The following is a 72,089-nucleotide window of genomic DNA, read 5'->3' on the forward strand; positions in this document are numbered from 1 at the left end:
AGCCGTGCTAATTGCTTGCTACCAGTTATAAATATAGACGACAAAGCCACCTTGAGAGCTGATCTTCGAATGACCGTTATAATTCATGTGTTATCTTCCATGTTAAATTTCTTGTTGTGTAGCTGTTGTTGATACCTTTAGCGCTTATTTGTATGCATGCACATCACTCTGTACGTAAAGCCCTTCGTTTAGGGTCATAATTTCTCACTCGAGCGCAAAAATTCCGGGCTACATTTGGAGCTAAAATTCGGGCTCAAATCAGGTTATTCAGCGAAGAACTCCTTCAATTTAATTTTCTCGTCTTTACTTTTTGCAGCAAACAATTATATAGCATTTTGTATTCTTTTCTGCGCGAGAAGTACAGTGCTCTATTTTTGCTTCCTTAACAGTCTAGCAATTGAAGGCTACACTGAGATGCTGTTTGCAAATCATATATTTTCAGTCTTTCTCATTCACTATAAATATATATTCACGTATATTACAATCTTCATACGCAGCACTTCCGCATTTATGACGGACTTGCCTGACTATGCGCATCGCGAAAATGTTAATTCAACTTTCCAGCAGCCATTCGAAATGCACAAGAGCCTCGGAGCAGGAATTTGTTAGCATGAGCAAGGCTTGATATAATGACGCCGATGGAACGCCTGGTTGGTATTTGCATTCTGATTTCTCGCTTCTAAAGCCTCGGATTAAGCTACGGCATGGGTGGCGAGCTTTGAAAGAAGTTTAAAATCAAGAGTAACCCATCCCGAGCTAATTGGTTGGTCATCACAAAGCAAAACAGTGAGAACTCATAAAGTACACAGAAAGGAAAGACGAGACATTGGCGATGTCTCGACTTCCCTTTCAAGACACTGGCGAGACTGAGTGCCAGTGTCTCGTATTCATTCTCTGTGTCCTTTGTGAAGTTCGCACTGTTTTGTTTCGTGAAATCATCAACTGATAACAAAAGCCACCGCCTTAGAATGGGCACACTATATAGCTTTGTGCACTCGCAGACTACATTCCCTTGAAGTCGCATTTGCGGTTACAAACCGAGTTTAACCTAGTATTTTAGAAATCGATTAAGGATGCAAAAGTGGCTGAAACTACGTTTTACCCGAAAGTGAAAAGCCCTGCACGGTGTTCTGTAAACAATGACTTTTCAAAACTATATTTTGCATTTCACTTCAATGTCATCAAATCACCGTGGATGAAAGAATAAACCTGCAAATAAATTTGGAATTTCTGGAACGAAAGCTGTACAGAATAGATATCGCGCATTCACTCCGTGCATAGAAAGCCTATATTCCTGCTTGATTACCGGTTTTATATTGTTGTTCGTTTTATTTTTTAAGTTTGTTTTCGTTTTATTGGCAAGGTTTTTTCCGTAGACGCTTGTAGAATTAGGCCCTTGTATTTCGAAACGTATATCATTTTTTTCTTTCCTTAAGTAAAGCTTGTGCTTAGGTTTTCTTCTAGAGGCAGATATATGTGGATTGGCGTGCAAGCTTAGCGCATTCGTGCGTGCGTGCGTGCGTGCGTGCGTGCGTGCGTGCGTGCGTGCGTGCGTGCGTGCGTGCGTGATATCTTAGAATTCAGCATTGTAATAAGGGAGTAATTACTCATTGGCATCCACCCAAGCGCAGCCATACGGCTACAAAGGAAAGCTATACAGCTTTCTCAGAAACTTCGTAGTTAAAGAAAAATTTGTCCTGGTCCGGGGTTCGAACCCGGAACCACCGTCTCACCGGAGCAGTCGCTCTACCAATTGAGCTAACCGGGACGGCAAGCTAATGGTAGGGCGAGAGCGAATTGATCAGTAACTCGAAGTGGGAAGTGTGTTGGTCAAATGTTTAGGGGAATCTCCCAAGGTGGAGTAGATTTGTAATAAGGGAGTAATTACTCATTGACATCCACCCAAGCGCAGCCATACGGCTACAAAGGAAAGCTATACAGCTTTCTCAGAAACTTCGTAGTTAAAGAAAAATTTGTCCTGGTCCGGGGTTCGAACCCGGAACCACCGTTTCACCGGAGCAGTCGCTCTACCAATTGAGCTAACCGGGACGGCAAGCTAATGGTAGGGCGAGAGCGAATTGATCAGTAACTCGAAGTGGGAAGTGTGTTGGTCAAATGTTTAGGGGAATCTCCCAAGGTGGAGTAGATTTGTAATAAGGGAGTAATTACTCATTGACATCCACCCAAGCGCAGCCGTACGGCTACAAAGGAAAGCTGTACAGCTTTCTTCCCACTTCGAGTCACTGATCAATTCGCTCTCCCTACCGTAAGCTTGCCCATCTGACTCCACATTCTGTTCGCTATCTCACTGCGCTGCCATTTGTTGATGAACCCCTGGACATGTTCTTTCTGATTGGACTGCACAGCCTCTGGAAAACCCGCATGATGGACAGACACTGTGAACCTGTTGTGTCTACAAAGGATCACTTCAGTCGAATGGTTGTTCATCTAAGAGACGTGTATGCCCAGACTGAGTACGAACCGGAGTGGCACTCACTATTAGTGATGTGCTCTGCATTGCCCCTTTTCTAGTGCATGGTCTTTTCAATATGTATTGTTTAACACTGTTTTCATAATGGCTTGTATATAGTTCATGTACATAGAACATTACATCACTTTCAACAGATCCGTACACGTGCGCGGCGAGACGTGTGAAGGTCGTCGGAAGTTAAGAGAGGGAAGTGAGTAATGATGCGGCAGATACGTGAGGCTACGTGTGACCCGACACCGGTAATGCGCTGACCTGGTGGCGGCACCAATCTTTCGGAGTGTGGTTTGCGGGCAGGGTTAACATTAGCTAGCTTCACGGCCACGCAACGCCGAAGAAAAGGCACGGCACGAAAAGAAAGTCCGCTTACCTCGACCGACTAACTATTTTGACACCATTCTAACTTCCATGACTGAAAGGTACGCCCCACCAAGTCGGCATGGCTAAGAAAATTTTTTACTTGTTTTGTGGCGTCTACGCATCCGTTGTCATCCACAGTAAACCGCAGCCTCATGTATGACGCGGCCGGCACTTGATCGTGGCGGCGTTGCCGCTCGAGTACAGCCTTCACCCCCAGGGGCCAGAGGTGTACAGCAGGATCGGGTGCTTAGTTTTGCAGCGAAGATGCGCAAGGCAAATCCCAACGAGGTCACGGCTGAATCCAGGAACGAGCCGTCCGACGGGGCTACTAAGCCCTGCGCTGCATGGATGAGCGGCGTGGCGCACGCTGCCGTTAAGTATTCAGCCCGGGCAATTAACCCAGATACCTCCGGCCGCGAAGAGCAGCCGGATTCGTGCCTCAGAAGTGGCCGGCCGGATGCTTCTTCCTCCGCTGCTTAGGCGCTCAGTGAGACCGAGCTGGCTCTCGTGGAACTTCGGCCGGATCCGGAGTTTGACGCCCCGGGTCGGGAAGCTGTTTTGGAAGCGGTGACGCCGAAGTTTAGCTCGCCGCGCGCGCAGCAGAGATAGGAATAGGGAAAGCCGCAAGTGTTTCCACTGATTACAATTAGTGATCGACACCAAAATGAAAGAATGGCTCTATTTAGCAAGCAAACAGCAGGAGTGTGTATATCTCAAGGCGCGGTAAAATTCACATGTTGCCTGCTGCAGGGAACCGGGAGCTTCGTGTCTTCTGTTCATCTTCCAATGACGTAATCAGTGCGAATTCAGCCCCTTGAGCGAGACTGTGGCATATCGAACGACGAAAACAGCGAGGGGAATTGAGTGCACTGCCCAGCATGAGAAACAGAAGCTTTCGAACGCACCGGCAAATGTCGCCTCAAAAGTGGCGATGGAAGGCGAGGGCCCTATCCCGCAAAGGAAAATGGCTGATCGTTGAGGCCCCTGAGCCTGCGAAAGCAGCAAGGGATACCATGCGCACCGCTACCTCGAAGAACCAAAGTGGGCTAAGATGGGGCCTGTTCAGCAGCCGGAGGACCTAGCTGACGCCCGACTCGCACTACGAACCCTTCCGGGCCCAATGGGAATGTGGTACGGTTTTCCTGCAACGTATTTTTACAACTACGCTCGACAACGAGACTAACTGGGAGCTTTTTTTTTTTTTGCATCAACGATCAGCCATTTTCCTTTGCGGGATAGGGCCCTCGCCTTCCATCGCCACTTTTGAGGCGACATTTGCCGGTGCGTTCGAAAGCTTCTGTTTCTCATGCTGGGCAGGGCACTCAGTTCCCCTCGCTGTTTTCGTCGTTCGATATGCCACAGTCTCGCTCAAGGGGCTGAATTCGCACTGATTCCGTGATTGGAAGATGAACAGAAGACACGAAGCTCCCGGTTCACTGCAGCAGGAAACATGTGAATTTTACCGCGCCTTGAGATATACACACTCCTGCTGTTTGCTTGCTAAATAGAGCCATTCTTTCATTTTGGTGTCGATCACTAATTGTAATCAGTGGAAACACTTGCGGCTTTCCCTATCTTGGAGAGGAGGAGATACCAAAATCGCTGCAGCGGCGGTGGTCGATTCGTCTTTACGCGAAATGACCAGCGCGTCTCTCCGAGGCTGCACAGCTGCAGAGTCCGAGGAAGTAGCCGTTGCTCTAGCGGTGGCGGAGGGCTATAGAGCCGGGCGGTCGCTAACAATACTCGCAGACTCTCTAACAGCCTGCCGAAATTACATGAATGGCAGGATAGGTCGTCACGCGCCCCGTATACTCCTCGCAGCGAGCGACAGAATTAAAACACAGGAAGAACAAAACGACAAGATCCCACACAAAATTGTGTGGGTAGCAGGGCACACGGGGGTGGCAGGGAACCGAGAGGGTGGTGGTGGTGAAAACATTTATTACGAATGAACAGGAGGTATGTTTGGATCAGCCCGTAAGGGACCGATCCTTACAAACACTAGGTGGAGGTCCCTAGTATGGGACCCCAGTGGCGGTTGCCGCCGCCCGGGCGCGCCCGACTAAGGCTTGTTGGGCCTGTAAGTCGTGGCAGCCGAGCAGGGTCGCCTCCCAGTCCTCCCGGGTTGGGTTGGGGATGGGGGGAATAGCGGGGTTGGAGGGGCAGGCCCACACCATGTGATAGGTGTCAGAAGACACTGCACAACAGTGTGGGCAACTGCCGCTAAAGGAGGGGTCAAAATGTTTTAGCGCTGCCGGGCACAGCAAAGTATTGGTGAGAAGGCGGAGAAGGAGCCGCTCATCCGCCTTCTTCAGGCCTTTACATGGGCTAGGGTAAAGGCGATGACAATTTTGATAATATGTTGTAATATCTTTGAATGTATAGACCGAATTAAAATCGGGTTCCTGATCGGATGGGGAGGAGAAAACAGCCCGGTGAGAGAGCGGAACCGAGAGGCCGACAGGATAGCTCGAGGATACATTACTTTCCGAGCATCCGACGAGACCGCGGAACTCGCGCCAGCACCCAGGGAATACTCGGCCATACTACAAAACCCCACCGCACAAATCTCTCAGCAGAGAGGAAGCTGTCACTTGGAGACAATTACAAACAGGCTCTTTCCCAAACCTACATATACTAAACAAAATGCACCCTACGATATACACAGACAAATGTCCCTGGTGCGACAAAAAACCTACTCTATACCACATCACATGGGCCTGCCAAAACATAGACGTTGTCCCCAAAATACAAAACCCGAGTGCGGAGCAGTGGGAGACTCTGCTGTCCAGCGACCGCTGTGAAGACCAACAAGGTCTGGTGCAGCGAGCTCTACGGGCGGCAGTGGCCAGCGGAGCCCTGGACTGAGGGCAACCGACCACTGATTAGAGGCGGACGACTTCGACAGAGAAGGCTCCTGGGGGTAGAACCAAGACGTCTCTGAAGATGCCCCCAAACCGCAGGAAAAACCATTAGTGTAAATAAATTTTTCCCTTCCTTCCTTGCAGCAAGAGCAGTTACCGGTGCAACGTGGCCACAGTGTGTATGCGATCACGTGACCCCTCTCCGCGTGCACGCAGCTCGTGCAATCTTTATCGCTGTCGTATGGGACGCAGGACGCTGCCAAACGCCCCGGAACGCCTCTCAGACGCTGCACGTTGGCGAGATGCCAGAATCCGCCAACACGCAGCAAGTAAAAAATTGTAGGACGCTTAAGCTTCGTCTTTAAGAGTGGGACGCGAGAGCGTGTTGCCGCCTTGTCAATGGGTCCGTGGATGGCCCGTTCGGCGCGACGCCTTGGCCGAAGGAAAGGTAACGACGCCGTGTCTCTCATATCTCGGTGGACACCCGAACCGCGCCGTAAGGGAAGGAAAATGAAATGAAAATTGGTTTCAAGGAAAGAAAACGTTGCGTGTCTCTCTCATATCTCGGTACAGCCGAAAAGAATGGACACCACAGTACATGTCTCTAAACTCCCTTAGCAGAGAAGACTGTCGCGTGGAGGCAGCTACAAACGGGCTCGTACCCGAACCTACACGTACTCAACAAAATGTATCCCACACAATACACTGACAAATGCCCTTGGTGCCAAAAACCACCCACGCTGTACCACATAACGTGGGCATGCCAGAGGATAAGCGTGGTACCCGTTATAACAAACCCGAGTGCGGAGCAATGGGAGGGAGTGCTCTCCAGCGATCGCCGAGTCGACCAAGAAGGTCTTATTCGGCGAGCACAACTGGCAGCAGCTTCCAGCGGAGCCCTGGAGCAGCCGACCTCTGTACAAGCATATGGACGAAGCCATCTGACAGCCGCAGAAGAAAAGGAAATCTAGAGCTTAATAAAGTTTTTCACTCACTCACTCACTCACTCACTCACTCACTCACTCACTCACTCACTCACTCACTCACTCACTCACTCACTCACTCACTCACTCACTCACTCACTCACTCACTCACTCACTCACTCACTCACTCACTCACTCACTCACTCACTCACTCACTCACTCACTCACTCACTCACTCACTCACTCACTCACCACATTAATATAACTTTAGCATCCGCCAACCACTCAATCAGCCTACTAAAGCACAACCTCAGACAGGCTCCCCCCCACCTGAAGAAACTTGCGTTCCTCACACTCATTCGTCCGAAGATTGAATATGCATCCCATCTAGGATCCTGAACAAGCCTATCGCATAGCAAACATTGAGTCCTTGCAGAACCGTGCTGCGCGTTTTATTTTTTCCGACTACTCACATACTACCAGTGCCACTGCCCTAAAAAATCGTGCCGAATTAGAAGACTTGTCTTTCCGCCGCAAATTATCACGAATAGCTCTTTTCCATAAACTGCATCACCATCCATCGCTCCACCACGATTTTTTCCTATCACCATCAGCCTTCTTTCCACGGCTCGACCATCCGCACAAAGTTAAGCGCATCGCGTGTCGTTCATCTGCATTTGCGAAGTCATTCATACCACGCACTATCATAGAGTGGAACGATCTACCAGCACACATAGCCACTGAATCTAACGCCTCCACATTTCTCGATCTCATCCGCAGCGACGTTGGCATTTGAAATATAGTGTTGATTGAAATGTATGTGATTGCGTCTGTCTCTCTTTATGGGCAATACGTACACGCTGTGTACGTTCATTTCTGTTATGCCTTATTGTTTTCTTAACCTATTATTATATTGCTTTCTATTAGCCTGTTTCTTTATCCTCTGGTGCCTAATTATTTTCCTATGTTATATTTAGCCTATTTATTGTTCATTTGCTTGTTAAAAATGTTCCTGTTGCATGTGACCCCCCCCCCCCCCCCCCCCTATGTAATACCCTAGAATGAGGGCCTTTGGGGGTATGTTGAATAAATAAATAAAGCACCCAAGACGACACCGTATTCACTTGACGCGCCTTTGTTCATTTCAAACCATTGAGCTGGCCTGGCGGAGTGGTTAGCGTGCTCACCTCGTACTCCGGAGGCCCTGGTTCGATTCCCTAGCCTAACCAGTTTCCTACTCTGCTCTATTAATTAATGCTTCTGGGATTTTTCGCTCACGGCCAACGCCTCCGACGACGGCACCGGCTTTTCTGCGACACGGGGCCCTTAACGCTGTCCCGTTAAAGCAGAGTGTACGCTCTGTGGACGCCACCCACCTACACTCTTCTTAATCGCATCCACAAGTCTCTGCCAACTTTTGATTAAGAACCGAGTGAAAGGAACGAAAATTTAGAAAAGGGTCATGGTTCTTAGGTGGGTTTAACGTCCCAAAGCGACTCAGGCTATGAGGGGCGCGGTAGTGAAGGGCTCATGAAATTTCGACCACCTATGGTTTTTTTAACGTGCACTATACGTTAGCTCTCACTGGGTTTGACGGCTTATACGGCATAACGCATTTCCAGTCAATTATTTATACCCTGCCTCGGAGCACGCAAGTGAAAGGTACAAATGCAATCCTCCCTGGCTTCTGGAAAGAAGTGGCACGCGCTTATTGTCCAGCAGGGGAACGCCGAAGTGATTTAGCTCATTGGTCAAACGGGGACTACGCCACCCTGAAGAGGGGTCAAAACTGGTTGTTTCGATGCAGGCGAACCGCAAAGGCGCCCGTTGCTGTGCGATGTCAGCCAAAATCCCCGGGTGGTCTTCACTACAGCACCCCTTTCTCTCTTTCTAGGCCCGTGTACTGTGCGATGTCAGTGCACGTTAAAGAACCCCAGGTGGTCGAAATTTCCGGAGCCCTCCACTACGGCGTCTCTCATAGCCTTAGTCGCTTTGGGACGTTAAACCCCATAAACCAACCAACCATCTTTCACTCCCACCTACCTCCCTTCCCTTACGGCGCGATTCGGGCGTCCAACGAGGTATGTGAGATTACTACTGCTCCATTTCCTTTCCTAAAAAAAAATTGTAGGACGCTTAAGCATCGCCTTTCAGCGTCCTGCCGGAAGTCCACGGAACGCCATCGTCCGTTCGGCGCGACCCTTGCCCGTTGGACAAATCGAAAATTGTTTTTTTCTTTAGGAAAGGCAATGAGGCAGTAACAGGATCATTTCTCTTGGTGGACACCCGAACCGCATGGTACCATTTTTTATTGCGAAAGCTATACTACACTCATCAACGGCCTTTCGCGTAGCGGCGGCCGGTAGCCACGTTTGACCTTTAGAATGACCTCTGACGTCATACCAGGGTGAGAGATGGGCTACCAAGTCGAGTCGTCGCGCAGCGGCATCCGGTAGCCACGCGTGACATTTAGAATGACCTCTGACGCCATGTCATGCCTAGTGACGTCATCGCGTGACGTCATACCAGGGTGAGAGATGGGCTACCAAGTCGAGTCGTCGCGCAGCGGCGGCCGGTAGCCACGCCTGACATTTAGAATAAGCTCTGACGTCATGCCATGCCTAGTGAGGTCATAGCATGACGTCATACCAGGGTGCAAAACGATCGCCGTTGTAACAGACGAAGGAGGGAGAGAAATAACCAGCGCAACTATAAACAACCCAAGCATAGCAGCAGCTGAAGAAGCCGCCATTGCTCTGGCAATATCGCACGGCAACGCAACAGGACGCAACCTCACTATAGTGACGGACTCCGAACAAGCATGCAGAAACTACACAAGAGGCAGGATCGACAGCATCGCCAATCATATTCTACACACGACGAGAAGACACAAAAACACTAACCATAGTATAGTGTGGGTTCCCGGACGTAAGGGGATGAGGGGCAACGTGGCAGCAGACGAGTTAGCTCGAGGGTACGTCAACTGAGCAGACTCAACACTTTGCACCACGGGCACCTTTGACCCAGTTACCCCCACGTACTCAGATATAATCGATCATTACAGGGGTCAGCGGAAACGCTACCCAGCCCCACACAAAAGGCTTACCAAAGAGTAGGCGATAGACTGGCGCAGACTACAAACCGGTACCTACCCGCACCTGCACAAACTACACAAGATTTTCCCTACACAATATGCAGACGAATGTCCATGGTGTCAGAGTAAACCTACACTAGAACATGTCACATGGACCTGCCCTAAGGCAGACTTAGAGCTATTCTAGTTCACTATACTTAGAGCCAAGAATAAACAACCCGAGTGTCATGCAGTGGGAGCACTTGCTGGCCAGCGAGGACGAGGAAACGCAACGATTTCTCGTACGCCGAGCCACGATGGCAGCAGTCAAGTGCGGCATCCTGGACCATTGATTGATTGATTACAAACATCTTTATTTCTTCAATGTTCTCAGAACATGTGGGTGGGCCGCCTAGTCCGGTAGTCCACTGGCTGCTGCTGCTGCGCTGGCCCTCCCCACCAGCCAGTGCGGACGGTCAGGATCATCGCTGAGCAGAATAGCCTCCCACTGCTCCTCCGAGGGGTTGGGAATGGGGTCAACTAAGGGATTATATTGGCAAGCCCACACCATATGGTAGAGGTTAGCTACCGCGCCACAATGTGGACACTGCGGAGAGTATAGTGTAGGGTACCTCTGGTGTAATTTAGCTGGTGTTGGGTATGTGTTGGTTTGTAGTCTCCTAAGGGTGTTCTCTTCTAACTTGTTGAGGGATTTGTATACCGGGCGTCTCCCCCTGATGACCATGAAGGGTGCCGCGACCTAATAGGTTTAGCAGTGTATGCTGACAATCTTGCGCCATACAGAACAGCCAGAAAGGAGTACCCAACACCACACAAATCCTGGACCAAGGATCGACCACGGCGCCCAGTGAATCGCAAAAGTCAAGAACACTTTAAATTTATCAACAAAAGTCGAGTCGTCGCGTAGCGGCGGCCAGTAGCCACTCGTGTCCTGTAGACGCGGCGCACAGCGTTCCTTCTGTTGGAGGCGCTGCGCTTTTGCTTTCGCAACCTACCAGGCTTAACCAAAGCTAAGCTCCCGCCAATTTTTTTTTTTTACGCATCCCACGATTATAGGTCGCCGGTTTAAATCCCTGCAATGAGCTAGGCTCTTATACTTAATAAATTTATCCAGCATGAAACGCTGAATCGTATGACACTATCCGGAGCAATCTGCGGCAATTTTCACGCAGCCCCCAATGATTTCCGACACGCGGTGCCGACTGCTACAACTACTACGCGGACGACTTTTAGATCGAATGAGCTGTACACGCTGCTGTGTAAAGCGACCATTTCAGTGATGTCTGTTTTGCGCTGTGAACCGTAAAAGTCAAGAACACTTTAAATTTTTGTTCGCCTATTGCTCTGCATAGGCGCTTTTGTTTTGTGGCGCCAGCGTGGCGTCGCGTCCTTACAGGGCCGGCCTCAACGCGCCATGTTCCCCCTGCTGCAGCGTGTGCGAGAGCGCCTCTTCGAACAGGCGTGCTTGGACAGGGTAACGCTCCCCGAAGACGAGTTCCTGCGGCGGTGGAGCACCCGCTTCATCGCTGTCGACGGGGGCCGTGTGGCGTTGCGGCTCCTGCCTTATTGAGTGTGCTGTGTGTGCGCGGTAGTAGTGCAAGCTAGTTGTAGTGCGTGCTTTCCCCGCGCGTTTTGGACACTACTGAACACTGCGCACACTTGTGGTGTGAACACTTTTGTGCGTAATATGGCGACTGTATAGTCGCTTTATTGTATCTTTTTCGTGACTTGTGTTACCGGGCGACGCCAGTCGCTGTGTTGCAACTTTGTTTACTCTGAGGGACTGTGATCCCTTTTGCGCATTCTTTGGGTCCGATAAAATTCTCTTCTTTACGCTGTGTCGTTGCGCTGTGGTGGTCGAAACGCGCACGATAAAGCCTGGTTGAAAAATATGAAGCTTAATCTTGTGTTGCGCTGCAAAGGTCCTGTGCAGCCTTATCATTGCCTAAAATGACAGGTGTGCTCCTGTGCGCATATATGCTGATACGCACATATTCGCGTTCGTGAACCTGTTGCGAAGATATTCTCTCGAATGCTGGAACGGATGCGTGTTCCTTGACCGACTTACCACAACCTCCTCACTGCGTCAAGATGAGGTTGACCGTTTACGGCTACTCGGAAGTAACCGACGTGGAGGAGCGGCGGAGATGAGCCCACCAGGCCCATCGCTGACCTGCTCCACATGGGCAGTTTCTTGAACAGCGGCGTGAGGTTGGGTGGCGGTTCCGGTCGGCTGTTATTAATGTCCTCAAGCCAGCCAAACCACACCACCCCACACCGCAGCTGCTCCCCGCACGCCAACGCCGCCTCGCACTCCTCTCGGGTGCCGATACTGAGCCTCTGCCCAGCGCTCGGAACAAAAGTGCCTTGGCATTCTACGACGCGCGAGGTGAGAAGAAAAGGAGCGGAACGAGGGCAGCTGGCTTGGCGCGCCAGGCAGAAGCGGGGCCGATCGGGACAAGCGGCCGGCCGTGCGGCTTGCCGCGGCCGTGACCTAACGGCACTGTTCGGAAACAATGCGGCTCTTCTGATTGCCGTTATCGAAAGGTCCGTGGGGCCGGAGGCGCTGAAAGAGTTGCGGGCCGGCTCTATTATTTCCCAACGCCAAGCGGGACAATCAGCGCTTTCAATTACAGAGGGAACGCACTTCGAGCACTTGGACTCCGTAGTTGTCCGCGAAACGCGCTGGCCCAGTGAAGCGGTACTGCTGAAAGCGGACGGCGCCCAAATGTGCCTAATTAGTGGTTCCTGTACGCAGTAGGTCAGCGTATTCGAGGAGCCCCCGCAACGAATGTTTAGACAAAACAGGAAAGAAGGGTAGCATCTCCATTTTAACGCGAGAGCGTTAAAGGCCCTACTCTCCAGAAAATCCTGTGCCGGCGTTGCCATCGTCGGCGTTGTGTGTGAAAAATCGCAGGTATGGCTCTGGCAGGCGGTCCCCAGAGAGGCAGGAGGGCCACCTAGGTCACGTGACCTTGCGGCGTCGTCACAACCTGCCCACCGGATAGCGAGCAAACTGCGCACCGTGGCAGGTGGCAGTTAATGATTGGTCGCTCGAGAAGAGCAACCTGGGCCGCACAAGGCCCACCGCTGCAAGCACCTGCCATCGCAGGGCATTGGAGCAACCCTTAGTCGCTGTACCCTGCGCCAGGAGGGTTATGAGGACTTCCAGGAATCTGTGAATGTAAAGTAGAGAATGAGCTTCTGCATATATCACAATTAACCAATTGCGCTATCGCGCCACACCCTTAAAATGACGCTTAAGTGTCCCTCTCCAAAATTTTTAGGCGCATCTTACGAGAAACTATAAGACCAATAGGCAACCAGGACCACCTGTTAAGGAACTGCCCTCCGTACGCAGTCCGCCAACACTGCGCCCTCACTACAGCGCGGCGGGGACCCCGGCCTGCCTCCATCCGGACTTGGTCCTGGCCGGCGTCATCTGCAACCATCGAGCGAGCAAGGAGCCTGTTTGTTGCATGCTGTTTGTTGTGGGCTCGTCCGCAACCGGTTCTGCGACGTTCGTCGCGGTGCTGCCGCCGGAACAGGGAGACAGAGAAGTTAAATGGAGGTAGCCCACCCCATTTTTGAAATACCTTTTCCGTTCCATTGCAGTGCCTGTACGTGTGACCAAGTAAAGTTAAGCGTACGGTTAAAAAGCGACTTTAAAAAGAAATATGCTGGTACTTGTGGTTAAAGCTTCGGTTTTTGTAAGTGTGAAACGGAAAACAATGAAACGAAGAAGGGCTACAATATAAGTGTTGCCACCCCTGGTATCATCGGTTCAAGAAAACATACGCTTGCCAGAGAGCAATGAAGATCAACAGAAAAATGGTGTTCAATTTGCGGATTTAGGCCAAATCTGGATTAGGTGTGCTAGCGCTGTATGGCAATTGTTTTGCATCGTTTATCCTCCTCCTGCCGCTGAGGTCACGTGGCCCTAGGACGTCATCACAACCTGCCGAGAGAGAGAGAGAGAATGCGCGCGCGCGTGTGTGTGTGTGTCTCTGTGTGCGTGTGCGTGCGTGCGTGCGTGCGTGCGTGCGTGTGTGTGTGTGTGTGTGTGTGTGTGTGTGTGTGTGTGTGTGTGTGTGTGTGTGTGTGTGTGTGTGTGTGCGCGTGTGTGTGTGTGTGTGTGCGTGCGTGCGTGCGTGCGTGCGTGCGTGCGTGCGTGCGTGCGTGTGTGTGTGTGTGTGTGTGTGTGTGTGTGTGTGTGTGTGTGTGTGTGTGTGTGTGTGTGTGCGCGCGCGCGCGCGCGTGACAACACACGAGGACGGTGTGAAGAGAACGACAAGCAGCAGCGGCGCATCTGTCGCTGCCGCAAATTACAGCCCGCGGGCTTCAACGTACGAGGCTGGCCTAAGCGAGAGAGCAATGTCGGGGCGGATCCTCGTCCCATTATGCGGGCAAAGTGGCCGCTCGTTGCCGCGAGCCACAGAAGGCGCGGTACAGGAACATGTTCCATTTGAAACTGAAACCGTAATTAATATACGCGCCATAACGTTGCCACCGTTGTCAGCTTGAGGGAGGAGGGGAGACTAGATGGTCGATGCGTTGCAGTTTTCGCAGAGTAAAAGCATCGCCTTCGTAATGCGGCACCAGGCAACGTAGTTGCTTTCTCTGAACGCTGTTGAAGCCATTGCAAAAGCGAAGTGGTTGCATGACTCACCGCGAAAGAGCCGTAGAATCTAGATAACACAAAACAGAGTCCTGGTACTCTCTAGGAGATTTGTTCATTTGATTCTTCCGTTTCCTGTGTGCGTGTAGCGATTCACATCCCAAGAAGGAACGAAGTGCCTCCGCTTAATTCCTGCTATTTGCCCTGCAGACAAATCCGCTCATCCTCGTGGGAGCCATTTGCATGTTTCTGGTTTGTTTTCCCAGATAAATGTGACGCTGAATAATATAAGCAGCTTCGTCGACATTTTTTTCTTTTGTTGGTTTAGAATTACCTCCCTCAGTGGCTTGCAGTTTGCACGAAGTTGCGCAAGTCCCGGGTTTTGCCCGGGCAGTGAGAATCGGTTTTCAACTGAAACCTCTTTCTGAGCCGAAGAAGTGGACAAGACACTCTGGAAAGGGCATTCATTTGCATGCATTTTAATTCTATCACAAAAGTAGGATACGACATAGGGCGACACACATATAAGGTAGCATGGCCTTGACTATTCGATACGTCGATAATCCACGATCAACTTGAGCACCCGAGCGGGAAGACCAGCTAGAAGTAATAACATGCATGTACAATCCAACGTACTAAACATGAGTGTGCTTTCGAAACACCTTTACAATAAAATTACATCAAGTTACCCTGTATCAACGAATTGCAAACCTGAAATACGCTCATCTAGCTCTTTGGGCCTATTCCTGTGTGCAATCAATAAAGCAAAAAAGAGGATAGATGGGCGACATTAAATATTTGTCGGTCGGATTTGGGTATCTTCAAAAATTTCAGCGCTCATGCTCAACTGATATCTAGAAAACACGACGTGATATTATGCTATGTGCGCCAGGCATACGCTATTTCAGGAATCAGACCCCTTGCATCGTCCTCGAAGCACGTCGAACGGGCTAATGCGCTTATCATTATAAGCTAAGTCAAACTTTTAATAACGTAATCTCCTCTGACAAAATAGTACACTGCTTCAACAATTCACGACAAAACAAAAACAATGAGCCGCACGCTTCCGTTCCATTTTCATGAACACCAACAACAAATCACTGAATCCCCACTGGAGCAAAAAAGAAGTGAACATAGACGTTGCTGGCTTTTCGCTTCAGATTTCAGCCACTACTCATATCACCACACATAGAAATAAAAAAAAAAGAAATATGAAAAAAGACACGTGAGCGCCACACCAGAAAAAAAAAAGGGGGGGGGGGGAGCTAAGCAGCTTCCACAAAAACTTCGTACTCAAAAAATAAATTCGTCCTGGTCCGGGGTCCGGGGTAGACCCCGGGGTGGACCCCGGACCAGGATGAATTTTTCTTTGACTACGAAGTTTTTGTGGAAGCTTTTAGCTCTCTTTTTCAGCCGTTTGGCTGCGCTTCGGTGGATGCCAATGAGAACATCACCTGTTAGCTTCTACAGGTCAAGCTTCTAATAAGGGAGCAAATTACTCATTGGCATCCACCCAAGCGCAGCCAGATGGCTAAAAAGGAAAGCTGAAAGCTTCCGCAGAAACTTCGTAGTGAAAGAAAAACTCATCCGGGTCCGGGGTGACCCCGGGGTGGACCCCGGACCAGGACGAATTTTTCTTTCACTACGAAGTTTTTTTTAGCCGTTTGGCCGCGCTTGGGTGGATGCCAATGAGTAATTTGCTCCCTTATTAAAAGCTTGACCTGTAGAAGCTAACAGGCGATGTTCGAAGCCGCAGATTGGAAGCTCACTTCTTGTTTTCGAGTTTCATTCATGTATATTAGGATCCAATATATTTTGCTGAGTGCGCATTCCCGCATATAGCATTTTTGTTAAGTTACCTCCTATTGTCATTCATTCAGTTGGCGCTGAAGGGAAAGCTACAGCCGTGGAAGCGCCAACAAATTGGTTGAGGCTATGGTATCAAAGGTCTGAGATGCGAGAGCGGATGGTGAGTGGCTTGCTTCCGTCCCTTCAGAGATTCCACAGCCTCGCGTGCGACAGTGAAAACGCAGGTCAATCGCGCGTTTGTAAGCAAAGAAAGCTTTGATAATTCGGCCTCCGGTATGCTAGCGCGAGCCACAGCTTGTACTAAAGTGCCGACGAACTCTAAGAAAAAGCTAAACTACACCGGCCATATGGGAAAGTCGTAGACATACCTTCATTCCATTAAGGGACTCATACGGAACATATGTCGCCAGGTCCCTGTAAGGCTAATCCCGCCTTTACATAAACAGCGTCACCACATCTAATGAGAAACATTTTACACATGGGGTCGCCAAAGTTCCCTGGTATGACATTTATCGACCGCCTCTACATCCGGCCTACTTAAACATTTATCTTTCCCAAAGAAGGAGGAAGAAATAATTTGTTATTCAAAAAGTCCATTTCAGCGTCCATACTTCCAAGGCATCTATCTACTCGAGCGCAGAGCCTTTCGGTACACCTTGGTAGACTGAAGATGCGAAAGTTGCTGCGCTGACTCCGTTGTGAGCTGCAGCATGCCGAATGTGTAAACATAAACTTGCAGTCTGCTATTACCTCTCACAGGAGAGCCTTTAATTCAAGGAAACCCGCTATTCGGACGTTACAGAGCAGTACCTTCGTAGCACTATGAATAGATGGCATAAGGTTCAACAAGGGGAAGCTTTGGGCCAGTTGGTGTGACATGTTGGAGAGGAGGAATAACCGCGAACTTGACAGGACTGAAGAACGAGACCGCTCGTCCTGTCCTCTTCTCGTTCTTCAGTCCTGTCAAGTTTGCGGTTATTCCTCCTCTCCAAGACGGCATAAGTTGTGCAGCGCAAGAAACACAAAGGACGAAAAACGAGACACGCGCGACTTGACAAAAAACTGTTTCGTATAGTTTCGTAGCTTACAGAATACTTTGCTAGAAAACTTTACACTTCCTAATAAATATAGCGAGAGCATCATTTAACAACTGAATGTGTGAAACAGCGGAGTTTAGTAATTTAGTGCCACTGCACGTGAGAGGACGGTCACGAACTGCTGAGAACTGGTTTGTATAGCTATGGTAATTCTTCCACTACAGCGCCTTTTTTCTCTGTTCCTTCTTTCACTCCCTATTCATACTCTCTGCAAGGGTGTGGTAGTAATGTCTACGGAGAGCTGAAGCCTTGCATTTTCTCAAAAAAAAAAAAAGAAAAGAGAACCCACCTATTGCCTTCGGCTAGTGTTCGATATTAAAACACGCAGGTTCATCATACTGCAGCTGTTTCAGTTTGCAGCGCCATTATTACCATCATGTCTTTATAGACCAGCGCAATTAATACAGTAAAGTGCAGAAATAATGTGCATTAACACTGAGAGGAAAATGAGAACAAAAAACAATGGAAAAATGCAAATTGGAAAAATTCTCAGCTTGGCCATCCGTCCAAACGAGCGACGAGAAACCGCATAACTGCGTTAGAGTAGCCCACACATTTATCGCTAAAAGGAAAAAGAAAAAAATACACAGCCTTACAGTTACGCGCTCTTGGATCACTACGCAGTCATCGAAGGCAGGGCAGGAGTTGACGAGACGCGTGAGAGAGGCGCTGTTTCATGGGGACCTCCTGGAACTACGAAATCCTGGAAATTCAGCTAGACAGCTTTGACAGACACGAGGTCTGTGACAGACACGAGACAGCTAGACAGACACGAGGTTTGTGGCACGATGTGCGCTGCCCAAACCCCAGATTACGCCTTGAGAACACAGGAGGTCATTCACGGCGTTGCTCGTGCTCTCTTGACAAAGCTGGAGGTGTCAAAAAAGTCGCGTTCCTTCTAGCTTCATTCCAACTGCATATCTATGGTCTTATGATGTTTCCTTCCATGAATGCAAATAATCCGTCTTGTCTGTCTAGCATTGATAGTTTGTTGTTCCTGCTTTTAAGCGGCTATTCGTAAGGAATAATTTAAAAAATGGTGGTATTTTTAAGCTGCTATTCTTAAAGAAAATTCAAAAACGGCATTATTTACTCGCAATATTCAAAACAGCATTGGGAACACTTCTACATATCTTGAAAAGAGCCAAGGCACTTGCCGCTATAGGAAACCCCAAAATCATACCTTTGAGGCCTGTGGAGAATGTAGCGACATTTCGTAGAGGCAGGCAATAGTACAAAGCGAGGCCAAAAGTATAACCAACAAAGTTTGTACGTGTTTTTGATATCGCCGACAGCAATAAAGTGAAGTAATAAGCGGCTGCAGCGGAGCCACACGTGCTTCCTATAGGGACTGCAACATCGATTGAGAGAATGTTTGGCAAAAACTTGATCATACGCTATTCACTTTACACGCTCGATTCATTCGCTTTATACACACGATATCTAACAGCGACAGTGACCACCAAGCGGTTATTGAGCATAGGCCTAGCACACTGCGCAGTTCGTGGTCCGCAAACATGTCACCACCACCACATGAAGCTGAGCTGCTGGTGGGACAAGTTTTGTCGGTCACTTCTCCGGGCAAGAGTCACGGCGTCACCGACGTTTCGCAAATGCCAGGGTGGGTGGTATGCTCCACGGTTCCACCAACGAGGTGCCGGAAGGTTATGAAGCCCGCTTCTTGGTTTCTAGCACGCTGCCATTCAAAAGGCCTTTAGACACGTTTCAGACATCCTAGGCCTGTTTTGGTGTTTTCCTGCTGGCCCACGCGATGTTCCCACTGGTGCAGCTTAAGTGAGCGACACTTCGAGGTCTTTGAGCCTGCGTTAAGATGGAGTCCCAAGCAGCGGATGCGACGCAGCTCATGAGCGTACATCAGAGACGCTAGCACGGCAACGTTCTCAGTGACGCCCGTTTCGAACAGAGTGGGACGCAGGGGATCACGTGTTGAGGAGCTCCTCGCTGGACCGGCGTCTGCAGGGCGACGGGTAGCCACTGTCTCCTCCGCGCCACGTCCTAGGGCTGGCGGCTGTCTGTGGCCCGAGGGTAGCCATGGGTATCCGGTCTCCTGGAACCCCGTTCTTCACGCGGCTCTCGGCGCGGCCGCAGGCGGTCCGGAGTCCCCTGCCGCCGCCGCCGCCGGGTGACTCGAAGTCGATGAGTACGGACCCGGGGTGCTGGATGAGCGTCACGTTAGCCTCGGTGCCCTGGGTGGTGAGCTCGGGAACGATTCCACTGGGGGCCGTGCCGGGGCTCACGTTCTTGGCTGGGCAGCGGCACACCTGGTGCTTGAGGGCGTGCATCAGGTTGCGGTTGAACAGCAGGTAGATCCAAGGGTTGACGCAGCTGTTGAGGCTGTTGAGCAGCATCAGGATTGTCACCACAGCGTCTGCGCGGGTAAAAGAGGCGAAACTCGTTAGGACTGGTGCTTGGGCGAGTTGGTATGCCATTTTCAAGAATAAAAGCGCGAAATAGACGAGGACTTAGGGAAGACACACATAGACAGGCGCTGACTTGCAAGTCAGCGCCTGTCTGTGGGTGTCTTCCTTAAGTACTTGTCTATTTCGCGCTGTTCTTCTTGATAAAAGATATCAAGGAAATAAAAAAAAATACTTGAATTGAGGACACGCAAAACAACATTTTGAAAGCAAATATATTGATTAAAAAAAAGGGCTGATGGTTACCACAAGTTGCTATACCGAGGCGACAGTGTATCCAATGAAGAGGTCTGGGCAAAAAATTGAGGGCAAGATGATCATGTCGCTTTCTTGCCGCTGTGTTTATCGCTCGCGCTACAATTTAACAACTTAAAACAGACGCCGTTATTAAATAAATGTTTTCCTCGTAAGTTGCGTCGGGTTTATTGGCGTATAAGTAGTTAAGGTGGTCACGCATCAATTTTTATCCAGCCCACCTCTGGGTAATGAGTACTGCACACTCCGTCAAGGACCTGCCTAGTCCTTCATTACTCTTCTTATAGTGTCTTAGGTTAGCATGCTTCTGTTTCCTGTTTTTAAAATAAAACGGCTAACCTAATTTACTTAGCTTCAAGCTATAACAACTAAGGTAGGCATGCAAGTTTTAACATTTCGAAGCCGCACATGGGGTTATAAATGACGCCTTAGTGGCGGGCTGCAGGATTAATTTTGACCATCTAGGGTTAACGGTCGTTCACATCGCAAATCACAAGGGCGTATTTTTTTTTTTTTTCATTTCGCCTCCATCCAATGCGGCCGCCACAGCCGGAATGCAACCTGCGTCCTTGGGCCTGCGGAATCCAAACAAGGCCGAGGAGGGCCCTCAACAAGTAACTGCACGTAGATCGTAAGGGCCGGGCGCTGAACGTCCCAAGGTACGACTGGAATAATTATAACCTTGGTGTTCGTCAGGCATTCTTCGCCATGCGTTCATAAATGCACGCAGTCATGAATATATGTTACCAAATTTAATCTCTGGTAACATTTCGCATTTCAGTGTCACCATTATCATCGTCACAACAAATACTGTAGAAGTGACAAAAAGCATTCCGTTATGACAAGGAGCGAGTAAAGTTCTCAGCGGTGCCCGAAAGGGCCGCGCGTCCACAGGATTATAAGTCCAGGATTAAAAATTAATCACACGTAAAAGTCAATAGAATTATAGAATTGATGCACAAAGAAATGACGAGTTTATAGATAACACCGTTAAATTGGAGATTGGTTAGAGAAGTTTAAAGAAGAAATACCGAGCACGGTGACACGTGCCAGCTTCGTATCCCGTTTCAAAGGGGGCACTGCTAACACCGATCTATTTATTCGGAGTAGAAGGAAGCTAAGGAAAAAACACGGTAGGCCTAACGCAGGAGCAGTGAAACGAAGATGCTGGGCAATGAGTAGCATAGCTCTGCGCAAGAATGAAAACTGCGCAAATAAGGCCACAGGAAACACCTCAGATAAGTTAGTATCTGTAAAAAAAAAAAAAAGAACTAGAAGCCATTTAAGACGAAAGTGCCTTTTAGTGAACTTTAGTAATAAACATTTTCTAAACATCATTGTAGAGCACTAAAGGACGTCCTTTGAAAGTAGCCCGGAAGCCTACATCCTTACTATCTCCAAAATATTGGTTTAGTGAGTTGCCTTGAGGGATTACTTCGACTAACCCCATCCACTGGCTCTAGTGACGTTTGAACGAAAACTGTGAACAACTCCATCTTTTAATGCTCTCAGTAAAAAAATATGATTATCTGGATCTTCTGGCTATGTTGACTTTTGTCCGGCAGCAAAAGACGCATTTATCAGCGAGAAAATTGGATTTCAATATTTTGCCACTAGTCGACTCAAATTCGAGACGTCTTTACCGTAAAAGACGGATTGCCATTCAATTTAAATGAAGTGCGGCGTAGTTGCCTCCGAGATCCTGGCCCAAAAATTGCATTTCACTTGCGAAATCGACCGGTGATGGCGAAACCTGGAATTTATTTTTTGCTCTTCTCTAGCTTATAACAGCTACGTTTTCGGCGAGTACGATCAGTTTGTGATTAGAAAGCACCACTATACGGCTACAGGCCAACTTCTATTTGTCATCAGTTTTTTTTTTTAAGCTTTAAAGCTTGATGCATCACGTTAATAGCAACCCTTTGCCGGAAAAGATGGCTATTTTCTGCAAACAGTAAGCGTTTTTTTTTTCTTTTTTGCCTGTCTAAATGCTTCGTCGAGAGGCCCGAAAACGAAGCAGATTGGTTGAAGTTTCGATTTTGCTACCTTTGCTGTTCAAACTATCAGCATCTCGTATGGTTTCAGAGCTATATAGGACCGCGTCTTGTCATTCGATGCCAGCGCTTTACACGCCCTCGGGCCAAACCTGAACCAACAAGAGGATATGAAATTTCTGGCCAATATTGAATCCAGTTGCTTGCCCTCGGGAATCTTGCATCCGTACGGCTTTGGAAGGCAAATATTTGGACAGAAATGGTATTTCTAAAAAGAAAGGACATTTCGACATTTCCGAAAAGAAAGGACATTTCCGAAAAGAAAAGACTGCTTCCAGCTGGCTGAAGGAATCTGCTGACGCACTGAAGTTCTGGATGCTTCCTCATTTTACTCGCGCTATCCCCGCGCAGTTTTGGCCATGCAGTGCAGCTATTTTGCTATTTATTTAATGACGGCGGCAATGCTGCACAATTCTGTAACTCTTGCCTCAGAATACGTTCCAGAGGGGGGAGGTCTGAGCAGATGCGTGTTGAAAGTGCAAGTTTGTGCAAATCAACAGCTGAGACAAACATTCTTAAAGCAAAGAAACTGTAGAAAAGTAATGAACAATTTTAAAAAACAAACCGTGGATCTTGTCGTAGTGTAAGTGCTTTCTCATTACGATATTTTGGAGATTGTTATAGTATAAGAGTGCCATATGTGTCGGTATATACCAGGTGTTTCAGCGAACACTTTCAAAAATTTTCATAAATAGAATTTTCGGGGTAAAGATATGGCTTTTGCAGCATAGTATTACCAGTGTTGGCGGACACCAGAAAACCGGTGAATCGTATTAATTAGTAAACTGGTTAACTAATTTTTGATAATTAACTTTTTAACTATCGCAGTTAAGCGCCTAGTTGCAATTAGATATTTGTAGCCAGTCATTGGTACCACATCAGTTTTTAGAATTTCGAAAATGCGATTATCCTTGGCACTGTGGCTCGACAAAATTTGGCGTTTTCGACTAGTTACGTGCACTGGAGGGGATGCTTTGCCTGCATGCTTTCGATAGCGCATGCATTTTTCGCACGATGCAGCCAACTTTGTCGAGCAACAGCGGTGACGGTAATTGCGTTTTCAAAATTCTAAAAACTGATATGGCTATTACTAATGACCGGCTACAAATCTCTAATTACAACTAGGCGCTTAACTGCGATAGTTAAAAAGTTAATTATTAAAAATTAGTTAAACGGCTTACTACTTCAGACGATTTACCGGTTTTCTGGTGTCCGCAAACAGTGGTAATACTATGCCGCAAAAGCCATACTTTTACCACAAAAAGCCTGCTTTCGACAATTTTTGAAAGTGTTTGCTGAAACACCCAGTATATCCAGAGACAGGAAACGTAATGGAGTAGAAACAAAGACTCTGGTGTACGAAGTGTCAGGTTGCATATAGCCCAATAATGTCGCAAATCCAATTACATGAATTACTGTCGTTCACTCACAGCAATGATACGTTGCTCGCTCTTTTCCCCTGTTTGCGATAGAACAACGACGTCCTTTAATAAGTCTTTATTTCGCCGGAATTTAAGGGAGAGGACGTCAGAATAAAAACCTATGATGAAATTGACTCCCTTCTAGGCCCTATGCATATAGGTTAGATGAGAAAAACCTCGAAGGTACGTTCTTATGTCTTGGGCAGAAGGAATGTGGCATGATTAGAGTTAAAATTTTGAAGTTTAAATAAAGGTTAAGGGGTGAGGATGTCATGTTTGATTGTTTGATTGTCATGTTTGTGCATTCTATGTGTGCATCGCTCCTTTAATGCATTTAACAAGTCATTACAGCCTGTTGCCATTGAAGAATCAAATTCATTACCCGAATGCATCGTAATCGAATGCGATCCATGTAAGTTCCGCCAATTGCTGTTCTCATACTCAAAAACCCAATGTTGATTATTTTTGCCTTTGCGTTTAGTCCTATATATTTCTCGCTACCCTCTCTGATGGGTTCATGTACATTTTCCTTTTGTAGCCTGCCAGTATATGTATATAGCACTGAATGTGATCTAGCCGCCGTGGTGGCTCAGTGGTTATGGTGCTCGGCTGCTGACCCGAAAGACGCGGGTTCGATCCCGGCCGCGCCGGTTGAATTTCTTTGGAGGAGAAATTCTAGAGGCCGGTGTGCTGTGCGATGTCAGTGCACGTTAAAGAACCCCAGGTGGTCGAAATTTCCGGAGCCCTCTACTACGGTGTCTCTCATAGCCTTAGCTGCTTTGGGACGTTAAACCCCATAAACCAAACCAAACTGATTGTGACCTATTGTATTCTTTTCATGTAAGACCCCCCTACCCCGTTGAATGCCCCATCACCTAGGGGTCTTGAAGGGTCAATGAATGATGATGATGTTCAACAGGCCGAAAATTTGATGCTTTTGTGTGGCAACGTTCAAGTTAGACACAAGGTATTCTAAATAACCTTAAACGATATGAACGGTATTTAAAGCCTAAATTTAAGTCCGTCAGGCACCACTTGAATTATTGGCGGCATAAATTAGCTGGACACCCAGAGAAATGTAAATAATTTTGCATTATCAAAATCTCACATGAAAAACAAAAGCGACTAATACAGCATGTACATACTAAAGAGTACAAAACATCCGAACTAAAAAAGTAATGCGATACCAAGGCTGTAAACTTGATTTTATATTTTAGTAAGAAAACCTGTCTAGAGATTTTTTCTAACTAATCATCAGGACAAGGAATCAACCTAGAATAGCGTTGCGCGCACTTAGTGCTACACAGTGACGTTGGAGCCGTAAAAATAAATTATGGGGCTTTGTACCAGAGAAATCAGGTGAACGCGGATAACAGTTATTTCCGCCATCTTCGTGTGTCAACTCCCCATGAATGATGGCGTGCCTTTGCAGCTCGTCATGCTCGCGCCGCTGACAAGCCACAAGTTTAAAGGGACGCTATGCAATAATTCAAGTTGACCTGTATCGATAGATTACCACATTCTAACATCAAGAACACCACTTTCATGGGAAACGGACCTTTTATAAGCCAGAGAAAGGCAATAAGCAAGGTGCAGATGTCACGATTATCGGCCAACTTCACAAGTAAACTGCATGCGCCCACACAGTTATTTTTTTTTTTATAGCGGATCACGGAGTCCTTTTCAGTGTACACGTTCAGATTTTGATTTGAGGAGCGGGAAAAGTTTAACGAAATTTTCACAGCAATAAATGCATCTTTTGCTACCGGACAAAAATTAGCATACCCAGAATCAGGCATGGAATTGGTTTTTTACTCATAAAAAGATTCGCTATAGCTCTCTTCAATGTCCTTTTAGGATGAGGGGCGTTAAAGTTCGAGTGTGCAACCAAATCCCACATCGCAGAAGCTTCGCTTGCACCCAGAAAGCCTGGCGTTTCTCTGAGATCAACCCAACGCTCCAAACCGTTTCTGCTGCCGCGCAGACATGCTGTGCTTCCGGGAATCTAGATCTCAGCACCTTGTCGAACCCGCCGAGACCACAACAGCGCCCAGCGCCGAGGGATACAGCTGATGCTTGTAGAAGTGGTGCGATCAATAAATCCGCGCGGCAACACTTTGCCACAAGTGCAATCCATCCTCCTCTCCCACTCCCACTGCTGAACTATCAAGGAGTCAGAGTCACAACAGGAGAAACTGAAGTCGCGTTTTTCTCAAAGTGTACCTTATTCAACAACATTGGCAAAAAAAAAAAGAAGCGGGTGGCGTAAAGCTGTGGCGGGTGGCGTAAAGAACGCATCACTGCGTTTTACCCACCGCACACGCCTTAAATGTGGAGTTGGAGAGCTGGTTCAAAGTGCATTCTACACTTTCTACTTCTCAGGGAAGCTAAAGTGAGTAAAGGCTTCTGAAACTATCATTCATTAATAGGCCCACAACACGTTGGAAATAAATGAAGAAGCTCGTTCTACGTAGGTTCTCATTTCCTGTCCCCGAGCAGGTGTGAGGAATTGAGATATAGGCGGTTATTTATTGTGCGCAGTTAGTTTTTAAGCATGAAATGCTTTCAGCGTTAATTATGGGTAAGTTAAGGCGAACGTCTTACGGCACCTGCGGCAAACCTAAAACCGGACATGTAGGAGAACTAATTCGAAATATTCCAATACTTTCCGTCCGACTGGCATCCAGCATAAAAAAAAATCTTGAGCCATGAGTAGGATTCCAACCAGCGGCAGCGCAAACAGAGCCGCTTTGCATCGCGATGCCTTCGGCCACTGCGGCCGTCGCCGCTGTTTATTTTATTTTATTGCGTGGAAAAACTACTGAGGAAAAACCAGAACCGACTCATGCCTCAGGCAACCGTGCCGCATAATACGATCCCGCCATACCTCTGCACTCCACCGCAAACACGCCGGTCAAAATTCTGGAAGGCACACGCACGCATCGAGGAAAGGTATAACCTGCCAGGGTTCTTCCTACGCCGCATATGCTCCCCGCATCAGAGCGCACTGCACTCGAAGCTTCTTGCGCTTCGTGTTCAACTGGTAGTTGTTGTTGTTGTTGTAGCCTTTGACAGAATGGTAGCTTCCCGCGCTGTGTATTAGATATCGTCGTCTTCATCTTTCGGCAGTTCGTTCCGTGCCGCGAATTTTCGCGAGTGTCGCTGCAAAAGTGGTTGTCAGGAAGTGAAAGGCGCAGTAACTGTCTCACTTCTTCCTGTAAACCTAAACCACGCCACATGGCGGAAGGGTTGAAAGAGAGAGCAAAACAAGGAAGAGATAAAAGTTGCAAGGTGTTAACGTAGTTCGAGTAGACGTGCGAAAACATGTGTTCGTTCTTCGCCTCTTCTTTTTGGAATTTGCATGTGCACGCAACCGCGTTTCTCGCTCTTCACCGTCCCCTCTCCACTGGCGGCTGCAGGGCGCAACGCCATCCTCCCATTGGCTACAGCTGGGGCGACGCCCCTCCGAACTTTCCCGAGCTTGCTCCCATTGGCTCCAGCTTGCGCGACTCTCCTCCGAACTTACCCGAGCTTACCCGAATTACTCCGGTACGGCTGGAGTAGTGCTTTCCTACTAATGGTTGCCGTGATGGAAGGCTCCGGATTAATTTTGACTATCTTTGGTTCTGCAACGTGCACTGACTACGCACTGCACGCGGATATCTTCTGCATTTCTCCTCCGTTTAAATGCAGCCGCATCAGATCCCGCGTCTTCGGTCTCACCAGCCGAGCGCTCTAACCACTGCGCTACCAATGCGGAGGCCGCTGAGGAGGGAGCGAGCGCTATGGGGCTTCAAAAAGCGAGAAGGACCTTATGAATGCAGTTACAGACGTTGGACGCGCTGCCCAGTACAGAAAAAAGTGAGCGGTAGCGCTTAAAGCTGCTGCACTGTAAGGGGTGTAGCGCTCAGAATACAGCTAAGTGCTAACTAGTAGGCTGGCTAACTAAGATTGAATAATTCATTTTTTAACTATTACTGCTTGTCTGCTTATTTATTAGTGCGTGTAGCCCACCGTAAGTACTGTGCATATCAGTTTTTAGAATTTCGAAAACGTAGTTATCCTCTGCGCTGCACGTGGCTCAACAAATTTTGACTATTTCTACGAGTTACGTGCACTGGAGGGGTCGTTCGTTCTGACGGCAAGCTTCTCGAAAGCGCATGTATTTTGGCGTGATACGGGCGAAATTTGTCGTTCACAGTGCTGGGGGCAGCTTCGTTTTCGAAGTGCTAACTATGCTATGCCGATAAAAAGTGCTGTCCTGCTATATTTAAAAATTGCGGAACATCTTAGGTGAAACACCCGTTAGACCTTTACTAATTTTCTTGTACGTTTGAGAAGCGCTTCGTCGATATTTGGCTTATACTCCTTTCGGTGTAATGTTTTCCACGACATGACTTGTAGTAGTGATGTCATTATACCTAACGGTACAAATTACAGCCGGCTTCACAAAGGAGGGCCAATATCTCCTTTATGTCCGTCTAAATAAAAAGTGCTTTGTTTAGATTGGTGCCTAGGACACTGTCACTGCCAGTTGGGGTTCGCTGCAGCGTAGTCGTCGGCCAATTCAGCGCCGCTCGCACTTGTGAACAGCTTTCAGAATGAAATTCATGTTTGTTTGTTTGTTTGTTTGTTTGTTTGTTTGTTTGTTTGTTTGTTTGTTTGTTTGTTTGTTTGTTTGTTTGTTTGTTTGTTTGTTTGTTTGTTTGTTTGTTTGTTTGTTTGTTTGTTTGTTTGTTTGTTTGTTTGTTTGTTTGTTTGTTTGTTTGTTTGTTTGTTTGTTTGTTTGTTTGTTTGTTTGTTTGTTTGTTTGTTTGTTTGTTTGTTTGTTTGTTTGTTTGTTTGTTTGTTTGTTTGTTTGTTTGTTTGTTTGTTTGTTTGTTTGTTTGTTTGTTTGTTTGTTTGTTTGTTTGTTTGTTTGTTTGTTTGTTTGTTTGTTTGTTTGTTTGTTTGTTTGTTTGTTTGTTTGTTTGTTTGTTTGTTTGTTTGTTTGTTTGTTTGTTTGTTTGTTTGTTTGTTTGTTTGTTTGTTTGTTTGTTTGTTTGTTTGTTTGTTTGTTTGTTTGTTTGTTTGTTTGTTTGTTTGTTTGTTTGTTTGTTTGTTTGTTTGTTTGTTTGTTTGTTTGTTTGTTTGTTTGTTTGTTTGTTTGTTTGTTTGTTTGTTTGTTTGTTTGTTTGTTTGTTTGTTTGTTTGTTTGTTTGTTTGTTTGTTTGTTTGTTTGTTTGTTTGTTTGTTTGTTTGTTTGTTTGTTTGTTTGTTTGTTTGTTTGTTTGTTTGTTTGTTTGTTTGTTTGTTTGTTTGTTTGTTTGTTTGTTTGTTTGTTTGTTTGTTTGTTTGTTTGTTGGGTTTGACGTCCCAAAGCGACGAAGGCTATGAGAGACGCCGTAGTGGAGGGCTCCGGAAATTTCGATCACCTGGGGTTCTTTAACGCGCACTGACATCGCACAGTACACGGGCCTGTAGAATTTCTCCTCCAAAGAAATTCAACCGCCGTGGCCGGGATCGAACCCGCGACTTTCGGGTCGGCAGCCGAGCACCGTAACCACAGAGCCACCGCGGCGGCAATTCATGTGTGGCGCAAGCCAGCTGTAGCTATGATAGTGCTGCGCGCTTTTATTCACGCTAAGCGAAGGAATAAAAAAAAACAGAAATTTTCTCTCTCGCTCTCATTTTCTGCAGCAGTGTTTTTTTTTTCCTATAGACACATTCACTGTACACAGCTTGATTAAGTCCGCGTGTGTTTTACTGTGTGCGGCGCATACGAATCAAAATGACTGTATGAGATCCGCCATTAAGAACGCTGCTGGCACAGCCCAATCGAAGCATGGGCGCCCCCAGAAAAGTAAATTTGAAAAGGTATACACCGCTAGGTTATCTTCTAAGTGCTCATGGCCGCACATTATACGGAAATGTGAGCTGTCAGTTCTTTCACCTTACTTTGACAGAATGCTACGAAAACAAAGAAGTGAAGGAGAACTTTACGAACAGCAGCTTTAGTAAAGTTGTGAAAAAGAGTTATTGTAATCAAGCTAATTTACGGTAAGAGGGGCTAATTTTGTTATATATTTCTTAAAAGGCCAGAAGCACCGTATAAATAAGAACGCGCCGAGCGTGCACTACTTGAAAGCGTCACATATACGTTTCGGCACACACGTTTCTTTTAAAAAATTTCGCGATCATGTAATCAAACCTTACCATTATTTATTGTTAACTGTTCTACAAAAGTCCCATCGATGACGATACTTTCGTTAATGATGAGATATGATTCGTACATAGATATCACCACTCTGTCGTCGCAGAATATCTTTTATCTTTTTTTTTATTGTCTTTCACACTTCTTCCAATTGTCGCATTTTATTTGTTTAATCACGGAGCGCCTGCAAGTGGCAAGCGGTCGTTTATATGATGAAGGATATGCATGGTGCATTTTCCACCCACCATCAACAAATCAATCCGTATGAAAGCCTTAGTTCACTGCCGCGGTGGCTCAGTGGTTATGGTGCTCGGCTGCTGACCCGAAAGTCGCGGGTTCGATCCCGGCCGCGGCGGTTGAATTTCTTTGGAGGAGAAATTCTAGAGGCCCGTGTGCTGTGCGATGTCAGTGCACGTTAAAGAATCCCAGGTGGTCGAAATTTCCGGAGCCCTTCACTACGGCGTCTCTCATAGCCTGAGTCGCTTTGGGACGTTAAACCCCATAAACGAAACCAAACCAAAGCCTGAGTTCAGCTCTGTTAAGATGGAGCTGCTGCTTTTAATGAAACAAAATCTGGAAATGATAATCATTGTAGGCAGCCGCCTCAGGGCTATTAGCATTGTCCAAATCTTAGATTAATGAGTGCCTCATCTGCGGTTATCCGTCAGCATTTACTACCGTATCTGAAAACTAAGCTGCTTCATTACAGAAATAAAATACACGGGTAAGCTGTTGTGCCTCTGAGAGTTCTCTCCAACTTTCAAACACTGCACAAAAAACTGTTGATAATTGCATTGTGGCTCGCTTACATTAATAAGCACTAACAAGGTACCAGGTAATTCCTACCAGGAGTCAAGAATAGGCAACTTCAAACGCTGTGCTTTCGTACCGTTTGTGATGAATTACCTGAGTATGTTTCTTTCTACCCGTCACAAAAATAAAGTCACAATGCAAGGAAATGATTGCTGAAAATAAGGCCTTTCCGTTATTCGTATGAGGTCTACAGTCACCAAAGTGAAAACTTCTGCTATAGTTGCGCAGGAAAAAAAGCGGACTAAATAGCGTAAATTAGTTACCCGCATAGCAGAAAAAAGAACTTATACATACAATGGATAATCGTTAGCACGTTTCGGCTAGTTTTATGTAACAGGTCTGCCGTGTTTACTAACTCGTTGCTTTCACTTGACACGAGCCGGATTAATTCATTTAAACCTGAGCAATTCTGTTTGGTAGGTTCTTTATTAGAAACCCCCCTGGAGCTGACATGTGTTGCAATGTTGTTTAAGCGTCTTGCTATCGAAGGTAGGCGAGGACGCCGAGACAAATATTGCTGTGTAATTTTTAGTTACAAAGCTATTATTAGCATGCAGACATGCACTTAACAGACTTCGACACTCTATAAAAGGAACTTTCAAGTAAGCTGTCCTGATAGCATGTCGCCCAGCAAAATGTTTCAAGTCTCTAAATTTATGCGCTTAAGCTGCTATTTATTTCTTCGTGTTGTCATATAAAACTCAATTTTGACACCAAGGTCAACAAAGGACCCACGTCTACGGCCCGAAAGATTTTAATTATTCGTATAAAAGGTAAAGCTAAAGTTTTTTTTTTCACATGTGTCTTCAGTCTATATCAATCAGTTCTGTTCCGACTCTTTGATACAAAGAAATTCTAGCCGCCCGGCCGTGGCGGCTAGAATTTCTTTGGAGGAGAAATTCTAGAGGCCCGTGTACTGTGCGATGTCAGTGCACGTTAAAGAACCCCAGGTGGTCGGAATTTCCGGAGCCCTCCAGTACGGCGTCTCTCATAGCCTTAGTCTCTTTGGGATGTTAAACTCCATAAACCAAGAAAATCTTTGATGCTTATTTTCGGACCCCATGCCTTGTGAAAGACACTAATTTCCGCAAACGCCCTTTCCGGAAGTACATTTCGTTCCGGCCTCGGGAAGTCTCAGAGTGTAAGCGCAAGAAGCCAAGCCGTGCAGGGAATGGTTGTGGCACCGCTGCTGGTCAAACACTGCTCCGACGAGGCCCTCAATAATTCGCCGACAGCATCAGACCGGAGCTAAGCGGCTCCCCATTTCCGGCGAAGCGTCTGTACACACTGTGCAGCGAACTTTGATGCGCAACCCTGGGCTCGTGGGTCGTCCCAGTAGGGTATGAAGAGGTCGAGCCCAGCTGACAACCGGAAGAGGAAGCTGCAGCCCGTCGGGAATGTCAGGCACACGGGGCTTTCTCTGCTGTGACATCGCCGATGAAAGAGCAAAGGAGGAGAAACGAATGGTGGCTCATCCATTCCGGGTATCGCTAAGAGGGCGCGCAGCTGCCGGAGCTGTTATGTGGACTTCTTCCGCTTTGTGCAGCAGCCACACACTGACACGGTATGGAGTGAACGCCAAGGTAAAAGAAAAAAAATGTTTTTACAGCTCACTCCTTGTAAAAATTCCGAACGCTTTGTTTCTGCCGCAATAAAAGTATGTAAAATGGATACTGACACATCTTGCGCATATCGTTTCATGAAAAGCGGGAGATTACTTTTTATTTGTGCCTAAATTAAAGTATGTAAAATGAATATCTACACGTTTTGCGCATACTGTTTCGTGGAAAATGTGAGATTACTTGTAAACTGAAGAATAAGAATCACCAGCGTTTCGCTAGCGTGCGGTTAGGATACATCGCGGCACGGCTGCGGTATGAAAAGGGCCTATGGTATGCCTTCTTCTGTCGGTGTGAGCGGCACTTCACGCTTACTGCACGAATATAACTGAATAAAAATTCAAGCAACGCAATTGCAATAAACAAGCGCTGAATTACTTCAGCCTTAAAACTGGTCACACCAGAGCAAAGACTAAACAAATAAGAAAACAATGGAATATTCAGAAGTTAGAACCAAGTCTGTAGAAATTTAGGTGGTGGTAATGGATAGCGCTTGGTATATGAACATGAGAGGACAGCGCTGAAAAAAAAAAAAACGCACATTCACTGAGTGTTTTTCGATGCTTGTTTTTGTGCCCTGCCGTTAGCCTGCACTTTTTGCAGCGATAAGAGAAGCTGTGAATTGGCTCAAACACCTTATTCGTGTCGAAACTTCCCCCATGCTTTATATCATGTTAAAAATAAAAGTTCACGCATACTAATTGTTGCTTTGTTACAAAACAGTACTTGCAACTCTCCAACACTCCAGAGACCTGCACCAAGACAAAACTGCTTGAGTAGGTTTAAGAGCAAGGAAATGACTGCAATAAGAGGTGCACACAAGAAACGAAAAAGAAAGAGAAGATTTAAGAGCCGTTTCCATTTCGTCACTGTGGTGTTGTTTTTTAGTGTCGTGGACAAAAAAGAAAACGGCAACTGCTGCACGCCTCGCGAGAGCCCAACCCATCGGCTCGCCCCGAGAGCACAACAAATATCGTTGGAGGTAAGCAGCCGGCCGAAAAGCTAGGACAACAAGTGGACCAAATGGGTGGAACGGTGCGAAACGAAACCTTAAACCACAACCGTTTGACACAAACAGGAAGATGACGAAAAGTTCTGCCCCGAATAGATCCGAAAAAAATCGGGGAAACCGAAGGGGATGAAAACGGCCGATTGCATTTAAAGCACCTGGAACATTCGTGGGACCTGAGCGTCTCTTCTAAGTTTGTATTTAACGTAGCATTTACAGCTGCTTGAGTGGTGGACTGATGCGTTTCCCCTGAGACACGAAAGGATATCCGGTAATTCGCCGCTTCGCCGTAACATCGTTTCAGCGGGTGAGGGCAAGGCATTCTCAAGAACCCCGGAGAGCGTGACTTGAGTGCTTTCCTAGAGGGGAAAGCTGGGAAGACAGTGTCTATTTACATTGCCACCATTTGCCTTACCCTAGGTTTTCTGTTTTCCGCTGAAAGCAACACGTAATCTGAAACCGTTGGCGCCACCGGGATAGGAAAAGACTTTTTATTTTAAATGTATTTTAGCGCATACGTTTTCTTCTGCAAAAATAACAAAACGAACATTCATAGAGTGTATAACATTCGTATTTGGTGCTGCCCTACTCTAAACGCGAGTTCTTCAGAGATTTTGCAAGACCAGAAACGCCAAAATGGTTCCCACTGCCTCACGAACAAAAAGATAGTCGCACCCACGACATCTTTTTTATCAATTTATGCTAGTAATCGAGGAAAGGTCAGCGTGTAGTAATAACCGGAATCAAAATAAACGAAAATAAGGTACCTGCGCTGTTTGGGCACTGTACACAGCAAAGATTTTTTTTATTAAAAGCGTTATGCGCTGTGTCTCCACTGGAACCAATTTCATAAATAAATCCTCGAGTCTCTGCTCGGCCGCTTTTTTGAAACTACGCGTACACGCTGCGTCATGATTAATTAATATGTAACTGATTGCTGAGGTATCAATAACAGCGTAATAATAAACTATCAAGAAAAGAGCTTTTAGCTCGGAGCGTAAGAAAGATGGGTAGGCTTTTCAGAGCCAGAATTCTTTTTCAGTTGGGTGGTCTACGAGTATTTTCTAAACCATAGCGTCAGTGCTTTTATCCGCAGTTGACATTACCTGTATAGTTTGTCGATAATGTATAAATTAGTTTTGTTTTTATTATATATTAATGAGTTAATACGTTTTGGTGCATCGTTGGCTGTGCTGGACGAAACTTGCGTTAGGTATTATTTTGATGACAGTATGTGAGCGATTTCTTCGACGTACCAGCCCCTCAAGAGCACGTATTGCGGACAGAAATCCAGCCTCAGGATTCCGCGCACGCAAAATGCGTCACCACAGCAGTTAAAGGCATGCTTGCCCTTATATGTGATGCAAGAAAATAGTAATGAAAATTCGAGTTACAGGCTTTCCAGCTCGTCTACTCCACAGACGGCAGCATTTCAAGCCATATGCAGCATGTTCTCTTGTCGATCATGAAAATATCTGAATGCAGTGCATGGCGCTCACTTTTAAAGTTCGGAAATTTTGCAAAGAACAGCCCTTTGCTTTCTACAACTTCTCTCAAGACACTTGAAAGTACGTTCGAGAATTTGACGAGTAGTTGCCGTCAAAATGACACATTCTTTTTTTTTCTTGGCTTCTCTACTCGCTCTGTCTCTACCGCATGCTGAATGATTACACTAGATCTAGAGAAAAATCCTTTAAAGAGCAAATGAAGAGGTTTAGGAATTCCACTAGCTTAAAGCGCTTGAACGCGCGGAACTTCAGGTAAAGGATGCCGAGAACCTTAGAGCGCGGCTCTAAGCGCCCGTTCTTATGTTGAGGTTATCGCGGCCATCGGGGTAACCGAGCCAAAGCATAAATAAATAAGATAAACTTTGCCGCGACTCGGATTCAAAGTGGCGGAACCGCGAACGGATCAGTTTCGTTGGCCACTGTAAGAGAGCACTACGCTATCGCCGCAGCCGATCAGGCCTGTCCAGAGATGAAGGCAGATACAGAACACATTCTCGACTAATGTAACACTGCCATTACCTCTCCTTATTTCCTTTACCCTCGCCCTCCCTCCTGGAGTGCTTTGCTTCACTTGGGCTCGGCAGATCATCGGCGGGCCTGGTCGGAGCAAGCGTTCTTCTCCACTGGGCCTTAGTACTGGCACAAATAAAGTTTTATTCCTCCTCCTCTCGTGAGACAGCAACACACTCTCGCGCTGTGCATTGCACAGCGCCGACGTTTTCAACTAATACTACTACAAAACCTATATCGTCGTGCCGACACACTGACGACGATGTGTGATACGTTGTTTCATGAAACGGCGCATGATCACGAACTTGTTTGCAAGAAGACAACCGCTGTTGGCTATTCTACTGGTTCCAGTGTGCTTTTATGTGGGTTTCTGTCATCGCGTGACAGTGGAGGACAAATGGCACCGCAAGGCACGCGGAAACAGGGGCGAACACATCTAGCTGCGTCCACCGCGCGTAGTTTGCCGAGGAGCGGCATTTTACGACCCGAGCCGCTGAGTCTTTCAGATACCTGCCCTGCTCGGCAACCGATTCGTTAGGGGACCGAACAAACAGAAACTATCGGTCGGAACACCGCAGTGAGACGTCGGGCATTAAACTAACCACGTGCTGCTCTAGCCGGCAGCGCACTGCGCTGCTGGTGTGCCAACAGATGGCGAGTGTGCATCTGACAGGCCGAGGGGAAGCACGCGCTTCTCTTAGCTAGTGTTTCGAAATAAGATCTCGCCGGCTAGTGCAGAGGGGCACAGACAGTTGACCTGATTGAATGGATGGCATTTCAACTGCAGCACTGCTTTCTTCTTACCACCAACCACATGTATAATACACAACGCTAGAGTAGTTCCAGGAATACGCAGTACACGGTCACCGCGAGCCGGCGCACTTCGAGCGAAATTACTAAGTTTAAAGAGCCACTCAAGTCATTCGGGAAAACAAAAAGATGCCTACAACATCTCTTGACCCCCCCACTCAAGACCTGCCTGCCAAGACCACGCCGCGACGCTCTCTGGACTCCTGCCTACCGGGAGTCCACTAGCCACTGCAGCATCGTCTGGTTTGTTTGCAAACACGCAGAACGTCTATAGCTTTGGAAAAAAGGGAAGAGTGGAATCAAAGCAGTCAGAATGATTTCGTTCTGCGTCCGTGAAGAAAAAAATTGGGGCTGCCCCAACGTGCAAGTTATTGACTTCCTGTCGCAAGCTGTAGCCTTTGGCAACAAAAGTGCCGCGTGGGTGACCGTGTCAGGGCTAGGATATCCTCTCTCCTACCCGCTGTGTTTGTCTCGAGAAGTTCTCTCATCTTCCTGGCATCTGCCATTTCAAAGAAGAGCTCGTAACCGAAGATGCTGCTGCGCCGTCTCGCTTCCGCGACGGCGCTGGCGCGCGAGGCCACGGCGACTCAGAAGGAAGCGGTGTTCAAAGGCACCCGGCGAAAGAGATATCGCTGGACGCAAGGACACGCGGAGCTCCTTCAATTAGCAAGCGTGCAGACCGGAAAGCGACCAACGTGCTACGCTTGCCGAATGGGCAGCCGTTCGGGGATGGCACTGAGCGCCGGAGAGCGTGGGGACGCGTAAGGGAGTCGGAAGGAGGTTGCTGTCACCAGCACCGAAGACAGCAACCAAAGAGCAGGGACTCAACGTATTCTTTTCGGCAAAAACTAACAAAGAAGCTGTGCCTCTCAGAGCTGTCGCATCTGAAAACGAATCTTGGCAAGGTCTGATATCCCATTACCTATACAGGAGCACCTAAGCCTACTAGACGTAAATAACCCTTTTCGTGTAAACAACTCAAAGGGTGTCATTGAATTCCTGACTAGACGAAGTGGTGTTTCAACAGCGAATTTCGCCATCTCAGTAGATGTTCAGGAGCTGTTTTATTCTTTTCCCCAGTCAGAGCTGTTAAACACAGTGAAAGGGTGGATATAGAGTTGGGGAGCGTTGAGATTTGAATACGCTAGCGGGGTATCGGTAGAAAATTTTGTTGCTTTAAGTTTTGCCTGTCTTCCACTTTTATTCGTTTTAACGACAAGTTGTATGTGCAAAAAAAATATTTGCACAGGCTTTTGCATAACTCCGATATTTAGTGAAATCTTTTTAGCTCAGTTTGACAAGCGTATTGCAGTGTGTAAGAAAAAGACAAAATGTGTAGTCAAATGTTTTAGATATGTGGGTGATTTCATTGTTTTTTTTTAATAATGGCAACGAAAGTGACAAACATAAGGTTGTGAAAAGGGTTCTGCAGAGTTTCGGCGAGTGTTCGGGTGTGCTAATGTTTACCCCTGAATTACTGTTGAACGGGTGTTTCCAGTTTCTATAGCTACGTTTGTGCTTTGATATGGGGCACTTTTGTTGGGCGTACCAGCCATGAACAAAAAGCACATGTTGGCATTCATTTCCACCAGTTCTAAACTGGTCGAGTGGGGCACTGCCAAAAGCTGCCTACGCGGTGCTCTTGAGAGGTTGGCTAAGGCCGCTTTCCCTTCTTAAACAGCGACGGCATTCGCGGAATGCCTGATGAAAGAAATCGAGTCACGTGGTTGCTGTTTCATGGGAGCCGAAAAATGCTGTGAAAGGTCGAGACGAACAGCCATACCGTATGTGCACCATCTATTACACCAGCCGAAAAAAGTCGGAGGGAGGGATGTGCGGTGTAGACGTTTTGTTCACTTCCCCCGAAAAGCTGGTGCACATGTACAAAGACGGGAACGAGGAGAAGCCAGGCTGGACAATAAATCACGAATGCAAGTTCGTACCATGCAGAACTGGTGCCGTATACCGCATACCACTTTCCTGCGGAAAATGGTAAGCACGTCGAGCAGTCGGGACGCCGCCTAAACGACCGACTAGAGAGCACCATGCAGTTTATGATTTATTAGCGGGAGGTGGATTTTAGCCAAACAATGTAGGCGTTGTGGGTGCGGGCCACGGAACTGTATTTATATACCTTCCGTCTAAGTTGAAAATTTCGGTAGATGTTTACAGCTAGTCCTATCTATTTTCCTATCACTTCGTCTCCGTCCTAAGCGCTAGTTTTTTTTTTTTTAATTAGTATCGTTAAAACACATCGCTGAGCACAGATGACTGACAGGTACATTTCAAGCGCCAAGTTTTGCGCCTGGCTGTCTTACGACGACAGGATTTATTATGGCATGTCTATAGGGTGATATGATGCTGTGTTACCTACGCAGAACGGGGTGGAGGGTGATTTAATTATTTCACTCGAATTCCGTCTTCCTGATTCTTTTCGCGCTTCAATTCTCCCGTGCCCTCTCTGCCGGTGGAATCAGTCAGATAGATGGGTGGATAGCAACAATCGAATAGAATCACACAAAAAGAACTTTGTCATAGTGGCCTTAAATTCATTCCGTGCCTTCCATCCGCTATTTGCGAACGAGCTGACAACATACGGCATGGTTTATTGCTCTGAGGAGATTGTGCACGGGAAAGGTCACCTCATGAGAGTAGATTTAGCATACCGTAGACGTGTACCGGTTTTACGTACGGAACCCGCGCATGCGCAGTAGCAAATGCACGGGCGGGTAGGCCCACTGCGTGTGCGCAACAGGCGCACGTAAAGCCGGTATTCGTCTTCGCTAGTGCGTCTCCGGTATGCTAAATCTCTCTATTATCCCCGCTTTCTGCCTGTGCAAATGTATGCTGGTGTTTAGCGTAGCATTTATTTAAAAAATCGGTGATGTTGAAAATAGCCAGAATGACACAGATTTATTAGTTAAAGCTCAAGTGACAGTGGCTGTCAAACTTTTCTCGCTCGCTTCCTGAGAAGCAGCGCGAAAACTGCGCTTCAAATTTTGTCATTCACCTGTGGTACAAGAGTCTTCTTCGTCGAGCTCATTGATTTTAAATTCACTCCAAAGAACGCGTCGAGCGCCTACGGCACCGCTTCCGGACTCCATACAGGCTCTTTTCAAACTTCATACAACGATTCCTTCCTTGCAACGGAGAACAGCGTGTTGAAACAGAACAAGAAAGAAGCGACACAAAGCACCTGGTGTCTGTCGTCTCTTTCTTGTCATCTTTCTACGCGCTTGTTTTCGTCATGTTTACGCATTACCAACAACTTTTTCAAACTACAATCAAGTACATTTCTACCTTGTCTCTCATTTATTCCGTTACATTCTCGAAAGAAAAAAAGCGAAACTGTTTGGCTCAGACGAGACTGCCACCATCGACGAACAAGCGCGAGTTTGTTTCTAAATTTAAAAAAAAAGTGCGATTCTAGCTAGGCTGACTCCGGAAGTGGTCCTCCATAGCACCTCCCTTTTCGATCGATTCAGGCGCTTTCTCTTGGTAGGGAAAATAGGGAATGGCGTTCGACTGTTTAGCTCAAGGTGAGAGTATTGAATCCCGGATGCAGCAGGCGCATTTCAGTGGAAGCGGGATGCAAGCAAACCCTGTGTTCTGCGATATCCCTGAACGCTTTTAGTAGCCCCGCAGGCCGTCGACATTCAGATTACTTTACATTAAAGAAAACCAAAAGAACTGAAAGCGGCGATGTGTGATTATCCTTCTTTCTACACCACTCATAACTACAAAATATACGACGAGAAGAAAGTTTTTTCATGACTTCTGTTATCATACCGCTGCGAATATATAGCCGCTTTTCGCGGTGAACCAAAAAGGAGGCAAATCTTAATGCGCAAGGTCTAGCAGAATACGAGGTGTGAATCTACATGCACTCTGAACTATTGACAGCATACAGTCTAGATTACGCAGCTTATTAGAGTATATACTGGATAAGAATCCCTGATGCACCTAGAGACTGTTTTGCATTAAAGCGACAATGCTCAGTAACCTGCCCTTACACTATCTGCTTAACAGGGTCGAAAAGCGTATGGTGGGGATGGAAAGATGGAATCCGAATGCCGACGAATTCAGTGAAAGTGGTAGAAAGAACAGGAAGAAAATGAAAAATAATTGGAGCGATTTGACAAAAGTACCAGTGTCAACGCTTTCTGTCGATCTTCACGATAAAGTCAAATTTCACCGAACAAAATAAGCGGCGTGTCTTAATGAGCGGCACAAAAGTAAGGCTGGTGCGTCATGCTTTATTAAACAACCAGCGGACAGGGGTAATTTCAAACAAAGAAATTGGTCAGCGGAGGTAATTTTCTGCGCAGACGGGCCTTGGTCACTTAAGTGTCGGGTTGGCTGACAGGAATCCGGATGTTAGTGTAGCGTGCCTCGGCAGACAGCTTGTAGTACTGTAAACACCGGACACCCATGGTTTTACTTAATAACGGAAGGATTTGGCCTCGTTTGTGTTAGATCACAGTGGATAACTGCGCCGCTTAAGACTCAAGACACTGCAGTTATGACAAAAAACACAACCGATATGAAGCGGGAAGTGAAAACTTATCGTGTTCTTGATTCTCTACGGATTTATATTTACCGACATAAAAAAAAAACTCACTTCGTGATGTTCAATTAATCCAGAGAAAAATTCTGTGCACCCTGGGTAGCGACTGAGGTATCGCTGGTAGGAACTGACCTAGATACCCGCTTGCCTGTATTCTTCTCACTTGCACATAAACGTTGTACTGAATCCTAGGGAGGCACTGCTTCTCATTAGCGTCCCTGAGGAAAGAAAATGATATCAGCCTATAGAGCTTCTACTACCCAGGATCGTGCAGCAACAAAGGTTTTGCACTTCTAGATCTATGCGACCAGTTGCTGACTGACGAATCGTAAGTTAATGTATAGAAACTGTGACATCTGTCCATCACGCTTCTCTCAGGTGCATATCAATTCCGGGAACGCGTTTGCCCATTCTCTCAACTCCAAATCCTCCCTTACCCGTCAGCATCGTCTTTGAGAAGACTCAGCAAAACTACCTACATATCCCAAACAAGGTACAATACCAAATTTTTCTACGCTGCACACGAGTTTTCAGTTTCTTTGTGTCGAAACCGAATCAACCATAACCGGAGCGAAGTTAGACCGAATTGTGATGCCTACTCTTTGACGGCAGAGCCGACCTTCACGTTCTACATATACAACTTCAAGTGAAAAGACAAGAGCTCCGAAAACTCAAGAACATTAAACCTACAGGAATTTTCAATAAGATACTCCTGTAGCACTCGATGCTTTCTGCAACTATCTCTATGCTTCTTATTTTATGCAAGCTATAAAACGAGTCATCTACCTCAATGGCTATGGCCGTCACCCTCTGGCCAGCACTGAGGAAATCCACAATTTCTTTATATCCTTAGTTCAATAAAATCCCTCAGGTCAAGATGAACTCTTTGCGGCTCTGAATCAGTTCCTCTTTCGTATCGCTTCTGCATGCCTTGCAATGTTCCTTGCCCTGCCCCTGGTACGAGCTCACTTGTTCAGAAAGGATCACTGTTTACTTTTTTTTAATTTGTTTTCTTCGTTCAGGTACTCATTCCCACGCCGAGCCCGAGAGCGAGCCAATATCCACCTCCTCTGTATTTATAAGCCAGTCCGCACGCTTGAGTCGTTCCTTTCGAATGGCTGGTAATCGAAGCAAGCATGAACATTGGCCCAACCCGGCCAGTCTTCTTGTTCAAAGTATGTGGGAGATGCCGAGCACGAAGAGCACGAAAGACGAAGAGGAATAAAGCGATGAATGCACCCAAGCAAATGGACGTTGCAGTTTGCTGCAATGGTGCCTTGCTGCGCTGTGCATTTCCTTAAATTGTATTTGGTAGGCTGGGTCGAAGTTTCCCGGGAAAGCTCTTACTGCTCGCTGCAGAGAGTTGCAGAAAAGGCTGTTTATGGTAATTATTACTGGAAGCGTGAAACGATAGCGGGCACGTGATTGAATAAGATGGATCGTGATCCATCGCTCGCTATTTTGTAATGCTGCCAGCCATGGCACATGAAAGGGCGAAGAATAAGCAGCAACTAAAACGCCTTTTTACACTCTCCGACATATGCTTCTGACGAGATAGCAGCTGTAATGGTTTCCTGTGTTCCGCCGGAAGGAATTTTTTTTTTTTTTTGCCCGCTTGACGAGGAATCTTCGACCTTGCACTTCCCGTCGATAAGCCTAGTGCGTTGGTGTTTAAATATCAACAACGAAGCTGGCGCCGACTCTTCGGGGCTGAGAAAGTGCTGAATAAAACTTTTTTGCGTATGCATTATTGGATCTCGCCCGCATGCACGTTTTAAAAATGCGAAAATTTTTTCCCGTTGGTAATGAGAAGCGGAGCGCCAAATGCCACTTTCCTTTTATACGTCGAGAGTCATTTATCACTCGTCTTGCGCAAGAGATAAAACTCCTGTCAAATACCATCCTTTCCAATAAAAAAAGGCGCAATTGTATTCATGAAATTTTAAAAAAGTTCTGTGCTAGGTAATCCTGTATTGCTCCTCAAAGCACCTATAACACAGAGAGTAGATTTTATAATATTTTTCATTTCTGCTGACGCAACTGCACGAATCGCTAATATACATGAGAAACAGCCTTTTCGAACATATTTAGCAAAGCGAGATCAGAGTCAGCTTCCAGAGAGGCAGGGGACATCCTGAAAGATAAATTCATACAAGAGCTAGCCCTAAGATTAAGCAAGCATACAACTTCTATGGTCGTAATGTTGCAATGGTAGGTGATGGAGCAGTTTTTTTATTTGATTTTTACTAACTGTATGCGCCTCGGCAATCGCGTGGTGTTTTATCGTAGCTATAAACTCAAAAATTGTGACAATTAGATAAATTCAGTCATGCTCTAATCGCATTTTTTTTATTAGATCTCCCTGTTGTTGTTTTTTACATATCTGCACTGAACGGACCAATATTCATGAAATCCTGGAAGTGCACAAATTTTTCTCGTTGTTTTTAATGTCTGGGTATACAATAAGGTTAAAAACAAAAGCAGACAGTGCGAAATAAAAAAACGAACAATGTTTATTGTACGCGGGAGAAAAAACCTGCGGACACTGAATATAACATCGCAAATTACTACTCAGGCTAAAACTGGCGATATGGCCGACGAATAAATTTTTAAACTTGATGCAAAGCGCCTAGTAATACTATCGCCGAGAAACATGCAGCAAAGATCCACAATTGGCGAATGAGTTTGATCATCCTTAATGTGTGTACGTGTAATTTTGTTTTTTCGCGTTCAAAAAAGTGCCTCTACGCATTCAGTGGGGCAGAATTATTGGGGCATAGCCTACGGCAAAACGCTATCAGCAGTGCACAGTTCGCCGCCGTCATCAGGGGACATTTACGAGCAAATATTTCTTTGTTTTGTGTTACGAGTAAATTTTGCTTAAAAAGCCTTTGGTGGCCAGGTTTTTATTATCGCAATTTTTCAGCGCGGGCTCAGATAGTAAGATATAAGTACTCATTTTCTCTGACATACCCAACCTGACCATGAAAACGCCGAGGTAGGAGGTGGCATAAGCGACGATGCGGGAGCATGGAACCTTTGTCAAGGCGTTGTTATCAGAATGGTTATCCGCTCTTGAATGAATCTCTGATGACGCAGAAGCATAAAGCATGGACTTTGCGAGAGACGAGATTGTGATCATCTCGCTCCTTAGTGAGGAAAATAATTATCAATGTTTTCTCATACACTAGACTGTAAAGAGAAGACACAAGTCGATAAAATGTCGAAACAGTTTTTTACTTATGCCGCAGAATTCTGTTGTAATGAAGCTCATGTAGCAGGTGAAAGTGCTGGTTTCAGTTAGGTTTTTGAGATTTATGAGATAAAAGGAACTCCACAATACCATAAGCAAGTGAAGATATAGTCGCATTCGGAAAGCCCACTGTAAATTACGAACGGTAGGTGCACATGCTCTTCATTACAGCTTACGAAAAAAATTGAAATAAAAGTTCTGCGTGTTGATTATCGGCAGATAATATCAAGTGGTAGCGAGTTTGAGTTTAATAATAAAGTGAAATACCACCGCGACCGAGGCTTAAATTGGGACGCTGTTGGCTCTCCGCGAATGCCCGGACGTAGACCACAAGTGCTAAAGAAGTTGGGCGGGAGAATTTATTTTCATCCTGAATTTATACGTATTTCAGACAAGTCTTGGCCGTCCGAAGTTCTCTTCGTATGCGTACGCTGAGGTCCGAAAATTGGAGGGGACACTTAAGCTCAGTCTTAATGGGAAACTGCATAGGTTTTAGAAATCAACGAGCTTAAGAGGGTGGAATGTGTATAACTTGCAGGTAAAGCATGCGAACTTTTTGGGCTACCACTTGAAATAGTGAGGTAATCGCTGATTAAAATCCGGACGCCCTTCAAGCTTCTCCGCAGCGCACAACGCCAAATGAGGGGCGCATGATGACGTCATCGAAGGTATCGGTACATTTCCAACGCACGAACGCCTGCTGTGAAGGAAAAAAACCAACGCCACCGAAGGCGAACCCTGCCGAGAGTTGTTTGGCAGCGTCTAACGCGTCAGGGCAGGGTGTGGCTGACGACAGCGGTAATTTTAAACCATACCTTCCGTGACGTCACGCTGAGTTTTCGTGCATTCCTCTGGTGAATTGAGAAGAAGCGCAAAATTCAATCGTCTATTGCGTCACTATTTTAAATGCTAGTGAAAAAATACTTGGCATGCTTTACCTACAGGCTACAAAGATTTGAATCCTTGAATATCGCGAAATTCTCGAAAAAGTGCTGCAGTTGCCCTTTAAGGGCATGACGCGATAGCGTTAATGAGTTAATGCGGAGTTATATATGCGGAATTGGTCATCCTCTACTCAACATTCATAGATCCCTGGGGAGTCCTCGTACCCCTCCGGGCGCAGTGGTGCAGCGGTTAAGCGATGCGCCACTGCCCTGGGATGGCAGGTGCCGCCATCGGGGCAGCTTGTGCGACGCAGGATGCTCTTCCCGAGCAACCTCTCAGGACCAACCATTGATTTTACTGTCACCTGCCGCGGTGGTCAGTTTACTTAAAATCCGATGGGCAGGTTGTGATGACGCCGCAAAGTGACGTGACCTAGGTGGCACACCTATGCTGCTTCTCCGGGGATTTTTCTCTCACAATGCCGATGACGATGCCGGATTTTCTGCACAATCGGAAACTTAACGCTGTCGCGTTAAAATGCTACCGATATCGAAAATTGTTTATAATGATCATGGGTGAGCATGGGGTAGCTGCCTAATTAGGGACAGAGGACAGGTCACAGTTGCAATCCAAGGTGGCGCAGGTTATTTTGCTGACCATTGTCACCGTTGCTTGCGCAAGCCTGTTTTCCACAGTAGTACGAGCGTGCTTGAAACGCTGTCGAGCAGGTGGTAGTTTTCTTTGTTTTCGTGTGCCCGCCTGGAAAGAGCTTCTTCAATAAGCCGAATTGCTTCACGTTTCCTGAAAAAAATTAAGACTACCTTCTGTTCAAGTGCGCTTGCTGGATAAGAAATGAACTGAATGAAAGATAAATTTTTGGTTGTTTCCTTTATATTGTTTTCTCGTCTCTCTCTTTTTCTTAGCTAGCATGTCGTCACTGGAAGAACTTTGAAATCACGAATGAGCACCCTGAAACAGCACTCTTGATACTATTTTTCTTCGTGCGTTATGATGCGAAAGATATTAGCACACTGTAGTATTCCTGCTTATGTGATGTTTAGCCACGGTAATTAAGTTACACTGAACTATCGGTGTCTTCAATACAACTTTTTTCAGGGACAAGTGTCATCGCATTTCGTAGAGTACATAATTGATAACAGCTGTCTTTACAAACCAGAATTATGCTTAGAAAGACAGTGCTGGAGGAAGATCGACCAGGACAAGAAGTGGACACAACTGGGCTGAACTAACAAATCTATTAAGCCGAAAGCGTTATATAGCTCATTTATCAACAGGACCAGGCGTCGTTGTCGGCCTCCAGGAAAAGTGCCCCCCTCCTCCTCCCCCCCCCCCCTCCCTCCCGCGAAAAAAAAATCGCCAATGACGCCACCGGCCAAGCAAAATTTTCTTCTTAATGTGCGGGATAGTTAAACAAGGGCCTTCCGATTGCGAGGCGAGTGCGCGACCCACATGCCACAGAACAGCGTTGATTCTTGGCGAATAAATGTGAACCTAGTATATTCGTTGCCTTACGACTGTATGCTATGAGTAGGTGTGCCATTATAAAAGAAGAAAAGAATATAAATCAAAGATACATGCATTCGCTTTTAAACGGCGTAAGTAGTCTTCAGTGCCTAACTGCACCTTATATACTGTGACAGAAAGCTCACAAGCAAAAAAAGGCAGAGATACGCATGCGCAAGGCTGTGCAAGGTTGAAATGAGGTAAAACTGATGAGTCTCCACATTTGTCATCTTTACCCACACTGAAAGAGACCGACTCCAAGAATTCAAAAAACAGGGGGGGGGGGGGATACAATACGTGATTCGCGGTAAAACTCTTTGGTTTATGGTTTATAGGGGTTTAACGTCCCAAAGCAACTGAGGTTATGAGAGACGCCGTAGTGGAGGGCTCCGGAAATTTCGACCACCTGGGGTTCTTTAACGTGCACTGATATCGCACAGCACACGGGCCTCTAGAATTTCGCCTCCATCGAAATTCGCCCGCCGCGGCCGGGATTGAACCCGCGTCTTTCGGGTCAGCAGCCGAGCACCATAACCACTGAGCCAACGCGGCGGCTAAAACACTTTGGCAGAAAAATGTAAATGAAGACCAGTAGCCAACACGGCTAAAGACTGTGACAACGGGAAATTGCAACAATAAAATAAAAAACAACAAATGACACGGCTAAAAAGTGACTGGAATGAAAATGCTAAAAAACAATTAAAACTGAGAAACTGCGAAAAGCCTGTCAGAAGAAAAGCAAGGAAGCGAAGAGTGTCACGTGTGTGAAAACCAAGAGACAAGCGTCCTAAGACGATGCAGAGAGGGATAAAAACATGATGGGATTAAAACTTTGAAGGAATTAAGGTGGGATGGAAACAAAGTTACCACGGGTGAAGTGGTAAAAAGGTGATAGTTTTAACGTAGTTAAACCGAGTAGACACGCGAAAGCGTGTGTTTAACCTGATTTGCTCATGGTTTTGCTTTGATGGGTCGTCGGCACGTGTGGAGACAATATTAGAGTCAGGTTAAGCTCTGATCGAGGTTAAGCTGATCTGATCTGTCCGCGCCGCAGATGGAAGTCAATGAAGACGACGATGATGAAGACAACAACGAGGCAGAAGGCTGCCGTTTACTATTCCCCTCCTCCTCACCTTCGGTGAAGAAGCAGGTGTGTCTGTTTCTTCACAAGTATATTAATGAAACCGGGAGGTTTTTGTGTTAACTTCTCAATGCCATTACTTTTCTCTCAAAATTATTTTATTTCTGATTATTGCTTTCAAAATTAGTTATTCAACCCACACCACTTTGTTTCCTCGATTTTCATTCCGATTTCCTCAATATCTCTCCAAATTCGCGATTTTTTTTTTTCGTAGATTCCTGTATTTATATTCAAGAGCGTCTTGAGATAAACCTGGATGAGTTTTCTTCCTGTTTGTATCTGTGCCAAACCCTGCCCAGTTCCTCACCGTGGGTATGTGCCATCGTTTTTGAGGCAGCAAACCTAACAACAACAACATCAACGAGGCGTTATCGGCTGCGGCGGTAGCATAGTACTCTCGTGCAGTGGCCAGCGAAGCTGGTATGTTCGCGCCGCCTGTGGTTTGAATCGCAGTCGCGACGATTTTTATTTATTTATTCAACTTCAGCGACAAGGTAAAGGCTTCAGCGATGGCACGGCATTTGCAGTTTTGTTTTGGTTGTGAAATAGAGCTTTCACTGCAATAAGCACAGGCGCGAAAATCGAAGGTACGCTGAGAACCATATCGAGGCAGAGATGTGCGTTATCTCTTTTTCCAACAGGGCAACTGACGGCGTGTTGCCGCACTCATCGTTTAGCTTTCTGATGGTAGCTGATTCTTTTATTTCACGGATGAGTTACTTTCAGTTCAAAATTTTTGTTTGTTCAATGTTCGGAGAGAGGCAACGGCAAGGACTACAGTCTCGAAAGTGAATGGCCGAGTTTCAAGACTTTCTTTCTTTAGCGCTAGTATTATGTTCTGGCAGCCTTTTATTAATGTACAGACTTTGTCAAAAGTTTAGAGCCCAGGGCGTTTGCTCCTAGGCACTATTGTGGCTCTCCTGTAGCACTAATGGAAGTCATACGCATCGGAAGGAGCAGGACCAAAAATCTTCTTACCTTCAGGTGATTTCGGACGCTGAGGACGCATTACGAGCAATGCAATGTGGCCCAGAAGCACACCCCCTGGGCTCTAAACTTTTGACAAAGGCTGTACCAACCTGTCTGGCCGATGTATTTCCTGCCACAGGGGAAAGAAGTCGAGTAAACAACGCTCGCGGAGCATGTCACGAATAGATCCGGATGCCTAGCTGTGCATTCTGGAATCTCTTCCCTCGATACATTGACTCGCCTTCAAAGGCTAGAAAAGACAATGAGAAGCAGAGAAGATTACATCTGCTCCTGCCCTTTTGCAAACTCTTTAAGATGATGCCACACCTGGCAGATATAGGGCATAACGGTCTTTTTTGTTGTTGTTGTTGTTGCAAACCCTCTCACCCTTGGAAGCGTGGTTCCTGCGTTGCTTAATACTTAACATTTTTACGGCCACAGAGGACAGGATTTACGCCGGGAAACGAGATTTAAGCAGTCTCTGCGCTTGGTTTAAGAGAATACTCTCGAGACTGCTCGGAGGATTTGAGTAGCTCGTTGGTAAGGACGGATTGTACTACGTTTCTCTTCACTAATTTGAATGCACAGAATTGTAAGGTAAGACTGGCTCGTTGTTAGTTATTAGCTTGGCGCAGTTGTGTCCACTTCATGTCCTTTTCCGTCGTCAACCAGCGCTGCCTTTCTAACAAGGATAAATCTCAGCCAACTCATCCGGCAACACACCTTGATAAATCAGAAGTCGTGATTGTTACTACATGGGCTTCAAAGTGCAAAGTAGGAAAGGCATTTGTAACTCTTGCACTCTGCCGCGTCCGCTGCGTTGTCTAAGTGGTTGCAGCATTCGAACGGCTACTGAGCACAAGGCAGTGAGATCGAATGCCGGCCGCAGCGGCCCCATTTCTATGGAGGCGAAATGTAAGAACACCCGTGTCATCTGCAATGTCAGGGAACTCAAAAGTAGAATTGGGGATATTCCCTACGGTGTTGTGGTCTTTTCCGTCACTCCATCATTGACGGTGTCTCATACAGCTGACGTGCAACTTCGGGACGTTCAAGCCCAGAAGTTGTACCAGCAGCAACTCCCGTTTTAATGCGCTCTCCTAAGGAGTACCACTTTTGTCTGTCAAAAAGGTTTTAAAACCGGGTGGAGCTATACTTCTCTCTATTAAGTGTTCAGTCCATAGCAGTGAAAACTGCTGTAAACTGCCCTGTAAACTGCAATCGAAAGCTCGAGGGATGAGTATTGCAAAATAGCGCATGCGTGTAAGTGTCACCGAATTTCCATTCGTTCGGATGAATACAAACAGTTGATGTTTCGTTTTTCTTCTCCAGGAACGTCCGGCTTCCGAAAAGATGGACGAAGGTAATGCGAAATTAAGGGAAAATGCAATAAGACATGAATAACCAGGGCGAACGCCCTCACAGCCTCACATTTCGCTCTGTCTCCAACCTTAGCTGTCAACTTATCATTTCCGGTGATTAAAATTGATCAAAAGAGACGCATCCTACCTAGACTGTACTTATATGCTTCATTGAGGTTGTCTGTACCAATAATAAGCCGCCTGCTTTTTTTCACATCACTAGGAGTGATACGTATAATACAAATTTTGTCTCAAGCTCCTCGTTAGAGTCGTTTCGCAGTCGGCATAATTTTTTATTATTTATTTCATACTGCAGATCATCTTACAGATCCAAGCAGAACAAGAAAGCACAGATACACGGGTAACAAGTAAAATAAACAGAAATAACAAGTAAAATTAAAATGAAAACTAAAAATAAAAATAAAAAAGGCATGCAGGATGACTATGCGCTTACATTTTATCATGTCAGAGAATTCCACTCACTGATGGTACGCGGGAAAAAGGAAAATTTAAAAGTGTCAGTTCTAGCAAAGTACTGGGTAAGTGAACCGGGATGATGGTGACGTGTGATGCGTGTAGCTAAAAACGATAAATAGGGTGCAGGATCAAGAGCCAGTTTGTTATTTATGAGCAAGGAAAGAAATTCTCGTCGAATATTTTTTCTTCTTACCTCAAGAGGTTGGATACGGTTAGATTTCATTAGCTCAGACGGAGAATCAAAAGGTGAAAATTTAGAATAAATAAATCTTATGGCTTTTCTTTGGATTCTTTCAATTTTCTTAATATTGTAATGGGAACGACCGGCAGCCGTTCACGCGGTGGGACGAAGAGGAGAACGAAGTGCTGTGCTGGTTTCGGTGTGACTCCTGGGTGTGTGCCTGCCGTGACGCGTCTTTGATCAACGGCCTCCGACATGTGCTTCGAAGACGCACCTGTACACTTGGTGGAGGTGCTTCGATCCCCGTACCGGTGCTCAACCTGGAACTCAGGAGCGGAACGCTACTTGCACCGCCAACAATGCCAAACAGTTCGACGCAGTCGTCGCCGGTCACCCCTGCCACCGTCCTCTGTTCCGGGGTCCAACGACAGCGCGACCCTTCCCCATTTAGCGGTACGGACGACCAGGACGTCGACGACTGGTTGGCGTCCTACGAGCGCGTCAGCACTTACAATCGGTGGGACGATTCCATCAAGCTGAGCAACGTGCTCTTCTATCTCACAGACGTTGCCAACTTATGGTTTCGTAACCATGAAGCGGACCTTCCCACCTCGTCATCATTCAAGACAAGCTTCGCCGACGTTTTCGGCCGCCCCGCCGTGCGGAAACTCCGCGCCGAGCAACGTTTCCGTGCTCGAGCGCAGCTACCGACCGAAACATTCACCGGCTACATTGAAGACATTGTCGATTTATGTAAGCGCGTGAACCCTTCGATGTCCGAGGCTGACAAAGTTAATAACATTCTTAAAGGCATAGCAGATGACGCTTTCCAAATGCTCCTGGCGAAGAACCCCACCTCCGTCAGTGCCGTCATCGAGCTGTGCCAAAGCTTCGACGAGTTGCGCAAGCAACGCGCTTCTACGCGGCAGTCTGGTGCGGCTTCCGAGAGTCTTGCTGGCTTGGCCCTTGGTCCCTCGTCTTCGGACCAAACCCTCTTCATGGAGCGCGTGAAAGATTTTATACGCGAGGAAATCGCCCGCCAGCTTTCTCTTCTCCATCACGTTCCAGACCCTGTCTGCCCTACTGCCGACCTAGCGCCCTCCCTTGCGCCGACTATCCGCCGTGTTGTTCAGGAGCAGGTCGCTGCAGTCCTGCCGTCCAGCCCCCCGCCTCCTCCTGTCGCAGCACCACTCACCTATGCGGAAGCCGTCCGACGGACACCGCGCTCGCTTGCCTCTCCTACGTACCGCAGCAGCCCTGCCTATTATGCTCCAACCCCATCCATGCCACTTCCGCCAGCCTCGTTTCCTCGCACACGACGACACCCTACGAACCCTTGGCGCACCGCCGATAATCAGCCCATCTGCTACGCTTGTGGGCTTCCAGGGCACGTCGCACGTCTCTGCCGTCAGCGCTTGCCTCGCTATGGGGATGCTGCGCACCCGTACGATCACGGATACGATCACGAGCCGACCTTGCCCAATGGCTCTTCTGGCTCGTCTATGTCTCGACTCGACTCGCCGCTCGCCTTCGCCTCGCCGCCGTTCAATTTCCCCAATGCTTCGGCGACCGGAACCTCTCCGTGAGGAAAACTGAATGCCGCAGTTCCGGAGGCAAGAACTGCGTCTTTTGCGAACTCACCAAGTCCTCCGTTTGCTCCCGCTAATGTGGTTCAGGCGTTTGTCGAAGGTGTACCTGTTCTCGCGCTCGTTGACACGGGCGCTGCCGTGTCTGTGATTAGTGACTCTCTTCGCCGCAAAATTCGCAAGGTGACGACGCCCCTGTCTGACTTTTCGCTCCGTACGGCCACCTCACAGCGCATTCACCCCATCGCAGCCTGCACCGTACGAGTTTCTATCAACGACGTAGAATATCTCATCGAGTTTGTTGTGCTGAGTGCGTGCTCTCACGATATCATCCTAGGATGCGACTTCCTGTCAACCCACCATGCAGTGATTGATTGTGCTCGTGCTGAACTTGCGCTATCTTCCGTGTGTAACGTTTCCCTGTGCGACCTGCCTGTGCCCTCCGCTAAACTTCTCGTAGCCGCCGACACCACCGTACCTCCCTTTTCTTCTGTCCTCGTCCCGCTCTTACCTGACTCTGCCTTCAGCAGCCCTGTTCTCTTCACACCCACTACTGCTGCCACCCGCCGTCACCACCTTCTGATTCCTTTCGCCGTTCTCACGATTTCCGGTGGTCACTGTGCCATTTATGTCTCCAACCCTTTTGCTTGCCCGTCCTCTCTCCTTCGCGGCGAATGCCTCGGTCGTATCGAAGAACTGGACACTGCACTTGCCTACGAGCTCTCTGATAACCGTGCATGTCCCGAGGTTGCTCTCCTGGACATTTGTGCGACCACGCCCGATCAGCGTCCCGCCGACGTATTTCATCGCGCCATCGCTACCGACCTTCCGCCCGCTCAACGTGACCAGCTACTGCAACTTCTCCAACGCTTCAGCGCGTCTTTTGACCTTTCCCAACCTTCTTTGGGCCGTGCGTTCACCGTCTCTCACGAAATTGACACAGGTACGCACGCCCCCTTGCGCCAGCGACCGTACCGCGTCTCGCCCACAGAGCGCCGCGTCATCCGTGACAATGTCGACGATATGCTACAGCGCGGCATCATACAGCCTTCTCACAGCCCTTGGGCCTCTCCTGTTGTCTTGGTGTCGAAAAAAGATGGCTCCATCCGGTTCTGCGTGGACTACCGTCGTCTCAACCAGATTACTCGCAAGGACGTTTACCCTCTACCCCGAATCGACGACGCATTGGACTGCTTGCAGGGAGCGGAGTATTTTTCGTCCTTAGACTTACGCTCTGGATACTGGCAAGTCCCGATGGCTGCTGCTGACCGGCCGAAAACCGCCTTCGTCACACCAGACGGCCTGTATGAATTCAATGTCATGCCATTCGGCCTATGCAATGCCCCAGCCACATTCGAGAGAATGATGCATAATATTCTCAGCGGGCTCAAATGGGAAACGTGTCTGTGCTATCTGGATGACATTGTCGTTTTTTCCAAAGATTTTTCTTCCCATTTACTTCGCCTCCAGCGTGTTCTCACGTGCCTTACTGCAGCCGGGCTACAAGTACAAGTGTACAGGTGCGTCTTCGAAGCACAGGTCGGAGGCCGTTGATCAAAGACGCGTCACGGCAGGCACACACCCAGGAGTCACACCGAAACCAGCACAGCACTTCGTTCTCCTCTTCGTCCCACCGCGTGAACGGCTGCCGGTCGTTCCCATTACAATATTGGTATTAGTATAAGGATCCCACACCACGCATGCATATTCGAGCTTAGGCCTGATTAGTGAGTTAAACGCGAGAAGTTTAACCTGAGGGGGAGCTTTGGAAAGTTTATTTCTTTTAAAAAATAGAGTTTGCGAAAGGCGGACGAACAGATATTTTCCACATGTGAATTCCAGGACAGATTGTTAGTTAATGTTACACCCAGGTATTTAAAACTGGAAACTTCCTGTAGTGGTGTTTGTCCGAGATGATACCTGTGCTCAAAAATATTTTTTTTACGTGTCACGCGAAGGAAGTTTGTTTTTTCTTTGTTTAAAGCCATGTCCCATTTCTGGCACCAGGTAAGGATGTTAGTTAGAGAAGTGTTTAGGTCAATCTGGTTATTTGAACATGTAATATCTCTGTACAGCAAGCAGTCATCCGCAAACAATCGAATCTCAACGCCCGGAACAGTTGTGTCGACGATGTCATTAATATATAGTAAGAACAATAAAGGTCCAAGTACACTCCCCTGAGGCACTCCAGAAGTGACTGAAAGAGCGCCCGATTCCTCTCCACCAATCGAGACATACTGCTTACGGTTAGTTAAATAGTTTGAAATCCAGGTAACTAATATCTCAGGAAGGCCAATAGATTTAAGCTTTAGAATTAATTTATCATGAGGGACTTTGTCAAAAGCCTTGCTAAAATCTAAAAATATTAGGTCAACTTGGCCATTATTGTCTAAGCTGAATGCAATCGAGTGAACAATTGTTACTAATTGGGTTACTGTTGAATATCCTTTACGAAAACCATGCTGAAATTTGGATAAAATGGAGTGCCGATTTAGGAATTCATTTATGCGATCAGCAATGACGTGTTCAATTAATTTACAACAAGATGAAATAAGGGAGATTGGGCGGTAGTTTGACAGCCTTAAACGATCTCCTTTCTTAGGTACAGGGATGATTCGGGCGGTCTTCCAGTCAACAGGCAATTTCCCAGTTCGCAAGGATGCTTGAAACAGTACATACAAAAACTTTGCAACCAATTCGGCATATCTTCGCAGAAAGATGTTAGGAATGTTATCAGGGCCACATGCTTTTTTGGTTTTCAAGTTCAGTAGCATAGAAAATATCCCAGCATAAGAAACAAAATTGACTTCGGTGTCATGAAACTGTGCGACTATTGGGGTACATGAACTGGAATTCGAAAACACGCTTTGAAAATATGTATTAAAATGCTGCGCAATGGCTCTCTGGTCTGTGATTATGGAACTGTTGACTGATATCTGTGACACAACAGCCTTTTTTCCGGTTATGTAATTCCAGAACTTTTCTGGTGCGTTCTTTATAAAGTTTGGTAGAGACGTACTGAAATAGTAATTTTTGGAATCGCGGACTGACTGTGAAAGATTCTCCTGTAGTTTCTTGATCATCGTAATCATCAGCGCTCTCGAGACAGCGTAGCTCAGGAATGTAAATACCAAGCCATGCCGGAGACCAATGGTATTTCTTACAATGGGATTATTTTTTTTATTGCTGTACCCCATTGTCACACTACGTTTTGTTTACGCCGTCATACACTTCATTTATAAGGCGCCTAAATGTGAGTACAAAATTTATTTTCAGTATTTCTTGATGAGTCAGTCAGTTTTTTTTTTGTTTTTTTTACACAGTGAGCTTCTGTCACTATATGCTGTTTCTTTTCAGCTTTCGTCAGTCAAATTCCACGTAGCTCACAGAGTTAACTTTCGGAAGTACTCACTCGTCCATGCGTTGCCGATGTCGACGTCGTGGCTCCAGTGCATCCACATCTGGACACAGATGAAGGGCGACGAGCAGACGATGTACAGCAGGATGACCACCACCGTGATCTTGATGGTCTTGATCTTGGCTCTTGACAGGCCACGCACAGAATGGCTCCGAGGTCCTGAAAAACTCGCCGCCTTCCCGTTATGCGCGGGAGCAGCCTGAGGGCTGGCAGAGCCGGATTGCGTTGCGGCGCCCCCTTTGAAGCGATAAGCGCGAACAACCTTCGATGTTGTTTCGGCCTCGGAGTTGCGCCGTTTCAGATACAGGTTCCTCCAGATGGCGCGGCAGATGCCCACGTACGTGAAAGTCAGCACCAGCAGCGGGACAAAAAAGACGGAGACGCCGTACCAGGTGACGTAGGCGCGCAGGCCCCAGGGCTCGATGTACGTGCCCCAGCAGTCGTGCACGCCGGGAGAAATCTCCTGATAGCTGAAGATGAACAGCTGCGGCACGCAACACAGCAGAGACACGAGCCAAGCGAACGAGATGAGGAGTTTGGACTTTGTGGGTGTCCACGAGCAGTTGGAGAGGGGAAAGCAGATAGCCTGGTACCGGTCTATGGCCGTCACCACCAGGACGTAGGAAGAGAGGTACGGCCCAAGAAGCTGGCCGAACTTTACGGACTTGCAGACAACGTTTCCTCCCCGAAAGCGGTACGTGGCGTCCCAGCCTAGCTGAGGCAGCACCGTGAAGAAAGCCGTGGTCAGATCGGAGACGCACAGGTGTAGAAGGAAGTAGTACATGCGCGTCATCTTCGAGCGGCGCGCGGCTAGCGCGGCCAACACGCATCCGTTTCCGGCCACGGTGAAGGTGAAGATGAGCGCGAGGACGCTGAGCTCGACCTGCGCCAGCGATTCGTCGCGGCTGCTGCCCCACGTTGTGGTGTTCACTAGTTCACCACCGCCGTCCGACGAATGATGCGCTGGGGGCGTCGAGACGGGCGCTTCATGACTGGCCAGTAGATCCATGACTCCGGCCGAGCAATCTGAGTAGATCCAAATAAAAAGGAGCGGCTTAAAAGAGTGGCGGAGCTTTTGCAGGTTTTATGTATACAGAGAATGTGCATGAAGTCACAGCACTAGGCAAAACGAAGAGCGAAGACGAAATTTTGTCGTTAGACACGTCACTTCATACTCCATACCTGCATAACTCCGGCAGGACAAATTCACGCGCTCTATCCGCGTGGAGGATTATCGCGTTGAAGGTATCGAAGACTACAGCTGTCGCTGCGACTACTTGTATTGCATAGAGTGCGTTCAACGAAACTAAGAAAGAAAAATGAAGAAAGAAGGGATAAAATGTTGTAAAGAATAGCGGACCGGATGGCTTTGGTTTATGTGTAGTATGAGTACTGGTTTGGTTTGTGTAAGAAAACGAAAGGGAAAGAGAAAGATGGGTGCTGGTCGCGGAAACTGTCATTTATCACTCAACCGGCTGTTCAGCTGCCAGCAGGAATAAAAAGGGATTGAGTTGAGGATAGGGAAGGGACACAAAGTAGGAACGATAGTGAGAAAATATGGGGGGGGGGGGGGGGGGGGGGGGTACTATTTATCAATATATATAGTGACCACAGGCACGCCATACATGCGCATAAGATTGTAAACTCAAAAAATGAGAACTCGCGCGCAAGTGTCCTCTTGAAATCTGTGCAGCAAGCGAGCAACGTCACTTCACAAAACTCTTTATTTACATATTGCACTCAAGCCATAGCGTTCCGTGTCCGTTCACAGTTCATCACGCGCGCGTTAGTTGATACTGAACTAGTTCGCAAAGACGTGCCGAGAGAAGGGGGTTGAGCATTCCCTTTTCCTTCATATTATTCTCAGGTGTTGGCTGTTTCGGTTTCTTTTTTACGCAGTTATCATTTATTTTGCTTGCAGTTAGCCTTGCGCAGCTTGTTTCTGTCCGATTTGAGACTTACTAGAATATAACTGAGAGAATAAGTGTAGCAAAAGAATGATTGGTTTGGTTTATTGGGGTTTAACGTCCCCAAGTGGCTCAGGCTAGGAAGTACGCCGTTGTGAAGCGCTCCGAAAATTTCGGCCTCCTGTGGTTCTTTAATGTGCACTCACATCGCACAATACACGGGTCTCTAGAATTTCGCCTCCACCGAGATTCGGCCGCCGCGTCCGGATTGAAACCGCGTCTTTCGGGTCAGCAGCCGAGCGCCGTAACCACTCAGCCACTGAAGTGGGTCTTAGAAAAAGGATAAGTATGACTCAAGCAACAAATGTCATTTGCTTCACATGGGCGCTTCACCCTCCTTCTCTTAAGGTTTCTGTTACGAAATGGTAGTCAGTTGTTTGCGAACTTTTACGGGAAGGAAAACCAATGCTGTTGTAAATGGATGTGCCAATGACGTCGATGTGTGTGCACGTCCTTTCATACCACTAGGCTAACGGAATAATCAGTTAAGAAGCGACAGGTAACGTATAAAATGTCATCTCAGTCTACAGGAGGTTGCCAGCTAATCATTAGCTCCAATACAGCTTTCTGACGAAGCAGGAACAGTTAAGTAACGTTCTTTATAGGTCTTGCGCAATGCTTTAGCGAAACGCTCATATAAAAACCCTACATGTGTGTGTGTGTGTGTGTGTGTGTGTGTGTGTGTGTGTGTGTGTGTGTGTGTGTGTGTGTTGTGTGTGTGTGTGTGTGTGTGTGTGTGTGTGTGTGTGTGTGTGTGTGTGTGTGTGTGTGTGTGTGTGTGTGTGTGTGTGTGCCCGCGTGCGTGCGTGCGTGCGTGCGTGCGTGCGTGCGTGCGTGCGTGCGTGCAAATGTACCACTTAGCAGCAACAAAAGAGCCAGTTCTCTTTCGCAGGTTTGTGAGAGCCGGTGCTAGAGCCTCGAACCCTTTTTGAAAGAAATGACAAAAACAAAGCGTTGCTATACAATCCGCTGCAAACGCCTTTCGTGTCTCACATTTCGAGTCTCATCTAAGGGCTAAAAGAAAAAGGATCGTTTCATTCTGTTGTGCTGTCAAACACAATGCTGTTCCCCGCCAGTGTGTGCGATTGTATAGGAGAAATCGCCACTCAGGACTTTCGTCCGCGACCCGCCTCCCCATAGTGATAACAAAAGACAAACGATGCTGCACTGACGAGTCTTTTCATTTTCTTTGTAAGTTGCCACTTTTTTTTTCCTTTTTGGTCGGATCCGGGTTCAACCATTGATCTCCCGTTAGAAGAGAGAATTACGTCGTCATCATCATCATACCACCCACAGCTTTCTCTGGAGCCTCTGTTCACACCTGTCTACTCGGGGACAGGCCTTCTCACATGAATTAAAGACTGCGGCTGCTCAGCAACACTCTGTGGCACGCCCAGGCCAGTTAAGTACTATGTGTTCTTGTTTTAAATCGCTTGTAGTACAACCAGCGCCGATCGTTTAATTTCATGACGAATGATTGCGTCATTAGAATGCTAATGATTTATAACGCTTCGCAAAACGAATATTTTAATGTGACCGCTATGTCGCAGCTCTACACCGGAAGATACGTGCGGAACCAAAACAAAAATGCGCCTAATAAAGGTGCGCATTAGCTTACTGTGAACGCTCGTGTGTGCTGATCCAATTGGATGGTGCCGACACATAAAAATAACCTCGCAATGCTGGTTATAGGTTTAGTTAGCGCGCTAGTGAATGAATGAGTTTGTGAGTACAAACGTACCACATCGTTTACTGCCGCAAATTTGCCAACTGGAAAAGAAAATAAGGAAGGTATTGCCGAATTAAAGAAATCAACATAAATGTGCAGGAAATAAACAGTACAAAGCTGAGATACTTATGTGCCAGGCTAACATGTCATAATAGTTCTTCTCTTGTACATTAGACCGAAAATTAGCTCCCGAAGTGGCGTCTATTAGGTCTAGTTAGTTGCTCACAAGTAAAGAAAAGAGCAGCTCTAAACTCTAGAGAATAGCGAAGAAGTACTGCAATAATTTCTGCAGCTGTTCGCTGTGTTCGCTTCTGAAGCCGAGGTTGTTTTTTTTTTTTTTTTTGAGCCCAGCAAGAAATAAGCAACGAACTGCAAAATAGAGCATATGAAGCAAACTGTGTGCGTCTGGTTAAGTGTAAGCATGCTGTCAAATAGCCTTTGACCAGACTATTGGCACGATTTTTATTTTTTCCACTTGTTAATGACAAATCCCACCAAAAATCGTTCACTGAAATCAACTTCTAAGCAGAAAAAGTCTAGCAGGCACGCAAGATGATTGGCAAACACTCGCGCCTGTTTTTTTTTTTTTTTTCTTAAAGCAAGGAAGATTTCTGTGGACTAGACGACCCATGAAACGGTGGTAAGAACTTGGAAAGAGAGCATTGTTTGGCAATCCCGCTTATTCTGATTCGATAACTCTCCCGCAAAAAGCCAAAAAAAATACATAGGAAAATCTCAATCTGTGCGAGGGATACCTAATATAAAATTCGTGTCTTTGCAACCCGCTCAGTTTGACAAAGACGTCTGACTGAGTGCTTGCGGGCGCATTCCTCTCTACACTAGCGCCATTATCAGTGTACGAGTCATTCGAAGTGAACTGATTCTTCTCATTTTCTCAACAGATGCAAAATCTCTGGTGGGTGGCCAATGAAGTTTCACTACTGAAGCGATGAAGCTTTTCTGCATTCTCTATCATTTAAAGCAACAAAGTTTATAACATGTAACACGACAAAAATTCCCACGCGACTTCTGACTCGTAAATGTTTTACGTCTCTTCACTGCGCTTATTGTGTTCTTTATCCGGCGTCTTAATATTAAGTAAAATGCGCAAAATTGTGCTACTCAATACAATTACTACGTGCGGTGCAACGTATTTTGCCTTCTGCTATTTCGAAACAGACATCGCTATGTTGTTACCAAACTTTGAAATCGTAGAGAAGAAAAAATATATTCCAAAAATCATGGAATAAATTCTGCTTCCTTCCTATGCAATGATGCGCATGCATCATTTCTTTATTTTTTTTTAATCAAGACAAGAATGTCTACAAATTTGCTCCATCAGGAACAGCAATCGGTTTACTTACCACAGCGAAATGAAGTCAAAGGCCGTTAGGTATCCATGCTTTTGAAGCAAAGAGAAGCTTGAAGACGGCCTTGCAAATCCGGGATATCCGCTGAAGAAACCTGTTTTCGGCGAAATTTATCACCACAGTTCCGAAACATTTCCCTATACGTAGGCCCCTCTCACAATAAAGTAAATGGGAAAGAAGCCCAAGTTCACTTCCAAAACCCCACCGGTGCAACGGATAATCAAATCCACATCATACTGCACGACGAAGTTGACCCTGTATTTTTCCTTATGAAAACTTCCCACAGCGGAATCGGAATAGTCTTCGGAGAAAAGCGGCTTCAGTGCCGGCGACACGGGGCGTCCGTCTCTCGCAGAGATGTAGCGCGTTGTGCCGCGCGCCGGTGGCGGAGCGCGAGCTCGTACCCGCGCGGCGGGAGGAGCCACGGGGCGCGCGCAGTCCTCTCCCTTCCTCCCAGAACCCCTCCTCTCCGACCTTCGCCTTCTCCCGCTTCCCTAAACGGCGCAGGGAGAGAACAGCTTCTCGGCCACATCTTCCTCTCCCTCGGCCTCCACCTCCTCCGCTGTCTCTGGCTCAGTCTAAAACCCCCTGCTTGTTTCCCTTCGCGAATATATCGCTTCCAGGCCTAACCGTAAGATGGGAGTCGCTCGTGGGATATGACGCTTTCTTTCTCTGATGCGTGGAAAATGTGTCCTATCGTTTCTCCTATCCCGACACTGTAGGGACTGCAGCCTCCGTTTGTGAACCTATTTCCAGGAGAGCGGGCAGCTGGAGACAGTGTTTGTTTCGCCCTAATCCCAGATGGCATATTGCCGTCCGTCGATGCTCATCGTCGTCGATGGCGTCACTGAGGGGGGTTCCAGTTACTCTGCCTTATACCTCGGAGGGCCATTGCAATCATTACGAGAGATGACCACTGCAGCTATACTCCTCATTTCAGTTGCCGATAGCTGCTGCGGGGGGCTGGTAGCGATCACCCACGCATCTTTTGTGTATGCGGCAATGCTTCGTGACAAAGTTTCACCGTTATAGGCGTACTCCCACTCGACCGTGGCTTGAACAGCGCTTCTGCTCTCGGTTTTTATTTTGCGAATGATCGCACTTCGTTCCTGGCAACAGTTCAGCCGGCCGGTTGTGTTTGCGAAAAGCGCCTCTTCCTGCTTGCTCCCGCTCTGATGGGAACCGAATATTCAGCTGCTGTATTCACGTCTGTAGTACGTCGAATTCCAAATTTCTGCCGTAGTTGGCGGATTTCCGTAGTTAAGATTTACAGTGTCATAGCAGGTTAAAAGGCCTGCGGCTGACCTAACTTTGCAAAAAAAAAATTGCTGAGGACGTCGCAACCGAAGAGAGGAAGGGATGAGGCGATTTGCAATATTTCAGATAAGAACTCTGTCCAACCAGTTTGGTATCATGCTTGTGTTGTCACTACTTCTACTCGTATGACCTCAGATTGTTGCTACTGTACAATAGGCTTTGCGTTGTACCCAAAGGCGTCTCTAACATGCCCACGCATTTCAAAGTTTTCTATACTCGATGCGATCATTGGAACAAGCCCAGCTTTCTAAGACATCATTTTCATCTGTGAGGCAGCTATAGAATATTGTAAGTTACTGTTGTGAACATGTTGATGGTAATAGTGTACCCTTCCGATGCGTAGAAAAAAACTTGCTTTTAAAGTTTGTCCTGCGCTGCACCGAGTAATTTAGACTACCATGAAAAACCAATGTGATGTGGTTTTGACAGTAAATAGCACAAAATGACAAGCGTCCCAAAGAAGGATCTGCGAATGCGTTGATTGGTATGGTGCAGTCTCATGATATGCGAATAGATAGCGTTCATAAACAACATCGCGTTGAAAAAAATGTGCGCTTCTTCAGAATTTCCTTACAAGGAATAATTATGACATTAAAATATTCTACTACGCACTCCCTACGCTACCAAAGAAACTATACCATTCAAATACTGATCTCCTTTTACTACCACTACAGATTAGTTAATAATTCGCTTACAAGCTCTTCAAAGTATGAAAAATCATTTTAATTTTATTCGCTATATTACCCATTTTATTTGCACTTTCTAAACTGTGGCTCTAGTAAATGGAGGATGGTTTTTCATTACTGCCTTTTCATTGACCTTCCCTGGGCCGTTATCACGCACCCAGCTTGGGAGACATCTCTCGCCAATTGTTCGGAATTGCACGTATAGCATATACAGGAGTGTGCTCCTTACGTCATACTTGAAGGCGTGGTCAGGTATGAGGCAATGATGTAAACAAAATAGTTGGTTGGTTGGCTATGGGGGGTTTAACGTCCCAAAGTGACTCAGGCTATGAGGGATGCTGTAGTGAAGAGCTTAGGCAATTTCAACCACGTGCAGTTCGTTGCTTTGCTTTGCTTAGCTAAAGTTTTATGAGTAGGTTTTCTCTGTCATAATATGAGTCTTAGCACTCTTCTTTATCTGCGTCCTGTCTCTTTTTTTTTTCTTACCAGATGCACCAACGCTGTTAAACGTTGACTTCATATTCCTTCTTTCCCAGCTAATCTGTCGTGTATACATCAGTTACCCAGCATACTGTATCGTTGTCATAGTATTTTGCTTTGTACAAGGGAGCCCGGGCTGCTTCAAGTGAAAAGGGTTTCACTTTTTTGCCCGGGCCTACCTACATACTCCTGATGTAAATAAAGACGACCTGACTTGACTTGACTTGATTTACGTGCACTGACATGACATAGTACATGGGCCTCTAGATTTTCACCTCCATCGAAATTCGGCCACCGTGGCCAGGATCAAACCCACTTCTTTCGGGTCAGCAGCCGAGCGCCATAACCACTGAGCCACTGCGGAGGCCGCTGAAATAGGCGGAACGAATTCCTGGGGGGCTTCTTGCCTTATGCAATGTCGTTTTCGGCCCGACGGCTGTGCTCTACATGGCTCGAGAGCTATGCGGTTCATTCAAGGTTTATGAGGATCATTCTACAGCAGGCCGTGCGGAAAAGTATGAGGAACGCGAAATATGCTTTGAGCCACTACAGCTGAGCTGGAAATAAGTGAAAAAGAAAGAAATATGAATAAATAAGGCTAAACTGATGAGTTCCAGCTCAAAATAATCCCAATAGCACGTCGTTGCAGGATAAGAATGTGTTGGAAAGGTATGTGCAATATGTTTCAAGGGATGCCTGAGAAAAAAGGCGCGTATCAAGGTCATGACGGCAGGATGGAGCCTCCCACCTCGTGGGGTATTTATTGCAGCCGCTGAGGAATAAACAGTACATCCCAAAGAAAATATTTCAATGGGAGCGTTTCGGTTGCTGAGCTGCGCTCCTTTATGCAAGAGTGTCCCTGGCCAGGCAACGGCCGGAAACTGGACGGGAAACTTTGTTGCAGGTTGTGATAAATTTTTCTGGGCAAAACAGTCGAAATTTATGCTGAATTTAGGAGCACAACTAAGCGTAAATTACGAGGTTTGCTTAATGATTCCTGCGCACGGCACCAAGGTATAAACGGCCGTCATACGCTACAGCCGCACTGGCAGGGCAATCGCGATCAACGTCGTCAAAACGATTGATTGATTGATTGATTGATTGATTGATTGATTGATTGATTGATTGATTGATTGATTGATTGATTGATTGATTGATTGATTGATTGATTGATTGATTGATTGATTGATTGATTGATTGATTGATTGATTGATTGATTGATTGATTGATTGATTGATTGATCGATCGATTGATTTTTATTTTCAATCATTACAGAAGCATTATTGCACTAAAATCTGGATCCCTAGCTAAAAGCTAGTTGGGATCCATGCAAATAATTTCTATTAGTAGAAATAGCAGGTATAACAAAAATGATTTACATGCATATCGATGCAAAAGGCTTACACAATAAAATAGACAATTCAAGTGTTTTTTTTTTCAATGACGAGCCTATGTAGACAGCGAAAATGACCAATAAAATAATAATAACCAAGTTCACACATCTCGATGCATTTGGCAACCTCTTAGCCCACTTTAATCAGTGCTAGGTTCTCCATCATAAGGAAGCTCTGGCGACAGTCCAGGGGACTGGACTGGCCAAACGACAGTCGTAGAATTAGCATGTGGTCGTTTTTTTTTTTTCGCGTGCAACAAGTGTTGCATGAGCTTTCTTTCCTTAATTAATGATGACCGGTCACAAATTACGTTTCGCTTAAGTTTTCATGACAACTTTGTGAGGATCGCATTGCAGCGATAATTACATCTTGGGGCAAAGCGAAAAGTCGAGAAATTATTTCTGAAACATTTCTGGAAGATTTTTGTGTTGATGGTATCACCCGATGAAACTAATATCTCAATGCGCGCATGCGCAGTGTCCTGGCGGTTTGCTAAAAACTAAATTATGGTGAAATTTTTTTTTTATGTTGACGCCATTGAGGGCGCAGGCCTCTTCGATAAGACTTACTAAAATGTGGAGTACGACGAGCCTCCGAACTTTACGAACAGTTGATAGAAGATAACGGGAGCTGAAAATGATGGAGTAAGCGTAAGAGCGGGTTTTAGATGAAAAGCAGGATTCTTAAAGTTCTCTGGGCCAGGCATTGCTTGTTACTAGTCAGCGCCTTTCTCGTTCGCTTGCGAGACTGGCTACCTCTTGTATCAATCGCGTAGTGCATTCAAGTGAGAAAATTTCACTTTAGCAGGCCACGAAACTCGTCGGAGGAGTCAGTGTTGTCTGTCATTCAATAATTAAAATCGCTTGCTTCACCGGAACCGGACCGATTGCGTTTGTGGCTTCATGTATTCCGGGGAGCACAGACTGGCAGCGATTCCAGCGATGATGGCAGCAGCAAAGATTGTATGGAAGTGTTCACAAGCCATAGTTTATTTTTCTCAGGTTCGCAGTCAGTCGGCATTGCAGTGAATTGTTTTACCACCAATGAGCAGAGAAAGAAAAAGAGGTCAGTATTGGCCCAGTCATTTGCTGCAATGAATAAGCTGTGCCCGAGCTCTTTTGCCATGGCAACACTAAATCGGCTGTAACAGTGCAGTTCTACCGGGCCAGCCATATTTGGGGGGGGGGGGGGGGGGGGGGGGGGGGGGGGGGGGGGGGGGGGGGGGACATAAACAAATATCCGGGATATTTGCGAATCTCTTATGGAAGAAAGGCAGCCTTTGGGTGTGACTTGAACGATTGTGCGGATTATATGCAGACCCCTTCGTTTTCGTGTAAAACCCCGATTTTACCCGATTCTTGCACAACCAACTAATTTCTTAAAATCGGGTTAAAACTCTATTTCTCCCCGAAAATGCCCCTTCTGGAAAACACTGAGAGGCAAGGAATTGACGGGCTTGCTATTACGTATGTTTTTCAACGTTTTGCCATCATTGGTCCTATGCTGCTGGGCTCCTTGGGTACGTTCTCTTGAAGAAAGCTGAAGGCACTGCACGAAAATTAGCGGATATTCTGTGCTTATTCCAGAGAAGTGTTCGTTCAACTAAGGATCGTGAACGTCTCTTACCTGTTAATGCTGTTTATACACGACGTGGCTTAAATGAAGATATGCTGGAAAGTAACTTATAAAAGCAAGATGCTATACCACGGTTGCTGAAAAGGAATTTACTTGGTGTCATGTAACAAGCGCTATTCAAGCTAACGACGTCCTTCTCAAGGGCTCTTGCTCGTTTCAAGTGTCCTGTGGGGAGTTTAAAGTCTGTTTTCGCCGTGTACAAGGCAGGCACGTCTTGCATGCACGCGAAGTGCTGCGTAGGAGCTTGACAGTTTACGCGACAAAATAGTTTAAATAATATGAAAAAGCCTAATTTGACGAACAGTTTATTTTCGCGGAACAGGTCATTTCCACGTCGTTTGCGAAATATTGAGCAAAAAATAGGAGATTTTGTGTCCCGCACTAAAACGAGCGCTTACAGTGAATTATTTGTTGGTGCAAATAAAGGAACCAAGATAAACACGATTTTTTTTAAAGTTTTGCTGCATAACCCGATTTGTAACGGGTTATAAAAAAAATCGAAAAAATTAAACCCGAAAACGAAGGGCCCTACTTATATGCCAGAAAATACAAATGTTCTGTTGAAAGCAAGTAATTACAAAAATTTTTAATTCCTTACCTTTAGCTAGTCGACGTGGTATGTAAATCAAAATCGACATTTCTCTTAAGAGACAAGAAGAAGAGCCTATTTCTGAGTAACAGCTTCATCACAAAAAAAATATTCCACTTATTGCGCTGTGCCTGTTCTTGCGCTCTCTAGAGTTATTCACATCACGGACACATGTTTTTTCGAAAATGGTGCCAAGTGAGTGAGTGAGTGAAAAACATTTATTCCTCCAAAAATCAGGTCTTAGCGGTGAGCCGATGTCTTCATGTCTTCGTCCTCTTCACAAGGTCGGCGCCCCTATTCCAGGGCACCGCTGAGTCTTGCTGCTTCAGGATGAAACTTAGGAGCGCCCCGTTTGGAACGGGGTGGCAGCAATTGCCATCAAGCTCGGTGGGTTTTTTTTTTCTTATATTTCTTTAAGCAATCCGTCAACTTAACAGCATAATCTACAAAGCGCCATTTTTGTTAAATACAACTGTTATTCCTTAACTTATAACCTTATGTCACTGCCTTGCTTTTAAACCACCAAATCTTCCTACCGCTTTTTGCATTCATTCTAGGTTCAGGTTCATTCTATTTCTAAACCTTCTTGCCACAGGGAGAGTTACTTTGAACGCATCGATATGAAGATGGACACAGCCGCATTGATGTGCAAGTTGTTCCATTGTTTCTACAGATTTACCACACACCGGTAGTATGTTATCTGCTTGATAAATTTCTTTTTGTAGCTTCACGTTCTAAGACGCCCTGACCTAGCTTAAATGAGTAGGGCGCTGCCTCTTGAGTTATCACACCATCATACCCATGCTTCCATCTGTCGGCAAATAAAAAAATTCTTTAGACGAGCCCTTCTCACTTAAAACAGGGCACAGAGTGTTATAAACACATGACGAGTTAGACTCGTCGTGAGCCAGAAATGAGTCCACTTATGACGAGCCTGGCTCGTCCAAGTCTGCTACGGGGGATGAGGGAGCAACATGACATACTAGTACTAGATTTTCTCTGTTGTAGTATTCTGTCTTGCTTCCTTCGATTAATCAGTTATCCATTAATTTCGTGTTAGTTTGTTGTGGTAACGAAATCCGTAGTTTCATTTAAGAGAGTTGCTTTTCAGCTCGAAAAAACTGCCCTCAAAGTGGTTCGCCCGTTATTTTTCGGCTGTCTGTGAAGTATGCCTTTGCGTTGACTTGCGTGGTTCTAAGTGCATCTGAAAAAGTGCTGCTGTTGTTTGTGGTACTTCGTGCCAGTAAGGTACCAAGGCCTCATTGACCAAGAGGTCGCATTTTTTTATAATGAAACAGAAATTTATTTGAAGTGCATGTGCAACCACTGATGGAAGGAGGCCAAAAGACAGAGTGCCCGACAGAGGGCCCCCTCTCCATGGTACGCGTGAAGCATTCGTAAGGAAGTGGTGAAAAAAAAAAAACTCTTAGGTGATTTTCCGTGGATCGTTTTGAATGCGTTGGCAGCTAAACGTTCCTTATATTCGAGGTTGATTCTCTGAAGTTCATTACATTCGAGGAAGTACACTTAGGTTAGTTATATTCGAGTTCAACACACTAAGCTTTTTTATATCCGAGGTGGAATCCTTAGGCTCATTATATCCGATGGTGAATATGTTTATGGCGCAAAGGTAGCTTTCGCCAAAGAGTGCCATGGAACAATGTAATTTTCATTACCCAAAGTGGTGCAAGCACCCATTTCTCAGGCATATCGCCCCAGAAAGCCAAGCATCAGGTCACGGGAAAGCTTGTACCCATTGTATCATGGGGATCGAACTCCACACCTCCCGCGTGCGAGGCGGGTGTTCAAAACACTAAGTGAGCGCTGCGGTCGTAACATCCAAGGTCACACACGAAAGTTCGTTATATCCGAGGTTAACAAAACTGGAGTTCGTTTTTTGCGACGTAACGCACGAAAGTTTGGTATATGTGAGGTGACATACGTAAATTCGGTATATCCGAGTTGTTATACTAAGTTTTGTTTGTTATATCCGAGGATAACACATGAAAGGCCGTTATATCCGAGGTGGCCTACTAAGTTCGTATAGGTAGTATACTAAGTTTGTTCGTAGCCCGGTGGGCACGTTGCCAGCTGCCACTGGCTATTGACAGCCGGCGGTAGCCATTTCCGCTTTTATTGACCCTTATAATGCTAACGGATTAGTAAATACGGAAAGCAAAGCAGAGAGCACAACACTGTGGAGGTATATTACACCAAATATTACACAGGCTTAGAAAAATGCTCTGGATGCTGTACAAGAGTACCTGGTGTTAAGTTTCAAATAGATCCTCGTAAGAACAGCATATGACATGAGCAGCACCCAAAGAAAAAATACAAAAAGACAGTACATCACAAGCGAAAAAACAGCGCAGCATAGCACAAATTAAAGCAAAACTACATAACAGAGGTTGTGCAGCACTTATTAAAACTTCGCTAAACTAATACACATAAACAAACAATACGACGCGGTCCTAAACAAATATTAACAGCCTTGGTGACACAGCGCTTGAGACCTATGCACTTTGTGTTGGCCCCAAAAAGCCACGTTTATACAGACAGCATTGTTATACCTAGTTCCAGATGTGTACATTTACACAAGAGTGCGTGCATAAGTACATGTACCGATGTACAAGAAAAAGCGACCTGTCTGCTGAATCAGAACAATCCCCGAAGCGAGAGAAGACCAACTGAACCGATGATTTTTTTTTTTTCCGCCATCTGTCTTCGCTGGACCTCATTGAAGCCTACGCAACAAGATTTTCGGTTGAGAAATCGCGCGGCGACTTTACTTAAACCAGGCAGGCTTAGTGAAGGCAAGCGACGGTATTCATCACACAATGGACACACTGCTGCAGCAAACGATATTAGTCCCACGAGAGTCGTGCGGAGCCGGAGCTTTTTTTTGTTTTTGCTGTTGTTCGCTGAAGTTAACGAGCGCCTGCATCGGTCGCGCGATGAGGGAAAAGAAAGAATTTGAATATAATTCCGGAAATCTCATTTTCTCTGGGGCTTGCGAGTGTAAACGCGAGTGGGAGCTCATTCTTCATACATATCTAGCTATGAGAGTTCTCCTCGAGATCTGGGTTTCTTTAAAAGAGGTATAACCAATGAATTAGACTTTCTTACAGTCGCCCTACAGTCGCGAAAGACCATTTCTCTGCATGAATGGAGTGCAGAGAAAGCGAGGTTATTTGCGTTTCGTCTGCTAAACCTTCCTTTTCAAATCTTGTCCTAAAATTCATCGGCAAGTTCTTTTATTCATTATCTGTTTTGTAACATATGTCAAATTATGTTTTACATAGGCTGTAGAATGATGTCCTCAATACGCATTCAGGACATCATGCTCGTCATTCGAGACAGCCATCTAAAAAGTCATCTTTTGATGCATTAACTGCAGAGCCTATGTAAAACATACTTTGATATGTGTTATAGAACAGATAATAAATAAAATAAATTGCTGACGAATTTCACCGCCAGCACTACAGCCCATCCAATGATCACGAAGGTTTGGATTCAGTACAGAATGACCTGCATGTTGGACCATGCTTCAGACACTGCGAACACTAAAGCTTGCCTTCGTAAACGTGCCTATCTATGAACGTGGCCACTATATACAGGGTGTTTCACCTAAGACTTTCTGCAATTTTTAAAAATAAGCTATTTGAATTAGATGCGCGCTTTTTCTCGCATAGCATTGTCAGTGGTGTAGTACATCATAATGCAGTTAAGACGTCCTAACTAGCAGGCTTGTTAAGCAATATTTAATAGTTAACTTTTAAACTATTATCGTTGGGCTCCTTAATTATTGAGAGGCATGCAGCCCACCGTAAGTAATGTCCATATCCGTTTTTAGAATTTCGAGAGCGCGATTATCCTCGGCGCTGTGACCCAACAAATTTCGCCTACGTCGCGCCAAAATACATGCGGTTTGAGAAGCTTGCAGGCAAAGAAACCTCTCCAGTGCACGTAACTCGTCGAAATAGCCAAAATTTGTTGGGCCACAGCGCCGAGGATAATCGCGTTCTCGAAATTCTAAAAACGAATATGGACATCACTTACAGTGGGCTACGTGCCTCTTAATAACTAAGGAGCCCAACGGTAATAGTTTAAAAGTTAACTATTAAATATTGGTTAACAAGCCTGCTAGTTAGCACGTCTTAACTGCATTATGATGTACTACACCACTGACAATGCTATGCCAGAAAAAGCGCGCATCTAATTCAAATAGCTTATTTTTAAAAATTGCAGAAAGTCTTAGGTGAAACACCCTGTATAGCTAGCTCCGGCCAATGCGAATCTACGTAACTGTTCGCAAATCAAAGAAATTAACGCTATATCAAAGCAATTAACGCTTAACGCTAAAGCGTTAAGGCTCCCGTTCTCCAGCAAAGCAGATGGCCCACCTTCACGTCAAGTCACATGACCTTGTGACGTCATCACAACCTGCCAACTATGGCCGGTGGAAGTTTATTTAATGATTAGTCGCGAGAGTCTGTCAACCTGGCTCTAGCAAGCCCCACCGATTGCTGTGTCTTAACCGCTGCACCACGGCGCCAGAACTGGCATACGGACTGCCCGCCAACTATGAATGCAAAGTACAAAATGACCAATTCCACATATATGTAGAATTCATGTAGAATTCAAAAACCCCACAACTCTCCCCATGCTAAGCTTGTTCGTGTGAAGGACTTTTCGCGTGCCAGGGACGAAAGCGTACTTGATTACCTTGATCTATGCCTTAGCGATTTTCAAAAAAATGACGGCTCTGCACTATGGAATCAATTTAAAGAAATCTGCACGTATTGTCTAAAATATTTTATTCCCAACAAAGTAAAGAAAAACCGCAAAAATAATTCCTGGATTACGCGTAAAGTCTTGCACCTAAAACGAAAACTAAAGCGATTATAACGTACACGTGCCTGCCGAAACGCTGTTGAAGCTGCGCAAGGTGCTCTACGACAGGCTGTGGGGCAATCAAAACGACATTATTTTGAGCACACGCTACCAAGCTTCATTCAGAATGCTCGGCAGAAGTTTTGGAGACACTTGTGCAGGAAAAACAAACCTGTCGACCAAATTCGGCACAATGGTGTTCTTATCACCGATAAAACAACCATTGCTGGGCATTTTAACAGATATTTCCACAGTGTTTTCACGAAATCAAATTCCCTCTTATGTCAACCTGCTGTGTCATGTCATCCCGAACCAAGCATTGTATCTTCTGCAGGTGTGTTTTCAATGTTCTTGAATCTGAAAACAAAAGTGTCTCCTGGTTCAGACGGAGTTCCAAATATGTTCTTCCGCCGTTATAGTGAACTTTTATCCCAATATCTAGCCATAATTTTTCATGCCAGCCTATCAACCGGCACTGTTCTCACGGATTGGAAAGTTGCGCGGATTGTGCCAATACTGAAAAAAAGTACAGCCTCATCTGTTACTAATTTTCGTCCGATATCACTTACACCTTCTTATTGTAAACTAATCGAACACATTGTTCCCACTTATATAACTTCCTTTCTAAATGACAAAGACATTCTATCGTCACACCAGCATAGATTTAGAAAGGGCTTTTTGACCGTCACTCAATTAACTTCTGTTGTACGTAGTATTGCTGACATTCTAAACAAAGCAGGGCAGATGGACGTCATTTTTCTAGATTTTAAGAAAGCGTTTGACC

The 72,089-nt window shown here is 46.3% G+C and overlaps 1 protein-coding gene across 1 annotated transcript; it reads right to left on the minus strand.

The window, feature by feature from the left end:
* Nucleotides 1–19,170: 19,170 nt before the first annotated feature.
* On the minus strand, nucleotides 19,171–56,254 carry LOC149341221 (oxytocin receptor-like). The gene is made up of 2 exons (XM_089541945.1): nucleotides 55,240–56,254; nucleotides 19,171–19,642 (listed from the first exon to the last, which is right to left on the minus strand). Exons 1-2 carry the CDS (start codon nucleotides 56,252–56,254, stop codon nucleotides 19,194–19,196), a joined length of 1,464 nt encoding a protein of 487 aa, XP_089398071.1. The 3' UTR covers nucleotides 19,171–19,193.
* Between the last annotated feature and the right edge of the window lie 15,835 nt (nucleotides 56,255–72,089).

The sequence above is a fragment of the Amblyomma mixtum genome, chromosome 5, assembly GCF_055824585.1.
Source record: "Amblyomma mixtum isolate Tamu chromosome 5, ASM5582458v1, whole genome shotgun sequence".
Lineage (NCBI taxonomy): Eukaryota > Metazoa > Arthropoda > Arachnida > Ixodida > Ixodidae > Amblyomma > Amblyomma mixtum.

What these genes read in the sequence shown, in the direction of transcription:
- LOC149341221 (XM_089541945.1), bottom strand. Translation starts at nt 56,254, where the DNA reads ATGGATCTACTGGCCAGTCATGAAGCGCCCGTCTCGACGCCCCCAGCG. An exon ending in CATCGGCAACGCATGGACGA is followed by an intron (nt 19,643 to 55,239) that starts GTGAGTACTTCC and finishes TTACCCGCGCAG; the next exon opens with ACGCTGTGGTGACAATCCTG.